Consider the following 72,089-nt stretch of genomic DNA (forward strand, 5'->3'; position numbering starts at 1 on the left):
CCTTTTTTGGCCAGCTGGTTGAAGTATAAGAATTGAAAAAATATACATATATATGTTAAAATTTCCCTGCACAATGCATTTAAATTTGGAAATAATCCAAATTTGTTTTGCTGTACCAAACTGAAGACAAGGGCTTTCTCTTTATGGAGAAAATAAAAAAATATTTTAATATTAAGAACATAAATTCAGAAATATGAGTTACCTAATCTTTGTAATGCACTTACGCATCACTATTACAGCCAACAGATAATGTTGGAAATTCCAAAAATATTGTTAGAGTATTAAAATGTAGACTTCATTAAGGCATAACCAATGTTTTTTTGTGTTTGTCTTTTGTTAGGATTTTTATCAGCTGAGGCATTAGAAAGAATATTCATAAATCAAGAAGCTAGTTGCAAATAGTTACATTATATGCAATCAGCTTTGAATTTTAAATGGATAGTGTTTATGATTGGGGTGATCAGCCACATTTCTGAAAATTAGTGTTTTTAAGAACTGGAACATTATTAGCGCAGCAGGAATTGTAATAACAGATCTTCAGTAAAAAGTGAAATCTGTTGTTAATAGTAATGAAAACAACATTATATTACATTCTGAACAATTATATTTCCAGTATACTTTCAAGGCTAAAGAAAAATGCCTATGTAGTAGAAAAACTTGTATGCTTTAATAGTAGTTTATGAGCAGGAAGAGTTTCTAAAAAATGTTCCAGAGTAAACATAAGTGATTTCCCTTTTGAAAAACCCTAGCAGAATAGCCTGAATGTTTCTTTAAATGTTACTGGTGCAGCTTAGCCGGTAACACTTTCTCCATTGAACTATGTACTTAGCACTGGAAGTTTCTTGCCAGTGTAACTTTACTGTCTGGCTATAAATTGTCTTCTGCTTTAATGCATTGCATACTTCCACATTTCTTCTCTGATGTGTGGAACAATCTGGAAAAAACTTGTTATTATCAGATGACTACAAGTGAGTACTCAAAGCACTAACTCTAGATCTGGCATATTCAAAACCAACGTTGATTTGTTATGTTCGTCTTTCAAATAGTGCTGAACCCTCAAGCTAACCCATGGAAGTGTATTCATTAAAGAAATGTCATGGAACTTACCTGTCGCCCTGAAAACTCAGCTTCTGAGCTTGCTAACATAGTTTTCTAAAGACTTTCCCAGGACAGTAACTGTAAACATAGATATGTGTACATTCTTTCTGTTACACGTCTTGTGATGAACATCTCTCATGGCCAGTGCAGTGAGAAAGTGTTATCCTGACCATCCAATCCCTGGCTGTGGTCAGGAGCCTATAAATCCTGGAGGGAAAAATAAACTCTTCTCTTCTCTTCACCACACCTCGACCTGTGTCCATGTGATCTATTCATCTTCAGCGGTAACACTTACGCACTACTTTAAGACTCTTTAGAACTATTTTAATTTTTTCTCAACAAGTACTGGTTGGAATATGTGCTTGAAGTCCTTGACAGCATTGGAGGTCATCACTCAGCTGTGTGTATGTGATGAGCTGATGACTTTGTGTTTTCTTACTTTGGCCTTTGATTTTGCTTTTGTAGGTAAGATTCATGGGCTACTCTGCTCTTACATATTGTGGTTTCCTATCTTTTCATTATGTTTGCAAGGCAAAACTGTAGTAGTCTCTTCTGGATGTTTTCCTGACTGTTCTGGCTGTGATTGGAGAACTGATAATTCCTTTTTTTTTTTTTTCGGTCCACTTCTCATCAGATAGTTCACACTGTGCATCCATAATCCTTACTTGTTGATTGATGTTACCATTTACCAGCAGCACATATATTATATAATTTTCATTATTCAAGGAAAATATGTTGCCAGCAAGAATTAAAGAATTTAAGGTTTGGAAAATAATAATTTTGTAAAAAAGTGTTTCAGTAATATATCTTGATGTTATATGTCCTCTATTACTTCATAAAAATTCATTATTGTTTGAATATATCACCATATAGTTCGACTATTGCTTTTCAGATACTTGAGTAATTATTCTTCTTATGATCTTCTAAAAAAAGAAATTCTGTCTGTCTTTCATGTACTACAGGAATTTTATACTGTTTATAGTATGAATGGTAGAAATCTATTTTTATGCTTATGTTCTTGACAGTTGTGTATTGTTTTCACCACCAAACATTACACATTGTAATCATGTTTTGCACATTAACGATTAAGGTAGAAGTTATATGTGTTGGAAATTGTTTAAATATTTTGGGGAAAGATATTGTGGGCATGTAAGTGAAGAATGCCAAATGCAGAAGGAACTTGCATTTACAGTTCTGGTGTTGACACTGACATTTCTCTTTGGCCAGAGAAGAGATGTAAAGCTAGTGAAAACTGGAAATGGCTGGAGAACGAGTATGAAATCAGAATAAAGAATTAGTCAAGGTGCCTGAGAAACTGCAAGGGGAAGTCTGGAAGGATAAGGTTCTGGGTCAAGGATTCTGAGTACCTTCAATTTGTAATCATCTGCCTCATTCTTTTTTTTATTATTTTTTGCAATAAGTGAGGCAGTTATTGCAAAAAAATTTGGATAATTTCTATACATTTGCTACAAAGTCTTCCTAAAGCTAAAGCTCTGCTTTGAGCATTGAGTTAGAAAACTATAGATGTGATTTTTATTATCTCAGCAGATACTTTTATACAGGCTAGAATTCAGGATAAGCAGGAAAACTGAATTATAGTATTTTCACACATCTGCTGTTTGACTTGCTACTTTAATAATACTTTTGAAATTATTTTTCTGCATGTACTAAGGACATGTATCCATTCACATTATGAAATTCAGGTATACACAGACTGGACAAATGGGCACATGGAAAGAAGGACGTGCACATAGGCCCAGATGTATTCCAAATCAGGAGGGCATAGGGCTGTGCATACACATGCACGTCAGAAACAAATTCACATACTCAAAATGGGAGCCACATGACCGTGAACAGCATCGGATGAATACACACATAGATACCTACACACCACGGCTCCCTTCACGGCTGTGTAAAATGACAGAAAGGCCTGGAGCTGTGCAAACACCATTAAAAGGCATCCACACAGCCATGACTGTCTCAGGCTGGAAAAAAGGGAATACTGAAAAATACTGTCTGGGAGAACAAAACAGGAGAGTCAACCCATCAAATGTCTGGAACTAAAATAATGCCAGAGGGTATACCCCAGCCAAAATCACTGCCAGCAACCAAGTTAGTCACACAGCAAGAGCAGTCATCCACACATACATATGCTGCAAGAAAAATATCCACCACCTGCCAGCTGGCTACTAACAACCATGACGTGTGTGTGTGTGTGGCCAGTGTGTTGGCACTAGTGTTGGAAGAGGAAGAGGAGTGGAAAGAAAGGAAACAGCAATAGGAAATCAGAAACAACAGAGGTAAAATGGAATCAGTGCTCCCAGTCAAAACATTTGTTTAATAGAAACAGAAGTCTGGAATGTGTACAATTTATGTTTTACACAGTGAAAGGTCCTGGTCATGTGTGAAACATCAACCTTCTTGAGTAGCAGGAGGTCCTATATGTGTGAAGCCCATTGCTTCACTTAGCACACATCAGATGTCTTGAAAATGCCAAACAATGAAACAGGTGGCTAATTGGCTTCCATCCTTTCAGTTCCTACAATAGGAAGAGATTTGGTCAAGTGGTGAGAAGAGAATGCTCACTCAGGCCTCCTGGATGGTGTTCTAGACTTTTCTCTGAAGTGCTGTGTGATCTTGGATAACTCATTCATGGTTTTTGTGTACGAGTCTGCTATGCATAAAATAGGGATAATAATACCTATTTACCTCTTAAGGGTTCAGGAAGATCAGAAGAATGGATATGAAACTCCTTAAGAATTCAAGAAAGTAGATGAAAACAGAGTAGCAGATGAATTCCTGAAATCTGTCTTTGAGTTAGACACAGTGCTGCAAGGCAGATTTGAGTGAAAACAGCATTTCATGTGGATTCATGAAATCATTTTCATGCTGATTCTGTATCTCCTGTGCTTTGTTACTATAGTTTTCTGCACAATACTTCCCCCCACCCCATTTCACGCTATCACTGTATGGCATCTCTACACCTAAACTTTGAAAAAAACCAAATTTGATCTTTTTAATTTTGGTATTTTCATGCTTGCTCTGAACACCTTGTAGTTCTTTTTCCTCTATCATTCTTACCTTTGCCTTCTTAAGACCCTTTTTTAGAAGTCTAAATCCTCAAGGAAGATAATCCAGTTAACTGTTTATGTATTCCTCCCTAGGAGATTAACTATAACTGGAAACTCATTTAATCATATGTTCTTATTTATGATAGTATAGGGTTTTGTGTTAACTTGATTTGATGTTGTGTTTCTTTCACTCTCAGCTCATAAAGAGCTGTTAAAAATCAATCATAGTGGGAACCTTTTTAGCCATGCCATGCTGCATGTCTTGGCTTCTCCTGTGTCATGAGACATAGTTTTTTGTTGATCAAGTCACTTATTCACTCAGACACTCACTCAGACAAGCGTGGTTTTGGCCAGGAAATAAGTTCAAGATCTAAGAACACAGATAAACTTCTCTTGAAATAAATAAATTTTGTTTCCAAGATATTAATGTATTTTTAACAAAAAAACATTTCACCAAAAAGTTACAGACCAGCAGTATATTAGTTTTTTACCATGGGAATTCACCTCATGGGCTAAATTTAGAGCTGCTCAGAATTTTTCCATGAGGTACTTTGTCATCCAATGTCATTCCAGAAAACTAATATATGCGGGTTGTTGTTTTGACAGTATGCATTTAAGAATATAAAGAGGATGAAGCACTTTAGTGGGAATCAATGTTGTTTGGCAAAACTGAATTTTGCATTGAAATATTATTTTTTCTTGATTTTTTTCTCATGAAATTATATTTCATCATAAGGCATCATAGCCCACTTGGAAACTACATGGGAATGATTCATCTGAGGAGATGCTTTTTTGGCTGAATGAAGGCAGGTGTGGATCTGCTTTACCCATTTTTTTGAGCCCACCAAACAGGAGAAATCAATTCAGAAGCCATATGCTGGTGCTGAAAAGCAAGATATATTAGCTCAGGCTCAATGCCATGTTCATATGGTTACATGGCTTTTGAAGAGATGGCTGCTGCCTGGCTTGTGTGAAGTATGGTAGAATGAAAATCCCAACTGCCTGCATCTATTTGTCTGGACATACCCAACATCTGGTTAGAGAAGCAAGCTGTAATTCACTACTTAATAAACTTGCTTCATCATTCTTCAGCTTCACTTCTTACTTGTGTATTAGCAGTTTATCTTCATTGTTAGTGTTCCTCTCATGCCTGTTACTAATGTGCCCTGAAAATTTTATTTAGAAGTAAAAATGGTAGAGCTGCTCAATGTTCCTTCATTAAATTCTTATAATAAAATCTGACTTTACATCCCATTTAGAGTATTCATGAAAAATGCTGCTTTGATTAGAAAAGAATTTAAGTGAAGAGTCATAAACCAAAAATTGTAACAAACCTCAAAATAGTTGAGGAGGAATGTCTCTTTTCTGGAAAACTTTGATGTCCAATTTAGTTTTATAGGTGTTTTTATATTTATAAATATATGTATTTTTCTAATTGGATTTTCAGCAAAGTAAGTCAAATACCCAAAGGGGAAAAAAATCCTTTAAATTGTTGCTGGTCAAAACCTGATCACTAAAAAAACTACATTAGAGAGAAAATGCTTGTAGAATCTGCAGATTACTGTGAACTTACAATTTTTTCCTTTCAATCATTTTATAATATTGGAATCCATTTAGGGAGAATGTGTTTAGCTGAGATGAAGTTCAAGGTTGTAAATTGTTTTAAGCCAAGTGTATCCACATGACTTCAAGGTGTTTGAGCCTGGAAGAAAATGCTGGTTAAAGCTGAGATCTAGGTATGCTTTATCAATAATTTGCTTGTGTTCTTAGATTAGAAAGTGCTCAGTATATTCATCAGTTTTCCAAGCAAGCCAAGTGGGATGAGCTGGGAACTTTATCATCCTCTTTAACATTCTGTTGTGCTGAACCCACAGTCATGGTTTGTCCCTCTGAAGTCAAAACATTTTCTTGTGGATAAAGGGGACTACCACAAAGAACTGTTTTTCAGGAGGAGATTTCAGACTCCCTTTGAACATAATATTCTTTTCTGAAGTTAAAGTCCAAGTGAAAGGAAAGTGGTGCTGGAAATGCAGTCTATAGGAACAGGACTGTATCACTAGTGACTAGTGGAGGTTGTAGCACATTACTAGAAAAAATTGTGCTACTGAGGAGCTAAAGGTAAGTCTTGAAGCATATTTCCCAGAGGCTTCAGGTCCCTGAAGCTGCCTTTCCAGATGGGGCAGGTAGTTCCCATCGGTCATCAAAGCTGCTTCCTGTAAAAAATGCCAGAAATGCTTGTGGAGTGCTGAGTGGAACTGGCAGACAGCAGGAGAGTTGCCAGTTCCGCTTTGGAAGTAAATGTCGAGGGCTCAGTTCTCCTTCTGACTTTCTGATAAGGCTCCTTCCCAGCTGGAGACATCACCCATCAATCATCTTGGCCTGAGTGTACATGATGACATTTTAAAAGGCTGGTTCAGTGCCTCACATATTTCAGAGTTGGCATGCGGAGCTGGCAAGACAGAGTTGGCAAGACAGGAGGCGGAAACGGAAATACGGTACCTAGCACAGGCGAGCCTCTGGGGCCCTTACACACTGCTACAGTACCAATAATATCTGCACAGCTAATTCAGCAGTACGTGTGTGGAAATTTCAACAAAGTTAACAACAGTTCATCTTGAACCTCCTTCCCACTTCTTGGGATGATTGTGCTAAAGACAGAATACTGATCTGGTACCACATGGTGACAGAACACTTAAAGACTTTCTTCTCTAAAAGAAGTCAGATCAATTCTGCTTCATTCAAGTCCAAATATGACTTGCAGGCTGTTGTAACCATGCGAGTGGTGAATTTGAAAAGCAGAAAGGGCTAAGCATCCTGCTTGAAGTTTCACAGAGCTGTAGAAAGTCATCAGCTTGAGTCATAAATTCTGTGATTTTACAGAATTATGGCTTTTCCTGTTCATAGAACAGTAGATAACTACTTGGTGATGGTTATGGTGGAGACCCACCAATTTAGGATGGAATAGTCATTCCTTGGTAGCAAAAAGCTGGTTTGTAGGGTCTTTGCAGAATCCTAACTTCAAGAGTGTTCATGCTTAAAAAACATTGAGATAAGCGTATCATTTGTCTCTGCAAGGTAGAGTTCAGCTGAGTGTGTTTATTCCATGCTCTTTTTAAAACACAGACAGTGTCTTCATGTTGGTGTTGTTAGTGTCTCTAAGACAGGAGCAATTGAAGTTTGGATGATAAAGTCTGGCAAGACAGTACATAGCATGCTAAGTCAAGGAAGAAAGCCTGCCCTGACGTTCATATTTCAGTCCATCCTGCCAACAAATCTAAGCTCTGGGAAGCAGGTGAATATTCAAAGTGTGAAATTCCAGTTTCCAATGTCCTTTCCTCAAGTGAATGAGAGATATAGAGCATTATGATTGTCTCCATGAGGTTCAGCAGTTGTTAAAAACTCTGAGGCACTGAGTCTGTGCAGGCTGGTGCAAACAAAACAAACTAAAGATGAAGTGATTATTTCTATTCCTTGAACTAATTGGAAAAATTGAAAGGGTTCAGTTTAATTGAGAGCAGATGGTTCTTCACACCTTGGAAAAACACATCGCATGAAGACAGAAGTGAATGCAGTTTCAGGAGAAGGGCTGGCCAGTCCTTTCCTTGTTCGTGGTGTGCTGCACCCAGACCAGATGAGGATGTAAGACTATATTGTTTTCAGTTCTGTCATATACTTAATGTATAACTTTAGGGATGTAATTTAACCTCTTCATCCTTCTGTTCTCCAAGCATTGAATCTTTTCTTTGCTTACTGAGATTCCAGACTCTGGAGAGAGGCAATAGTGTCTATTTAGCATCAAATACACCATAAGTTTCTGGGTGTCAGAGTAATAAAATTGTAATCTGTTCTTCTGAACAGCTTGTAGATGAAGGATATTGTTTCATTTTATGCTCTAACCTAAGTAATCACTTTCTCTCTGCAGGAGCTTTATTCTTCAGTTGACTATAGAGAGTCTGAGAATATGAGTCAACTAATTTAATCTGAAGTTTGGCTTTGTTCATACCTCCTGTAGTTCTTGTGAATTCTGAAAAGTCATTTGTACTGTGTATTCTACTCAGTGTTGCAAAGACTTGCATCTCCACCTATGTTCATTTCTGCTCACATGCTCATTTCACTTATCAGTGAAATTCACCCACCTCTGAATTTTCAAGGTTTGAAATTTAATTGAATGATTGAATTGAATCTTGCTATAGTCTTTCCAACACTGGACCACCCACTTATCTTGGGTCCTTTAAAATAAACAGAGAAAGCATCTAACTTCTTTGTTCACCCTCAACTTTGCTGGTATTATTTTACAAGTATAATCTTGTTTAATACCTGATAATTAATGGTAATACCTTTTTAACTTCTGCAGCTGTCAAAACCACACGTCTCTAGCAAATAAAGATTATTATCCAGGCAGTAAGCTACATTATCCCTCCAGTTTGTCTCGGCTAAGAAAAATATCTCCGTGATGTAACACACATAACTTTTGTTCTTGTTACTGATGAAATTCATGTGGGGTGGTTGCTGTTTTTTTTTTTTTTAATGATCTCAGTCCTTTAAGTATCTAACAAAGGCATCAAGGCAGACAGCTTCATAAAGGAAAAGGACACTTCCCTGCTTTATGCCTTTTCTTTTAAAGAGGATCCAAGGAGGGCAGAGGAAACTATACAGCAGTCTCCACTAGAAACATGACACATAGTCTTTAGTTTACTGTCCTGTTTGTCACATGCCACTGCTCAGAATGTGGGATGTTATAAAGATCTTGGAAACGAGGGAAACAAGTTGCAAACCCTACAGCTATTGTACTGTTTTAAATCTCTGCCCCCACAGCTGGACCCCAGATCATAATAGAACAAAAGACCTTTCCACATATTCATTATGTGTCTGCAACACAACTATGTTCTTGTTAATGAATTTGGAAGTGGCATTGTCCATGCTTTGTGCATTGGTGTGGGGATTCAGGGGGCTGGCATGGATGTTAGTCTCAGTTCTGTGGCTGGTGTATGGTATAGCTTTAGCTATGTTATTTAGCCTCCAGATGCTGGACCTTAGCAGAGGATAGCATAACAAGAAAGCATGGATAAAGTCAGCATAGCTAAGATTTTAGTCTATCTGTCAAACATAATTCTATGATTCTGGAAAATAGAGAAATAATTAAAAAAACTTACTTTAACAGCAAAGCAGTGATGACTCGCCTGTCATGAGACAAATTTGTGCCAGCCCAGGAAAACACAAGTTGCATGAAGACAGGTCTGTGTTTCTCCATGTTGACAGATAGATCTATTTTAGACACATTGTGTATAGACATGAAGCATGTTTAACACAAAGCTAATTGGAAACTGGGCTTATTAGTGTTAGTGAAGATAAAACTAAAGGGAAGTTAAAGTGGTTCAACATGGGATGTTAAACACAATTCCGTATCAAGTGTTCTCTAATTACCTTGGCTGATTACTATATATGGATGTATTTCCTTCCCATGATAAAAATTTAGTAAAACTGGGTTTCTGTGTACAATTTTAAAGATAAGGAGGCCACATCATGGCAAACCAAGTAGGCACCAGAAAGACTGAGCACCATTGTGTTTTTCTATTCAGTGTTCTAAGACATATAAAAGAAAAAGATTTTCTGTGGCCAGAACCCACAGAACACCTCTGTAGGTGATTCTGTTTTGTTTGCTTCAAGAAGAATGGAGGTGGCACGTGGTATTGTGTTGTGTAGCCCCGTGCTGTTGAATCAGGATTGGATGTTACAGGTAAAGGAATACTGAGTTGGGGTTTCAATAACACTGTTTAGCTGTGTGGCTTTTGACTTAGCTCTGACTTCGCTTAGGCAACCTATTTCCATTTTGCTTGGACATTTCTTGTACATGTCGCTTTGTCCAGTTCAAAAGACTTTATGGACTGTGAAAGGGGCTGCATTGCCAGGCTTCCTTTAGAGAAGTAAACATGTTCACTAGCAGTTCAGTTTGTAGATGAGACTTGGTAGACTAGGCTCCAGATAATTTCCCACCATTTCTAGTGCAATTCCAGTTAAGATTTACTGTAGTGTCAGTTGTATCCATAGTTTAGAACTGATACTTCCTAGACAACTTTTAATTGCTCAGAACTGGAATGCCTACATTTTTTGGCATTCACACAAAGTAGTCATAGGAATGCCATAGGAACTTTTGATTGTTTCTGTGTCAAAGCATTTACTAATTCATCAGTCCAGATTTTAATCTGGCCAAGTAAGACTATTTAATGAATAGTCTTATTCTGAATCTGAGAGTAACTTGAGCAACAAATAAATTTATGATGTCCTAATTTCCATTTCTGCTCAAGAATGGTTGCCATTTTCTGACTCAGACTAAGAGTGATATCCCTTTGCAGACCAGGCATTAATTAAATATTTTCTGGTGTTGGTATGTGACATACACTCCAGTGTTTTGGGGCAAATATTACTAAAAACTTACAAATGTTTTGTTATCTGAGGATCTCAAAGCTTCTCACAAGTATTAACTAGGATTAATTTATCCTACTCCAACTTGTGACATCAGGTATGAATGAGATGCATGGCAGAAATAAGTAAGGTCAAGTAACTAAAATAAATAAATTACTAAAGTAGATAAAGTATTATGAATTTGAATAAATGAAGGCACAATTAATAAAAATTATCACTGGGCTGTGACAAAATGAATCTTATAAAAGATATAGTAGAAAGTTGCCCTCTTTTCAAATATTGATTTATGTCTAGATATGCAGATCCTTTAAAGGATATAAATTAGTTACAACAGAAATAACTTGACACAGAAAACCACTACAGCTGTTGCTACTCCCCTTAACTTCTGGCACTGCACAGAATGCCCATCAGATGGGAGTTCCTACTGGCACAAAATGTGTGAAGGCCACCCACAAGAGAGGGAAAGACCAAAGTCTGATTCTCCCTACTGAAGTCTTGCATGTGAGTTTCATAACCGTGACTGAAGCTCACAGGTTGGTATTTTCAGCTCTTTTAGGGACTACCCATGCTTAAGTGGCTTCAGAGTTTGACAAAGTGTTTCAACTGAATAACAAGCAGATTAGTGTTCTGAAAAAAAGAATCTGCATCAGATTAATCTCTCTACTCATTTTGAAGATGCACTCCTACTTTTTTTTAAAAAAATAGATGTTCTTTCTAATTTCCTTAAAATGAACTTTCCATTTTTCAGAATGCAATTAATTTAAACTTTACAGTATCCCTTAATTTTATTTTTAAATGGAGAAAGCAATTATCATCTCTCAAATTTAACCACAAAATTCTGGTTTGGATTGAAAATGACACTGTTGGGGTTGAAGTGATGCTTTCTTCCAACTTTACAACTGAAAATGTTTGCGATTAACCTGAGTCTAACTTGTTGATATTTTAGAGGTACCACCACCACCTAAATATTAGTGCAACCTTATTCTCATCTCCTATCTTCTCCTGTGCATGCTGGCACATACTTTTTCTTTTCTATTTCAAATGAAAAATTCTCTGATGTTCATCAGGTTTCACCATAGTCTTCAATTAGAAAAATGTGTTCTCTAGAAGCATAGAGGAAGCATGAAGCATGGAACATGGAAGCTTCTTTGAAATGTCAGGTTTCAAGTTATGTGATTAAGAAAATGATTTTGAATCATTTGTCTTTTGGGAGTTTTCCTTTTTTTGGATGGGTCCTGAAAGCTCACTCTAGTACTATACTAGAGACAGTGTGTGCTGCAGCAAATTGACAGCACATTAGAAGGATTAAACTTATGAAAACTTATTTTCCTCGAATAGAAACCTTCTTAGGAAGTGATGTCCATTGCTGCCAATGCAAACATTCACCTAGTGTTCATGCCAGTGATAAATTTTTTTTTCCAGACAAAACAAGACACCAAAACACATGTAAGGAGCATGGTGTGTGGTGAAAACATGAAGGACACATAAGCAAGCTCCATTAACACTAGAAATTGGAAAAACTTTAAAAAATTTGTTATCAAAGAGTGATATATAGTCAATTCTATGTACATTGCAGCAATTTTTAGAAAAGTCATTTAAAATTACATATGACAAAAACTGTTAAATTTATTACAGGAAACAGCCTTAGCCCTCTTGAGTTCACAATACTAACAGGTGAAACAATTAAACTAGAAGTCTGAGAGGCATTAAAAAACAATGGAATTAAGCCACTGTCATAAAGGTGAGTTGCAGAGCTGAAATCATAATGCAGGGCACTTCATGGATCTCACTGAATTTAATGCAGTTTTGCCATCAGATGATAAAATGTTAAGTATTAGCTGGGTCCTCTCCCTCCCTGTTGAGTGCCATACTTACAGAATCACATGCTTTTCTGACAAATTCCTAACAATGGTTAATTCCTGTGAGTGACGATAGATAATTCTACCTTCTAAGAGAGTGGAGGCTTAGGGTACCAACAATGTGTTACAAACCCTGTCATTGTAGACTGCTCTTCTAGCCAGCTTGTCCCTGTCTGCTATACATTGTGAAAACTACTGAGAAAGTGGTGATGTGGACTACTGAAAGAAACACTTTTACAAAAATATTTTAATGAAAAGTTAATTTATTTTTCACCAAAGCATGCAACTACAAATGTTTTGATTTTAAAAGATGGTATTTTATGAAAGGTGTCATTAATCTACTGAATTCTGAATAAAGAAGCATAAGTTTCCAAATGATTCAATATCATCAGTATTGACTTCCTACATGGTGAATGCTGATAGGCCTGTCTAAGGGTGAGTCAGCTGTCTGCCCTGTTCTCCTGATTTGTGTTTTTCTGAGTGCATCTCTCAGCTGTTAGTTCATACTTTATCCTTTTCCAAGTTTAATCTTTCAGGGATTTTTCCTTCTTGCACATGAACTACTTCACACTGAATACTAGCCAGCGCATTGTGTAGAGTTCAATTTATGTAGTTCAATACCTGTCATTCTTCCCTCAGGAACTGTATTAGTGAAGAAACTGGCAAAGCAGTGTCTGTAAAACAGCTTGTTTAGTAATAGGAACAGTTCATTAGAGGGAAAGGATTTTAAAACACCAAGCAGTTGGCACTCAAATTGCTGTACTTGCCTTTGTGCTGACACTTGTGCTTATGTGGCTGCAAAGGGAACTTAATCAGGGAACTGGATGAAAACTTCCCTTTGCAGAAGAAGCAGGTTGGTTTTTCAGTTGGATTAGTTCCCTGGCCTAAATTATTGTACAACCACAGAAGCATCCATCTCAGTGGCAGCCCACACTTGGAGCAACTTAATTTGGTAATTTCACCTCAGTTTAAGTGAGTTTAAGTGGTGAACATTAGAAATAGCATTTTCCAGGTTATCATTTCTGTAGATTTGTATTTCTGGAAGATGTTGTATCCTATTCTGTGTGAAGTTTGTGTGTCCATTCACGTGTGCAAGTAAACAGTTTCTTGTCTTTGCTCAGCCTTCTGCTCTGGAGATCAGTTAAGCCGAAGTACTATGCACTGGGCAAGTGATCAAGTTTGAAACAGTTTTTTGAGTGTAAATTCAGGACCTGGATAAATAAACTGTGAGCTGCTGGTGGTTATATAATTTCATCCTGCTGAACTTAAACATCACTGGCCAATCCAGTAGACAAGGGGAGAAAACGGGTTTTGATCAGAGGTGTTTTGATCACCTCTCTCCAGAGACCTATAAGGAACATCTTCCCTTAAGCTGAAGTTTCTATGTTTAGGTCATTAATAAGACTGAACTCTATCAAGAGTGTAGATTCAGTCAGAATAACAATCTCAGAATGTCTAGATATTAGTATTTCAGCTTGCACTTAAAAAGCAGGACATGGGTTTCTGTTCAGAATTGAATAGGGGTCTATTCCCACTTAGACTGTTTGAGAAAACTTCACCCCTAGGTGCTTCTTAACTCAAGAGTGCTTTGACTTGTGAAAAAATAGTATTATATAAAAGATCACTTCTTTTCAATGAATTGTAAATAGTTTGCATTGCAGTGAAAAACTGCAAAGGCCCATGTTGCTGACATGGTATCACCATTTTTTTCACTAGTGTTAGACAAAAATATTAACTATAACAATGGCTCCATCAACCCAAATTCACCTGTACAAAGCTTGATTAGGCTGCACTAAGTAGACTACTATACAGATGTGAGTGCAGTGTACCTATTGCTTTGGTGTTGATGTGCATTACAAACAATTCTTCCCAGGCAATTGTTATACAGCAAAATCCTACTAATATCAAATTGGGTTCTTTTTCAACCACATGCTTTATTTATACTGTTTATACTGTGCTGTTATTTGGTGAGTTAAAGTCAAAATCATGTTTTGGGCAAAAGAGAATACATAATGTATTCTTAGACAGCTAATGTCTTAGCAGTCTGTAGACCAGCTACATTAACATAAACGCTGCATGAAAATTGATAGAGAAAAATAATATAAATGAAAATAAATGGTTGAGTTTTTCCATAAAAGAAATAGTCTTTCAAAACGCATAATATTCTCCACTGATAAGCATTACTTCCTCTGATAGATGTTTCCCATTTCTGTCTATACATACACTTACCTCCTATAACTAAGATTCCTCCCTGTTCATACCCTACATTTTCAGCAGAGGAAAATACCAAGCATAGGCTGCAAAGGTGGACACAAAATGCAAGATTTAAATCTAAATAATGGTTTTATTCCCCCAAATTTCATTATCTGGGATAAATATAGAGTTTAAGGCTTTCCATTACATCAAAAATTTTGGAACCTGAAGGACTATCTAATTTGAGTTGCATTCAAATAAAGGCAAATTAATTCAGTTCGGTTAATAAGTTAATAAGTTCAGTTGATTGGTACTGAATAAGTAGGATTCAATCTCTGGGTACTATAAAGATCCAGGCTTTAGCAAAAAGTCACGAAATTCAGACTTAGTCAAAGGATCAGAACTTCCCAGAGTTTGCATATTTTGAAGCTGTAAGATGATCACATCTTGTTTCTACTGGAGCATAGAAACATAGTCAATTTCTCTACATGTTTTCCATTATAATTTCCATTTATTTTCTTAATAGAAAATAAAAACATGACCCCCTTCTATCCTTAATTCCAGCTTGTCTCATCTCTAAAAATTGTAGAATCAAAAGATGTAAGCATTTTTGAAAACTAAAAGCCACTGGGAAAACATGCCCATCACATTTTGCTTAAAAATCTGAATATTTGGATGAATATATTTCTGGCTATAGCCATGCAATGAGAGGCCACCAGTATTTATTTAGAAGTGACATCAAAAAGACAAGGAAAATCAAATGTCACAGTGTATTTGCACAGATAGCTTGAAACTGAAGTGAAATTTATTCTTTTTCTTTTTCTCTGAAATGAATGCCTCTGAGGGCAAATAATAAAATTACTTTTGTGAGAATAGGAATCCAACTGCCACTAGTCAAAGTAACAAAGCCTAACAAATTAATTCTAGCTAGAGATTCAAATTTTCTCTTGAGAAATGGATTTTGCTGAGGTTTTTTTTCCCTTTTGTATCTTTCATAAGCACTTACATAAATTACTGGGCTGAATAGAGCTGTAGACACAAACTGGTTACAAACCACTTGATATATGGTGATGTCTAATGGTAAGAGATGCAGATTCTCTGAGTACTTCTTTTGCTTATTGTTAGTAGCATGTGAGCATGAAGGTGTTCTAAAGAATCTGAGCCTTTATGGGACAGGTTTTGAGTGATCAATTCGAGATCTTACCTAATGGAGCAACTCACAATTAAAGTGCTGCAATAATAGGGGTGGGGACTGAGGAATTAAGACTAGCAGCATATCTGGAACATTACTTATTTATTTCTGTAGCATCTAATTCATGGGTTGTTGTTAGCCTTTCTTTCTGTTTCTTTAAATTACTTAAGCCTTCCTGTAGTCTGTATGTGACCCTACACTTGCTGGAGAATATTTGCCAGGTGAACGTGATATATATGTATGTATATATATATATGCATATATATATAGTTATATATATATGTGAAACTTGTCCAGGTGGGCAAATAACTGTTATATTTCCTCAACATTTAGGAAGAAAAAAGTAGCCTGCAGTTGAGTTTCCCGCTAAATGTCATATTTTAGACAGAAATATTTCCTGCATTGTATGATTCTATTATTCTTTTACTCTTTTTTTTTACAGTGAGAAGCTAAAATACCCAAAATTATTACCTAGCAAAGAGTAGAATCAGCTCTGCCCAGCAGCAGGATGATTTTTATGATAGCAGCAGACTTCTTTAGTTAGCAGACTGTGGAAGCCAAAACTGGGTGCACAGAACTAAGGCACACATAAATATAAATACGTAATTTGGGTTTTGAAAGATCTTTGGTCTTCTGAGGTGAAGTTTGTGACTACTAAGTGGCATCTTGAAATGTACAGTCTAGTTTGTCCAGAAATGACAGTCATCAAGTAGCAATCAGTGGTATGAATCTAGGGACTGTGTTATGCAAAGGGTCAGATGAGTTAAACAAGTGGTCCTGTGTGCTTCTAAGAACCTAGGGTACATTTTTTGTGGTATTGGTGCTGTACAGATGTACAGAATAGGTAGTCTCTTCTGAAAAATGCAGTGTTTAATCAAGATATTAAAAAGTAAACAAGTAGGGAGTGATTCTTTAAATGTTTATTTTACATCATTATCAAATACACTACTTTTCTCTGAATGTTACAGTAACATGATTTATATTATGAGATAAATGAAACTTTGTGAGTTTGAAAGGAACTTAGGAATTTTTCCAGCTTAATTATATTTGCATAAGAAATGTGTTTTATCTGTATAAAATTACCAGAGCTATTGCTGAGAGAATGGAGATGTCTCTTACAGAGAATGCTTCCAAATAGTTCCCCACAAAGCATACCCAAACTCACTAACTCGGAGGAAAGTACTTGTGGAAGGATGCCTTACATATTTCTGACATTTTATTTGCTGTGTAGATTTCACAGTATTGCAGTATAAACTCTGTAGTTTCAGCTGGTATTACAAAGAATTGTGCTTAGTTCAAATCCTTTGTAAGCATCAGGTTATCTTGCATAATTCTAATGGTTAAATCCCCCAAATGCCCTGACTCCAAATACTCCTCTCTCTTTGACTGCCAGCAAATCAAGGGGGGCTATGTGAGGTGTGCATCCACTTTTCTGCCAAGGAGCTGAATAAGGGCTGCCCTCCTGCCTTAGTCCTGCCCTCTGGAGTGCTTCTCAGAGACGGTGTTGGAGCTTCCAGGGTGCACCAAGGTAGCTCCTCAGGATATGAGAAAGTAGTTGTGATGGGGAATACTTAGTAAGGGACTTGATCTAGAGAAGAAAATGGGCAAATGAGAAAAAGTCCAAATTGAGGCAGCTACAGTAAAGCATCTGCGCCACTCTATGTGTCCAAAACAAATAACTGGTATTTTGGCCTAATTCCTTCTATTTTGAATTTTTCTTCCCATCAAAAGTGCAATTTTAATTTTTCTTTCACAAAGCACCTGCTTTGGGGATTATACTATGTTGCATAAAAAAGCTCAGGTTTCTAAAAAAAATAAAAATATTTATTTCTACTAGGAAACTTCTTGTAAATAAAAAAATCAAATAAACAAGAAGGTGTAGACACAGTAGTTTATGGTTTTATGTTAGGTAGAAAATACAGGAGTACTACATATGCCAAATTCTGAAATACGTACTATCTGACAAAACCAGTATGATTTCTCCTTTATCAGCTGTTATTATTAAGCAATGGAAAGGTACTTCTCTTGATGTGAAACTAGGTTCAGAATGGAGAAAAGGTGAGGATTTATTATCCATGGTGTAAACAAATGATATTGGCTCCCAAACATGCAGCCAACAGTCAACAATCTGATGAGAAAATGACGTTTGTGAACAAATTTTTTACTTAGATAAAGAAAACCATCATGAGTGCCTAGCAGGTATGCTGCTTTAACAAAACAGATTTCCAAAGGAAGCATAGGTGCTGCCAATAATTACTTATACTAACTCCATTCATGGGTAAATTGATAATGGTTTGTGGCTTTTACTAAAATGGTGCCTGTCAAAATGTGAGCAGAGATAAAATCTAGTTTAGTTGCTTAGTACATATGGCTTAGTACAAGGAAGCATCCTGCACAGGAGTTATAGCTACTTTAAAATCCATCTGAAACATCTCTGCATTGCACTGAGTTTTGCAGACACTGATACTCAAGCCAGCTGTTTACGAAAGCACAGAATGCAGAATACCATCAGTCCCCCTTAAGTCAGTGAAAGCTCAAAGTAATCATTATCACCTATGAAAATTACATCATTGACACTTGAAAAATAAAACTTTTCACCTCTTACTAGTGGGTAACAAGATTTGAAGTGTACACCTCCAGCTACAACCACTCATGTACAGTCAGTGAGCAGCTAGGAGCAGCAATAAGCCTCAAAAGAAAGCCATATAGATAAGCTCACATCATGATATGGGGAGCACTTGAATCATACTCTGTTGAAACCCTTCTCCCCTTCTGGCTTTTCTAATACTGGTCTCTCAGACTGTTTAATGTAAACAAAATGGCAAAGGCCCTTTCTTTGGGCCCTGTTATCAAAGAGCATGGAATGGATCATGCCCACAATGTTTTGCTCTCTTCCACTCGAAGCAAAGCATTCTGCTTTAAAGTATCAGCTGGAAACAGTAGCTAACTTGAAGAATTTTCATACCATGTCCAGGCATTGCTTCAGAGAGCGTCAGTGCACAAGAGCCAAAATTATGCCAGGGAGTGTACTATTAAGTCAACAGTAGGAGTGGTTGTATCCCAACCTAAGCCTTGAGCCTAAGCACTGAACATGAATATTTTACTAGCACAAAGATGGTTTTTTTAATGAACATGTGTTAATCAGTCACATATGTTCTAACAATATGATAAGAATGTCCAAAGCATCTGTCTTCATTTTTACTCCTCTCTAAAACTGTATGTACTCCAGCTGGCTACAAACATGAAGCAAAGGGCTTCATGATGGTAGATTAAAATAATAAATATTTGGAATCTTTGTCAGAACCACAGCAGAAGGTACTAGGAAAATCTACTGCTTTGCTACTGTTCAGCTATTTGGATTAGCAAGGAATGTTTACTAATGCAATGATTCAAAAATATCAGTATATTCTAATAGCTAGGGAAGCTCCCAGTCCAACCAGAGACTGATTTCTGTGCTCAGTTCACAAGATAACCACAGGCAAGTTACTTCACTTCTCTGCTGATAGAATTGATGATATTTGCAAACTTTAAATTTTACCAGTGAGAAATCTGTAAAGTGCTAACCAGTATTAGCTGCTATGAATGTCTGCAGAGAGAAGCAAGTGTCCTTTGCCTCTGTAGTCAATGATATGAGTTGCAAAAGGAACTGGCTACTGCGATATGAGCAGTACTGAGAAAGAGTCATTGCGGCTGCAGGCATTTGTAAAACATTAAGGGACACAATTTCAATGGATTGCAGAGGGCTTTTCACCACATAACTTCCTTTGGTTGAAATGGCAACTGACTACTTTTGAAGGCTCAGTTGTGTTGGCATAGCGCAATGATGAGATTTTCATCTCACAGTCATTTGCATGGCAGTGATCTGTTTCTTCCATTAAGTCTTTTAAATTATGCAAAAACTGAATAATAGAGTGCAATAAAAAATACACCCAGGGACATAATACATACTTTTCAGTAAGCAGGCAATGAAAAAAAAGGCATGTGCATTATCTTTGCAGACAAAAATTGTATCCCAATAGTCTGACTCTCAAGGATGGGGACCTAATGAAATGCCATGTCATGGATGATGACTCTGTAAAACTTGCTGGTACGTCATATTTGAGAATAATGGCAATCACCCCTAACTACTAGACTGCAGAGAATCTAGAATCGGTTGCATTTTCAGATCATTTTTTTTAGGCACAAACCTAGTCTGTTTCTGATGCAAGGGAAGAGGAATAAGAGCTTATCTGAGTAAGATACTGTGGAATAGCTGGCATTTCAGAAGTACAATGAAAGTAAAAAGCCTGGAAGCACACCACCATAGGTGTACTCTTCAAAATAATGTTAGGAATGGGGGTTTGCTGCAGCACTGTAATGTAACTATGAGTTCAGTTCCTTTGGATTTATATGCAGTAGGTGCATACAGCACAATACTTTATTAAACATAAAAATGGCTTTTGGTGAAAATGCAGATTTTAAGCAGCTAAAATTAGGATGATCCTTCTATGAAGGTCACCTTACACAGAAAACCTCCCAGGTCTGCATCACCATTCTTGAAAGAGCACTTTGTCTTTGTTGTTTATTCTTGCTCTAAGGTTGGTGGGGCCTGGCTGCTGATTCCATTTATATTGCTGGATACGTGGTATAGTTAGTGCACAACTTTAGTCAAGTTACTTCCTTTCAGTTTTAATTTGAGCCTGTTTTTCTCTGATTATATTTCTCTTGTTTGCCATGTCTTTAGATAGTAATACAATGGGAGCAGAAAATTCTTGATATTTGTACAGTGCTCTTTAATCAGAGCTATCTGATTGGAAGTCCTGAAGCCCCAGAAATAAAGACAGACTCATGTTTTTAATATAGGCAGAGTTACACTGCTAGAGACTGGTAGGCATAATGGAGAACCCAAGAAACAGTTTTATTCAAGAAATTCTAGCTTTTGGAGGGTTACTCAGTAATGATGCAGAATGACATTGTCATCAGTTGTATATTTGAGGAAGGCACAAGCTGGTAATAATAGGTTCCAGAGAAAAAGTTATTATGGTTTTGTTTACTGCTAACCATTTATTTAGGATTTTTCTGGTGAGTTTGGTGCATGTGTTTCACAGGTCTGGCTTCTTATCACAACATGTACTGGTTATTACCTGCATTATTAAAGCAAAAAAATACAAAAATTACTCTTGAAAGTGACAAAGCAGAAAGCTAGAGCAAATTCAAAGAAAAACTATAAAAATTACATTAATTAAGAAACATTCAGTCTTTATCACATCTTCAAGTTCCGACCCTATTTATGTTTTTTGGTTTGGTGTATTTTGGTGTTCTTTTAAATTTTTTTTTATTTGCTTTTGGATTTGATTTTGTTTTTGGATGAGTATATTACTTGTATTACATAAGCAATCATAGAATGTTTAAGTAGCTTGCTGACTGAACATTCTATGACATCCAGTGCATGGGAGTGGCCCGTACAGAGTTCATTGCAGTGATTTTTTTTCACCTCACTGTAATGGATTCCTTAAAAATTTGTGACTTCTTCCTCAAACTGAAAGCCAGTTTCTTTTTTTATTTGTAGTTATGTTTCACAATAATTTGTGCTGTGGCTCAAGATAACTGCTGGCAGTCATTTTCCTGCTGGTCAGTTCCATCTTTATTATTTCAATACTGTTATCAGAATTCCTTTTACTTTATGTTTTAATTTGTAATCAGTTCTAATTTTATCAAATATTACCTTTTTAAAGATTTATTGTATTTTTGCCATCATCTTTGCTGTGCTCAGACTTTTATTGAAAGCAATATTCCAAACTCTTCAGTATCCTTTTAAATTTGGAAACTCATTTTTGATGGCATGTTCTCTCATGCTATGTAACTCCTCCACCACACCTTCAGAATATGTAATGCATTTACAGTCTCAGCCAAGTGGATTTTCAGCATGGTCTGACTTCATTCTGGTGTGATTTTTAACTAGAGGTGGTAGATAGTATCCACTGACTTTATTAGTGACCTTGAGAATGAACTCAGTGGAATATATCCCTGATCTTTGGACATTGTGTGAATTTTGCTGAAGTCAGTGTTATGCTGATTTTTCCCAGCTGACCTGATGGAATTTTTTTTTTCTTTCACTGATGTGATGCTGATTTGTGGTCATAATTGGGCTTGTAGCATATTTAAAATCAGACCAAGGTCTTCAGATGTGGGATCTCTGGAATATGGGATTCTGTGGGAGTACCTCATAAATTTGAGCAATGTACAAAGAGGAACTCATGTTTCTGTCTAGTGTATTTGCCCTTAAATGAATTTTGTATGGACTCAACATTGTTTACCCATAGATTATGTACAGCAAGGCAACGAGAAAACTCTGTTCTCCCAATATGTGCACACTCTGCCTTTTCAGCCAGCCTTCATTTCTACCAGTGTATTTCTCTAAGAAAGAGTTCTGCCTGGAGGTCAGGTAGTAAGGAAGAGAAGATCAGGTGCCAGAAACTCCATGTTTTGCTCCTGCTTCTTAATTTTGCATCTTTCATCTGTGCCAACACTAGCCCTCTTCTATGTGGGACTCAGTGGTAAGGAAACCTCTCCATTCCTAGTTATCAAACCCTAAGTGTAACATAAGTAACTACAGACTAAGAGCCCCTGACCACTAGAGCTCTATTCCTACCTATCTAGACATTGAGAAATCCACCTACTAATTCATGTCTATCATTGCTGATCCAAGCCCTCATCCTTAATCCAAACTAGACTATCAAATAATTGAAATCTGCTACCTAAAGTATTAAAAAAACATTCCCCCAGCAGCAGTAGTATTCATTTTATCTTCTCAACTTTTCAAGTCCAGTGACTGCTTCTTCAACCTTTGTTGTTCTTAACCCTAATTTGCCCTCAGCCCTAATCCTTTCAGAAAGCTTGTAGTCACTTCCAGAATAAAAATAAGTAATTTGTTTCACAGCTGCCAGCATGAGAACCTTTTTTCCTTAGCAATATGAGCAAGAGTTTGTTGCTGTGGTGTGAAATTTTAAATCTAGTTCTAACTGTAACCTTAGATCAGTGGCCATGATCTCTTTGATGTTTAGTGACAAATTTATTTTTAAAAATGTTTTATCTCATTCCTGTAAACATTCTTGTTGAGAGCTCTAATCTCCATTCATGCTAAACTTAGCTTCTGTGCCAATGAATATTCATTGCTTGCCTAAAAAGACCACAGGTGGTAAGCAACAAAGCTGAGAAAAGCAGGACGTCAGAAGCAGGACTAGAAACTGTCTCCTGTCATTCCTACTCTCAGGCACAAACACGGAGCCCATCACTGTTCATCAGGACACATAACTGCAGCTCAGGCTGAACAGCGTTTGGCAGAGTATTTGCTCTCTGGACCTGAGCAAGACTTGGTAGAAAGGTTCACTATTGATTTGGACAGTAACTAGCTAGGGCAAGTCAAGAGCGCTTCAAGGAATAGATACCTCCTTCTCAGAGCTGCATGCTGAGCCTCAGAGAAAGGGAGTTTGACTCCACATCCCTCATTCCCAGTCGCATACAGTCTTTTACAATTGGCTGTGACCAAGACTTTCCTTCCTTCCTTCCTTCCTTCATCTGAAGTATTTACCATGGGCCAAAGCTGCATGTGCACAGAGGGGCCACATGGGCCAGTGATCCCCTCACTGAGGCCAAGTGCTGTTTCTAAAGGACAAGTGGCAGCAATGGCAGTGGGCAGACTCAGCCTGTGCGTGGCTGTGATGCTGTGGTGGTACACTCGCCAGCCAGGGGACTGAAGTGTAAGTCAGTGTTGGAAGAATGCTGAGGTTTTGAAGTGAATGTTTGGAAAGGCTGTTCCAAGACAAAATTTTACTAGATACTGACATCTGGAAGTTTCCAATCCACCAGTTAAACAAGAACAAAACAAAGCAAAAGCAAAAGCCAGCCGCTTTAGCTTGGAGGGAAGCATTCAAAGCAGAAATTAAAGTAACCACAAGACAAAGGATTGCCAGTATTCAAAAGAGAAAAAAGGAGAGGGAAATGAGATACTGCACTAGCAAAAGAAAGTGTCCAAATGTTGTATAGCAGAGTTATTATTACTTTTCAATTCTGATTTTTCAGAGTAAGATGGTCAGATCTAATGGCTTGCTTTACCAAAATTTCAATTATTTGGATTCTAGTACTAAAACTGGTTATGGTTAGGAACATCTGTACTAGTGTGCAGGATACATACTAGTAGAAATTAGGAATATGGATTTGAACAGATTGTACAAATTCTTTGTGGAAAGGTGCTGCACTAAATGCTATGGCTGCCATTCCTTTGAACTTCTGAAGGCTGCTAAAGGTGCACGTATGCTGTAGTCTGCATCCCCATCATTTTTCGTATGTTTCAGAGTATGCTGCTCTGTCATTCCATCTGACCCTTAAGCGCAAAGTTATGTTTCAGTTAAAGTCAATGAGAGGTATTCTATGAATTCAGCATATCATGGCTCTCGACAATGAAGCAGCTGAAGACTTTTCTGGAATAGTTAAGTTTACACTATGAAGAAAGGAGCGGTTTTGCACATCTGTCTGGTTTTGATGATTTCTCAGACAGACTCCTCCTTCCAGGATATCTTTTCAGAGTATCCAGCTGTAAAAGATAAGATTTTTTTTAAATGTAACCATAGGAAATCAACATGCCATAATAGAAAACTTATTATGTGGAACATGTTGTTGCCTCAGTCTGGTTTTGGTCTTCTCAGTTGCCAGTGGTACAGTCTACAGCATCCCCAAAACCTGTCTCTCCTCATGAAAGCCCAAGGCTTTTACAGGCAGCTATAGCCACAGTGCTAAAGTATTCCAGTTCCAAAGACAATTGCAGTCTGCAGCATAAGTAACTCCAGTGTACTGTGAGGTCCCAATCTCAGGACTAGCAGGACAAAATAATTCAGTCAAACTGACTCCGAAAGAAACCCAGAGAGATGACTGCCTGGCTACACAATATATTCACTGAATGGGGAAAGAGTTGCTGAATTACAGTTAAGAGAATCTTGACTCTTAACCAAAGGACTTCCCTTGCTATGTTTTTCGTCTGGATGTTACTTTAGGCTTATGTTCTTCACAGTGGTCAGTTCTATAGACTGTACTACTAGTAGCCACAATATATCAGTCTATGTAACTGTGATAATTTTATGTTTCTTGGACCTAACAGTAAAAATAGAATTGCCAATTAAAATAAAAGGACACAAAGAAACACAAATTAATTTCATACTTTCCTCGTTTTTTGAGGGAAACAAAGCTTTGCAAGCTTGCCCCAAAACTAGAAGGGACTTTTCTGCTTGACACTTCATTATAGTGTTAGTAAGTGCTTTAGAAAAGCTGTGCTTTTTACATTGCAGTAGCTTTTCAAAGTTGAAAACAGAATGCAAACAATACCCTTCTGGTTTTAGTACAAGGTACTCTTAAAAGTCAGGGTTTTCTTTGAAGGGGATATTTTTTTATTTTTTTTTTTTGTGGTGCTTTTAGAGCAGATAGCTGATGATTATTAATCAACACTACTTTTTATCACAGAATTCAGAAAAGAGAAACCAAAACCACTCTCATCCCTACTCAACACCCAGTACAGCCAGAAGGAAAGGAGAAAACACAATTCTTTCTACTATAAGGTGTCAGAGGGACCATAATTCAACAATGAAAACCACCAATTAGAGCTCAGGCAAACCATAGATAGCCAGTTTGCATTTCTACTCAGCTTTGCGTAACTTGGGTGTAGAACTGAATGTTCTTGTGGCTTAGTTGTCTATTCAAATACTTACATGACTCCAGTTGCCTGCATCTGATTTATGTGTTTTCGAGAAAGCATGCTATGATTTAGATATTTCTTAATTTTAGAGATGTTGTTGAGAAGCAGAAACAGAAAGGAATAAATTCTTTAAAGTAACTGGGATTTTGGCTGCCTTCCTGGGTAGTTCTGATTAGAAATGTTTGTTCAGGGATTGATTTCCTAAGGATCAGTGCTAGGATCATGCTACCTCCTGAAAAGCATATTTTAAGTGCTTCAGAATAACTTTCCCACAGAACTGAAGAATAGGCACTTCTGAAAATGTAGGCCTAAGCCAAGGTCACATGGCATTTGCAGCAGCAGTGAACAAGTGAGCTTCACAGGACCCCAAAACAAACTTGCCCTCTTCCTAATGTTGTAACACAGGATAATAATTCCTGCCCATAGGAGGTCTCAAAACTCTAACAGTATGTCTTTGCACCCAAATCAAAAGGTCCTAAAGAACAGAAAAATGTTATTTTTTAAGCCCATGTTTGCAGGACCAAGAACTTTGGCTTTAAGTTTGGATATAAATTTATTACTATGGGTGACTTCAAATTCCAACAAAAAAGAGCTGTCAAATCCATGGTGTTACTATCAAAAGTGGAAAAGACACTTTGTTACCAACTCCTGATATAGTAGCATTAGTCTTCACAGTTTTGGAAAATAAGCCATGGAAAATCTAGATTCCTCGACTGGCAACATAAAGTTTCATGGAGCTGAGCAATCTATAGTGTGGAAGTTATAGAGAGTTGCTGGGAAGCGCCATGTCATATATTTGCAAATATGTGAGTAAACGGTCTCTCTTTAAAATATACCTCACTAAAGGCTGATTTCATCAGCCTCAGACTATGCAAGAAATTAGTAACTGCTTTTGAAAAATATTTCAGACCTTTCTTGGAAAGAGCCAGTCTAGGCTCTAGCCAGTCAGCTCTTTCAGAGCTGAAAGAGGCCCTAGTCTGTGATAAAATGTATGGAGTAACTCTAAATAACCAAAAAATGGCTGATTAATTAATATAAATATTCCTACTGCTTTCAGAGTCCATTTTACTGAACTGATTTGGTTTTGCTTTCCTGTATTTCAGAGAGTTAAGTGATTAAATATATGAATGCATGTGGGCTATCTGTGCCATATCATTTACTTTTTGAGGGCCTGTAAAAATCCATTTTCTTTTTCCTGCCTTTGTGACAAGAAGTGCCAGAAGAATAGCAAATTCTGAAATGCCATCTGGGAAATTTTAACTGTAAACAATTGTGCATATTTTCCCCTAAACTGGAAAGAAGTTAATATTGCTGTTTATATTGAATTTAGAATCTGTACCCTTTTGTTATTGTTTTGTTTTAGTAAACATTTCGAGGGAGGGTCCTGCCACATTTTTTTATTTCTTCCCCCCAAAAAACCTCCCAGAAGGCAGAGAACTGGGAAAGAAAAAAAAAAAAAAAAAGAAAAAAAAAAAGGAAAGGAAAAGAAGAAGTGAGAATTTTTTAAGCCAACAAAATATTTTAAAACTTGGGGCATGATTCTTCTACCTTTGTTTTGACTGCAGTGAGTATTCCTTCACAATGCTATGCCTAAGGATATGAGCTTGACAGAACCATTACATTCTCCCAGAAGCACTGAGCCTGAAATTATGAAGCCCTGTTGATGGTATATTGTTTAGGGAGCTTTCATTTGTTAAGATGCATTAAGTTAAATTTGTTTTGATGCAATGAAATGGAATGGGTGCCTGGTAAGTCTAGACAGTGACAGTGCAGGGCTTTTACAATAAAAAAACATCATTCCTTTTTCAGTGTGTGTGAAGGGCTTCGTGTGCTGATGTAGCTAATCCATGCATTGGGTTTTCAAAGGCTGCTGGGAACCATGTGCACCCTAACATGGCACAAGAAGAATCAACAAAGTTCTGTGACTGCAGCTTTTCTGTTGTTATTTGTTTATAAAGGGAAGAGCTTTAGTTGCATCCGGACAAGGCAGGGGTGGGTTTGCAAAATTCCTGGATGAAGGGAAAAAGCACAGAGAAGTCTCCACTCTGCACATTGAGTTGTGTATTGATTGACTAGAACTGGTGGAGAAGAGTGGCAAAGTTCACGAGTAGAGGGGCAGAATGAGAGGAGAAAACCATGTGTGCCCTGACTGGGAGTCTACTGCTAGACACAAACCAATGGATGGTTGGCTGTGTGCTTCATTGCCCTTCTCCTTGCACAGATTAGCCATATACCAAGTCCAGGCTCTTTAGACTGTATCAGCTAAAGGAGACTTTTTTAGTTTTGCACTGGAGCAGTCAGCTTTCATCTTCTGTTCTGAGTGTGCTTCAATGGCCAGCTGTGTATGTTTTATCACTTTCTATTATTGGTTTGGGTGAAGTAGAGATGAATCCAGACCAAAACCAAGGGGGTACAGTCTCTACAGTGAGCTTGGAATCCAGAGTCCTGGCCCAGCTGCTGCTGTAGGCTCAGCCCTAACACTGGGACTATGATGAAACATAGATCCCTGGCCAACCCAAGATCCAGGGTTGTATGGTTTTATCTCAGCTACCCTTCTTAAAAAAAATTCTTCTGAACTACCTGATCCTAGTAGCTGCACTCTGACCAACACAGAGTCTCTTGTGCTTTCATCCCCAGAAGCCCTGGAGGACAGAACAGTACTATTATCTAATTTTATTACTGGAGATGCTGAAGCAGAAAGTGAATGTATGTACATGTATGTGCATGCAGGAAGGCCAGGCACTTCCTAACACTTGATTACCTACTGTTGTTTCTAGCAGCAGAAATGCTTCATGACTTCATGAGCATGATGGTGGTTGGTCAAAGGTTGGACTTCATGATCTTGGACGTCTTTTTCAGCCTTAATAATTCTGTGATTCTGTGAGTGGCACCAGGCACACCACTGGGTGCTTACCCATCACCTGCAGCAGGAACCCAGTGCATGTAGGTAGAAAGTAGAGATGGGCACATCAGAAAATGTTGAGAGGGTACTGCACTCACAGGCATTGCCCTGTCTCCTTGCCAGTCGTCAAACAGAGCAGCTCACATTCCTGCAGCCTACCTTGGAGCTGAAATGACAAAGAAGAGAACAATAATGTGACAGCAAAGATACACATAAGGAAGCCTGGCAGAAGAGAGCCTAGTCCTTACATTTTAACAATTTTTATGATAAAAAATTTAGGATCAAAATGTCCCTTGGAAACACATGGAATTGACTGCTGTCAGAGGGAAGCTGTTGGACTTGACTCCAAGCTGGTCCAGCATGCCAGTGCCAGTGCTTACTTCAAAAACATAGATAGAAATATGAAAATGGGAGAAAGACATCATTTGAGATAGTTCTGGGAAAGGGTGCTGGACTGGAGGTCAGGAGATAAGGCTTCTATTCCCAGGTCCACTCTTCACCATCCTGACTTCGCATGAGCTTCTTTAGTAGCAGGATTCTTGTTATGTGTCTGTGCAATTCTTAGTATTGCTGGGCTGCCGTATCATTTGGCAATACCATAAACTAAAACATTTTTATTTCAACCAGACACTGATTCTTCTTGGACCAATTCCCACAACTTTTTGTTGAAGTAACTTTCAGCTAAGAAATTAGAGAATAAAACTTAAACCAAAAAATGATGATGTAGCTCCAAGAACAACTTACAAGATTTCATTAAAATGTTTATGCTCTAATCAAAATTCAAGTAACAAAACAATCTTCTTGCTATCCCACATCACAGGAGCTTATAATAATAATAATAATCCAGTCATTTAAAAAAGTAGCAAAAATCTTCTGGGCTTACATATTTCAACTCTATGCCAGAAAGGAAACTAGAGAATTGTATTAAAGACAAACAAACAAAAAGCCCAAACTCAACCAAATAAAAAACCTTGAACAACAAAAACCAACTACAATGATATCAAAACTTCCCCTCTTTTTTTTTTTTAATCTAGAGCCATGGAAAATTTTTGGAAAATTTATAGGATCATAATCTCTTATGGTCAACAATTTTTATGTGGTCACATATTATGGGATGTTTGAAATATATTTTATGACCAAGTAGTCTGTTATTTTCCATTTGCTGTGCTGTTTGCTCATACAAAACTGGGAGAAGAAGGGACTATTGTAAAGCCAGAAACTGCATCATCTCATTACAGACACAGGAACAATTAGTAGAGCAGGACCAGGACCTATCTTACTAAATATTTCTTCCATTTTCTAGATTTTTTTTTGCCATTTCTGGCTTTTATTTCCCAAATCCTTGCTCAGGATTAAGTGCTAGCCCTGCATAAGGCATTGAGTTATGACACAGATGCAGGGCACAATGGTTTCACCGTAATACTACTATGCAGGAGAGCAGAAGTATGACACATGGAAACATATTTTTATTTTCATTGTTATGAAAAGATGGGTAAATATTCAAGATGTTCTCAGAATACACTGAGAAACTGCAATGAACATAGGCTAAAGCAAAATTAGGCAAAAAAAAAAAAAAAGCTTGTAATTTGGCACCATCTAAATAATCACAGAATTATTTTATGTGAATTTATTATTATTATTATTAATAATAATGATAATGATAATGATAATAATAATAATAATAATAATAAAAAATATTCTGTGAATATATTTTTATTCAGCTTCATCATAGCAATTATTTTAAACAGAAAACACTCCCTTTGAACAGGTGTGACATCTAGTTAGCTATCACTGGACTAGGACCATAAATACAAATTTTGAAAATGAGCAATTGTGAGATAATTGATGTGCAAGTCTAGACTTGAAAACCAAGAGGATCTCATATGCAGTAATGTCATGTCTGACATTGATTTCCAGTAGTCAAGTCATATAATGGAACAATAATTCATCAGTTCAGTAGGCAAATAGCCAGCAAATCAGACGATTTTGCCCCTGTTCTCTCTAATAAAAGACAGAAATTGCTACTGACAAGGATTTTCTTGTAAAACTGTCAGAAAGTGACCAGCAGCCCAGAGCTCTGGTTTAAATATGATCTTTACCTACTTGGAATGACACAGTGACTGTTCCAATTCATGTTAGCAGAGAAACTGAGATCAAGATCTTTTATGCTAGCATAGTCTAGGGACATGTGGATTCTATTTGCCCAGCAATTGTGAATAATAAATAAACTAAGTCACAATTTGTTGGTAGAGCATTTATGGTCAAAAAAAGAAGACAGAGATTTGCCAAAACTATTATTCTCATAGTTTAAATCCACAGATAGTTTAGTTGCTATTTCCTAGTGTTTCTATGATGCTTTAGGCCAGCAATTCCTAAATTGTGGTTTATGGACCAGTGGTGGTCCATAAAACAATGATAAATGGGTCTGTAGCTGGTTTCTCTAACTACATCACCTTTGTTGTCTTTCCAATAAAAACTTGGACGAGAAGGGTGGGGCAGAGAGAAATTCATAGTTAACAGTGACAAAAATTTTGGAGTCCACCATACTGAAATATATAATGTAGCCTTTTACAAGATTGTGATATATTTATTTCAAAGGTGATGTGCTGCAGACAGCATTCACAATTCAAGTGTGCTCTGAGCTGAGCCATTTGCCAGCCTCCGCAGGTCCAGACGGGGCATTGTCTTAGTGTCACCATGGAACGTCTCGACTGCAGAAACCACACATTCTGAAGAAATCAGGTCCAGTGTCTCTGGCACTGACTAATGCCCACCACTGGAGAAAAAAATGGTTGACAGTTAATGTAGAAGGCTAATTGTTCAGAATTTTATGAGGTAGAAGAGAGAGAAAGAGAAAGAATCCTATTTTGGCAAGTAATCTGTGGCACGTACAGCCCACAGACAGACAGTTTATGCCCTGAAGCTTGGTCTGATTAGTGCAATCTTTATCTCTGCCTAACATGGCTAAAGACGTGACTGGTCATAAAATGATCCAAGCCTTTCATTAGTACCCAGCACTAGTTATTCTCACTTTGTGACCTTCTGGGGTGGTAAGTTTTAACAGGTCAGTTTTAATGCTGTTCAGAAATCTTTCCATCTCTTGCTTTTAAAATTTTTTGCCCTTTAGTGTCAACAACTCTCATCATGTCTGGTATTAAAAGAGAGGATCAGTCTTCTGGAAAGCAATTGTTTTCAAAATGCAAACCACTAATATTTATAGGAGTGCAGCTGATGATTCTGAGTGTTGCTGAAAATACAGAACATCTTCCTTGCATTATTTGATAACTAAGCAGTACTTGATAGTAAATCAAGATGCCCTTTGGCTCTAACAAAGCTTCATCCATTAAGCTGTGGAACTCTTTTGCTACTTGTTTTGTAGGTACTGTGTGTTTAAGTTTATAAGACCAGCACTTTGTTCACAGAGTAAACCCAGAGTATGCTTCAAAGCTGACATACTGTCTTCTTAGAGACTGTATTTTCTCTTGCTGTTTTTATGAATCTAAAGGGAAAAAAAAGTAGCATGAAAATGACTATTCACTGTATTGTATCTATGTGTTCATGATAGACCAGATCTTATGTCAAGAGCAGTAAAATCACAGAAAATGACAGTGTCTCTTTCTTAAAATATATTGTTTAAAATTTGAAATAATGATGAACAAAACATTAAATAATTTCTGAATTATTATCTGAGATGTAAATTTAAAATTCAGTGCATACTGCAGAAAAAATTCCATGTGGAATTCCTTTTTCTGAGTACAGCTAAATAATTCATATGAATTTGATTCTTACTTTGTTATCTGATGATCAGGAAAAGGTCCCAGCTATTTTTCTTTTCTCTACCTTTCTGCTCACATTATTAAATCACAAATAGATCACAAAAGTTTTCTCTTTTTCCACTTGTTCAGTGAAGTAATTCTTCTAGTCATCTCCTTTTACATATCTTTTTTCAACTGCCTAATGGCATGTCAGCTGTTGCAAATGCTCTGGCTTCACTTACAAAATGTCCTAGATATTTCCATTTTCTCTGTAGAATAACTTTATAAATAAAAGGTTGCTGAACTTTGGCTGATCTAAGAATTTGATTTAAATTCATTCCATTTAATCCCTAGTACTTTCCTATGGCATTTATTTTCAGAGGCATTTAGACATCTGTTGGTACTTCTGGTAGTTTCCAGCTGTTAGATCCATATAAGAAGGTAGAAACTACATAGTTTTGAAATTGGATTATAGATTTGGGATAACCATTTTTTGTTTAATTTATGGATGAAGTTGCTGCCTTGTCAGATTTGACATAATCTTTCAGATGTTCATAGCCATTGCTTTTTAACCATCTCTCTTTTTTTTTTCTCTCTCTGCTTCATTCCCTCTTTCCCTTACTAAAGAATTCAGGAAGCCTTTGACTCCAAGACTCATTTGAAGTGGCTTTGTCTAGAAAAACCTCAATATATTTTCAAAGTATTATTTGTCAAATATTTCTAAAAGATCTCTGATTTTCTACACAGTCACAAGAATTAGTATGTATTCTTCACATTATTTGGTTTAAGGAAAGATGAAGAAAAGAATGTGAGGGCAATAACCAAAAATTATGATAACTTGCTGCATTGTACAGAGATGTAGGGAATTGTGGGGAATGAATGAGAGAACTTGGTCAGTAATTTAGACTCTGGTTTTGGTGTAGTAACAGGCTGAAGCTTTTGAAGAGATCCTTTAAAGCATCTTCAGATGACCCAACTGCAGATTATTATCTAGTTATTCAGGCTCGTGGTTCAAAGAAACAGTACCCTCAGTACCTCATTTCTTTGTGCACCATTGGATATGGATTGGATGTTATCTGATTAAATTGTCTTGGCTTTGAGAAAAGTTACACGGTTCAGATAAAATCATATGAAATATATGAATATATATGAAAAATGTTATGAATATATATGAAAAATGTTTGAAAATTTAATTGAAACATTGTATTAGTAAATTGTCTCTTGTGTAAAAACTAACTTTTGGCCAGTTTAAAATTTCCCCAGTTGTATGATGTCTTTAGAACTAAAGAGATACTACTGTGTAGAATCAGAGAGAAAAGGTCATGGTTTAAATCCCAAGTGCACTTCGAGTTTTCCTTTTCAACTATAAGGTAATTCAATACCATTTAGCTTCTGAAATTAGGTCTCATTTTAAATGTAGGCTTGAAATGATGAGACTGATAAGACTGCAAGTCTTAACATAGGGTCAGCACACCAATACTTTTTAATTGGTCCAGTCTTCTGCAAGCCTTTTTCAAGGTTTGAACCTTCCATTTTATATGGTGGCAGCAGCCATCACTTTTCTAGGTTTGTTATTATCTTTGAACTTCAAAGAAAACATTACCAGGAACCTAAGGCACACATCTTTTACTCCAGAAAGGATGCTGTGAACACATCTCAGAAGACTGTAAGACATATCATCCACCATTGGTGTGTCTCAGTGTTCTAAGTCTAGATCCTAAAATCCTAACAAAAAGCCTAGGAAGTGTAGTGAAAGATTTAACACTTTTTCACTTAGTATCAGAGATCCAGATCTTATCACTCTTATTAAAAGATCTTATCATGACCTTTGTGGGACTGTAGCATGACTCTCTTGGGGGAATCTGGGTTTCTGTACTAAAAATGTCCACAGCTACTATTATATCAAGTTTTAAAGGTTTAAGATAGAAAATTAATTTTACTATGTGCGTATTTGCTGAAATTTTTGTGTTGCTAACCACTTACTTCTGCTTCATATTCTTTCTTATCCAAAAAAAAAAAAATTCATCTTGTTTAAAAACATATGTTGTTTCAAATATATTGAACTGCCTGGCTTTCAGCACTTTCAGAAGATATTATTTTTCTCCTTCTCTTTTATTGCCTGAATTCAGTCCTTGTTAATATTAAACCAAATCTCTTGGCACCAAATGCAGTCTCCCTGATTCCTGTTTTTTGTTAGCCACTGTTTGAAAAACTTGTTAGCTTAGTGTCGGGCAGTCATTAAACTTTCAACTTACACAAGCTGCCTCCCAGCTCTGACAGATTGTCAGTGCTGCAGTGTGTGCGTGCGTGAGCTTATGTCTGTGTGTGTGTGTGTGTGTGTGTGTGTGTGTGTGTGTGTGTGTCTGTTGGAGTGTGTGACTTACTGACCTGTGTGCAAGGCCAATAAAACCATAAAAGAAATGCATACCCCCCCTTCACACCCCAAATCCAGGGTGTAATTTCTCCCTTCCATCTGTGGTGTACAGAATCCAGCAGTGATCCTGTACAGGGCTCCATTCTGCTCTCAAACAATGGGCTGCTGTTCAGTCCATATTATCATGTATTACCTTAGCTGTGGAAACTTCTCATTACTAAGTTAATAAAATATTATTCTTCCTTACCCCAAAATTTTTCACTACATGCATCACAAAAAGATGCATGTCTTTGCATTCAGAATGATCTGACCTGCTAATGTATGCAGGTAGTCACATGTTCTTTGTTTTATTTTGTTTTGATTTTATTTATTTTTTTATTTTTTTTTAAAGCAGGGCTACAGGAAGCACTGAAGACGAGGGGGATTCTGTTTTTCCAAAGGTCAGGCTTGGATATGCCAATGGTTGCCTGGCTTGCATATGTGGAAAACCAGCACAGCAGCTCTTTATTTTTTAATCTCTGTGTGACATTTTAATGTTTTACTTTAATTATGTATCCCTTCTCCTAACACTTGTGTGTTGTTCTGGAAAAAAAATATATAAATAAGAAAAAAGAGATGTCCTTAGAGAGGAATAAAACAACTAGAGACACTTCTGCACAATGCGTCAGAACAAAAGGGAGAGCTTAAAATGCTTTCTTCTATCTCAGTCATCCATGGCCCTGTAACCAAACAGATTGAATTTTAGCAAAAGAAAGCATCAGGACTTTGAAATATGTACATTCAGGTCCTCCATTTCAGAGCAAATCAGCAGTGATTGCCACCAGTGAGGAACGTTGGTTGATGAGGTTGTACTGCTGTTCACCTGCAGAGGAGAAAAGCTGAGATGTCTAGCACATTAGTTCAGGCTTAGAGCACTGTTCTGATGTATCTGTTAAGAATGAATCCCATGAAAGTAAGGGAGCTTAGTAAAATAATAAACAATAAAAGAGAGATTTAAGTCAGACCTCTTCAATGTCTACTAACTTGCTTGTCTTCTGAATTTGTTCCCCTGGCTATTCATCTCTCAATAGCTACTTGTACTGAAAAATATTAATATTTACATGGGGATATGTTGTCCAATGATTGATTATTTTTTGTGGTTTGTGCTTGAGCTGAGGTTCAAGGTAATAAGGGCTTTTCCCTCCCTCTTACTCACCTCCTACTGATGGTGAGGAGGTTTATGTGGTTTCAGCTAAAAAAAGCCCCAAACAAAAACAAAACCCTAACCAGCTTTTGATGAATAAGTTTTAGAAGATTTTGGCAATAGCTTATGAAGTGCACAGTACTTAGTTTGTTCTTTCCTGAGTAACTCTGTCTCCAAAATAATCCTACTTCTGACCTTCCAGAGAACATTCCACACCAGTGGCAGGAAGGTGTCAGATCAGCGGTCTCTGCCCAGCTGTGCCAGCCAGGCTGTGAGGCCTGAGCACCAGCAGGGATGTCCTTTGGCTGAGAACCAACTCAGTGCATGCAGCAGGCTGGGCACAGATCCACAGTGGGAAGTGGAGGTCTCCGGACTGTAGACCCTGAATGGCCATCCTTGATCATTTGTAAAGGCCAGATCAGGGCAGGGAGTTGAATAGAATTGCCATCCTGCTGGTTCAAGTCAGGGAATGCTTTGACCCCGTCAGTCTTTTTTTTCAGGCTGCTTATTTTTGTGTATCACCTTCCTTTTTCCCTCCATGTGCATCTCATATTTGGAGATTGGAATTTCAAAAGAGCTCCTGCTCTGCTGTGCTCTGTATGTGCAGAGCACGGCACAGCACAGCAGAGCCCAAGCCTACAGAGGAGTTCCAAGTAGCAGCTGTATATTACTGAGCAGTTCCAGGCAGCTGCTTTTCCCTGTGTCTCTCTGGGCATACCACTGAGATGTGGCCCTTCCTGACCGCTATGATATGTGGGAATCTCTTGGTTCAGACTGACTTAACTTCTTTACATGGTGGATATGGTTCCCATGCCCATGCATCAATATCTTTTAAAACTAGCCTTGTATTGGCTAGGATTAATCGGCATGTATGCTGTCTTACCTTATTGTAGAAATTGTGTACTTAAATTCCTAGGTAATTTGATTAATTAAATTGTTTTAATTAATTAATTAATTTAATTTAATTATTAATTAATTTAAATTAATTTCATTCTTAAATTAATCTCTGTATCGAAGGATGACAGATCAATAACAGGACCATATTTAAATGTTATTTCATTATCTTGACTAAGCAGTCATTCCAGAGAAGCATTAGTGAGTTAAAATGAGGCCAGATGTTACATGAATAAAATTCTCTTTCCATTTGGTGACACTGCTGCATATTTAGCTATCACAATCTCTAAGAAATAGGCATCCATATAGGTCAAATCTTCTTAAATCCCCTAGTAAAACAATGTATGTACACCCTATTTAAAGTGAAGAATGCCACAGTATTTTCCTGAGGCATTGTTTTTGTCCTTTATATCCTTTTTGCTTAACTAGTATTATTTTATATTGACTTTAATTCATTAATTAGCTGATACAGGCTGATCTTGCACATCTCACTGGATGCTTATTTCACTTATTTCTGTGGAATTGAATAGCTTCATTAATTTTTTTATTATTTTATTTTTTTGCTTATTTTGACAAACATCATGTTTGTCAAGGTGTCTTTCTTTAGCTCCCACAGCCATCTGAAATTTCATCTCTAGTTATTTTACAAAACATCCTTATTTTCTGTGTGTAAAAATTTTTATAGCACAGCTTGACACACTTGAACTCTGATAGCTCAAAACTCAAAATCAAATTAATCAAAAATTATTTTTGCACTTAATCTCAGCTTTTAAGACTCACATAATACAGTCTTAGGCCTATAAATTCCTGGCTCATGATTTTAGCATGTTTGATTTGCCAGCAATAAGGTTGGCTCTGAAAATGAATTTTAGTTCTGGGAAGTAATTTTGAGTCCTCAGAAACTATTGTCCCAAAATAACAGAAAACTTCCAGAGACTGGGAATAAAGCTGTTTATAAAAAATATTTTCACTAAATCAGCAAGTTCTGAGAAAAAATGATTTATTGGGGTATTTCTGGTTGGTTCTACTTTGCCCTACTACTCTTGACTTGAAATTCATAATTTTCTTTCTGGAACATGAATCACTTTTGGAAATACCTCTTGCACCTTCTTCATTAATCTTCCCACTTTTGCAAGATGTTGCTTCTCCTTTCTGTGGAGCTTACTGTGTGTGGAGTAAAGAAGGTGTTTGTCTACACTGCTGCCACAGAAACTCAAGGAGAGCACTGCCATTGCTGTCGATGATACCTGGCTGTGAATGAGTAAGTTTGTTGCCCTCATTGTCTGCTCTGCTTGCTTCATTTGTTGTGCTAGCAGAAGTTATCTCATTGCTTGTCACCAGCAGGAAGGAATTCGTTTTTATGGATCTTTTCAAACCAGAGTGTTTTCCAAGCAGGGTGGAGATAGGAAAATGAGGTAAGAGGGAAAAGATGGGTGGGGCAGGGATTTCCTCTTTCCTGTTTTAGCTATGCCACAGAACAAAGCAGAATCCCTCATCAATGCATCTCAGGTGCAGATATTTGTTGTTATGGGAGAGCAGTGAATGTAGGGAGCGGCACCTGTGACCTGACCTGATGGTAGCACACTGAGTCACGGGAATGGGACACACATCAAATATGCCAGTACTGCTGGAAGTTTGTTGACAAAAGAAACAACCCACAGGTTGCTTCAGAGAAACTAAGATGGAGGCTTTTGGAAGGTGTCTTTGAGGTGACGCTTTGTACATGTGTAGTTTGGGACTCCTGGATTAATCTTTTAGCTGTGTTGAGAAGATTGCAGATTCTCTCTAACTCAAATGGAAAATGTTCTTGGTACTCTCAGCATGGATTTTATTGCATTTTGTCCACATTGTGGCAAATTATTGCACGGTAATAAAACAAGTATAGAAAAATACCGCGGACATCCCAGTCAAGGAATTTCACAACTTGGAGACTATGTCAGAGGTTTTTTTAGTTCTATATTAGTATGTAGGCAAGGTAGCTAAGTCAGTAAGGTTTCTTATCTTCAGTTCCTAGTTTTTATTCCCAGAAATCCTGTAACAGTGCTGGAAGGTTTCCCTCTTTCAGTCCTGGACAACTTCTGTGTCATATCTTTGGGTTTCAGAAAGCAACATTAAGAAGGAGAAACCATCCTTGTGTTTCTCTGTTTTTTGTGTGACCTAAGACTAATTTCAGATGGTAAATGGATGTCAGTGCAAAAGTTGTAACATCAGTTTACAAACAAAGTCTGATTTTCTCTACATGTTTCTCTTTAATGCCTTCCAATGCTGGTTTACAATCCTCTGTCTTTCCTCTTGGAAACTGGTGAGGTAAAAGCTAACTCAGTGTGGACTCCCCCGATTGCAGCAAGTCTGTGGTTTTGTCTCATGGGATTTAGCTTGAAGTTCTTTGTTACATCTCTTTTCCCCAGTCATGCTAGTTCAATATCCTGTCCATTTAAAAATAAATAAATAAAAATAATAAATAAATAAATAAATACATAAGAAAAAACCTAAGTTTCTTCTTGAAGCATGCAAGCTGAAATTGAGGAGGGGATTTTTAGTGGAGTTCAAGTGGAGTAGATTCTGTCCTCCGTCACAGCACTTAGTAAGGACAAAAACCTAACCAGAACATTACAGTGCAGAAGGACTAGGCATTTTTGGTCTTGTAACTTCCAGCAGCATTCCCCCAGACACTTCCTTGTTCCTTTTCTTTATATGCTGTTGTTTTACCTGGCCTAGCATATCCACTTTCTACAAGAGAAAAAGCTGTTGATTGTGGCAAAAGGCAAATGTAAGATGTTGCTTCCTTGAGTAGCTCAAGTAGTTCCCGTCTTGTAGCCAGGAAGCAGGAATAGAGGGGTCCAATCTCCTTTTTTCTTTGGAAAGATGAGAATCTCCAGATGTACACAGGAAAAATTGCCACAGAGCTCTGTCAGTTCAGAGACTGTCCTTGTCCTTAAGAAGGAGATAGAATTTGCCTCTGTCATTTACCTCTTATTCTTGCTTCTTCATATTTCAAGCCCTTCTCACATATTTTCAGGTGCACCTGCAGTGTTAGTCTTCACCTTCCAAGATATGTCTCAATTGTAACTTCTGTTGCTAGCAGTCATCTGAAAAAGGCTAATTTATTTCATGTGAGAAGGTGAGAAAAATGCTTCCATTTAACTTTCAAATAGCTGAAATTTGTATTCTTAAAAAACTAAACTAAATAAAAATACATTTGAGTGAAATTATTTCTCTGTTTCCTCTCCTTCAAAGAGAGAAATGTGAGAAAATCAGACAATATTAGGTAAAGAATCATGACTACAGCTTAAGTTCTGTGGAAGAAATACATGTTCAATTGATGTAATGTTCCATAAGTAAAAATGTTGAAGCCAAATGTCTCAGCTGGTCTTTACAACACATTCCCCTTTCCCACAGTCATTGAACTGAGGGCACCATCATTGCAGGCTGTGGGGAGAGTGGGCATCAGTCATCTGAAAACTATTTTTTCAACATAAAATCTGTAAAACTATTTTTTGAACAATATTTAATTACTAGAAGCGGTTCTTCTGAGATCATTTGATGAAACCTGATGTCTTGTCTGACCTTCTCAGAGCATAGCACTTCGACAGCTATACTACTGGTTTGTTTTATTAAGGAAATTGTTATTTTTGGTTCACAAATATGTTATCATCTTGACCTTTCCATCTGCCACTCATATGATCCCTCCAGTGGTCTGCATTATGCATTGCATTTATTCGCTCAGGCTGTTCAGCTTGTCTGAATATAGTCTAGTTGGTATTTTGAAGCACCTTGATGCAAGTTCAGCCTTTACTTTGAAATACTGAATACTGAAATTGTCTCTAACTGAAAACCTGCTGGGTAGAAACAGCAGGAATGAAGAGGGATGTCATCTTTCTTCACTGTTGAATTGCTGTCCTGATTATTTTTCACCTGTGGATTGGGTTACATGACACCTCCTAACCACCTCTGCACAACAGAGTGATATTATTTTTGTAACTCTATTATTTGAGATTAAAACTGAGGTAAAATATTTAATTTTTAGGGATTCGTGCCAAATCCATTTAGAATCTGAATTTTTATGCTTATATGTCAATTACCAAATTATCAGCATGACAAATGTGAGGTTATCCTGTCATCTCCTTTAAAGCTGCAGTGGCAAGTAAATCAACAAGGTTTGGAAATGCTCTTGGCTGGCTTTCCTACAGGGGAAGACACAGGGGAACATTACAGCTTTTATTGCTTTTTTTTTTTTTTTTCAAAGCACAAAAAGTACTAAATATTCACAAAGTGCTGTTTACTGATGGAAATGCATAACTATGCTCTTCTGGACATCTCTGACAAGAATTACATTTTTTCTTGTCTTTTCATGTTCTTTTGAATGCCATTTTAAGGGTCCAGTATGGAGAGAATCTCCTTCTCTCCCAAATATTCACACCATTGTTGAATAATGTTTATAGTGATTTTTTGTAGGTATGATCCTGTATTCTTCTGAATCAGCTGGATTAATGATTTTCCAGCTTCCATCAAGCTGTCCAGTTGTAGGAGGAATTCTGAAAGTGTCATTGTCTGAGTCTGACCGTACACCATGTTACACCACAGGTGTCTCAATGAGGGGCACTAGCTGCTTGGTTTTCTCTAACTGCAGACAGATGACCACTGTTATCATTTGTACAGTAGTAGCATTCAGATTCATCATGAACCACTGTGCAGTGCTCTACAGAACAAAAAGCTCTTAGATCTTAACTCCAACAGCTTAAAACCTTGTCTGTCTGCAGTGAAGGCTGTGACTGCAACTTGTGTATACACAGGTAAGTTAGCTTTCAGCTAGGTAGTTTATTATCTGGGTAGCTCTTAATACAGTAGCTGAAACATAGGGACAGGAAGTGACATCTCCAAGATTATTTAAAGTCTAAGAGTATGGGAAAACCTCCAAAACTTCAGAGTTCCTCTGTAATTCTCCATCTACCAGGCTGCACACATACTGTTTGTTAATTCTACTACGGTCCAGGTGGTTCTATGGTAAACATATAAGCCCAGCTGCATTAAACTGCCCAATCTGAATTAAACTGCAGCTTTTGAGAGAGGTATTTCTCTTACGTTCTATCCCATGGGTAGAAAATCCTATTAGGTACACAGCACTGGAGAACTTGTTGATCTGCAGCAACAGGCTTCTGGAATAATAATTTCCTGATAGTTTGCCCATGTCTGAAAATGGCAAGATACACTAACATTCTCCAGAGCCAAAGGGAGCGATGTATATTGTGGATGTTCTATCAGTCAATAATATCCTCACTGCTTGATGTGTCAAGACAAAGGCTTGGCTTTCCCTGGGGTTTCTCACGTGGCAGAGGGAAATGCCTGGCAGTTTTACATGGACTTAGTTATTCAGCAGTGGAAGCTGTGATCATGAGCTGGCTTCATCTGGTTTCAATCACTCATTTCTCTCTCTCACTCTCTCTGTTGACTGTTCCTATGTTCATGGAATATTTTTCCAACTGTGTTCCTTTGGCATTACCTTTCCAGCCTGCAGCAGCAGGATTGCAGAAATAAAAGACAGGCCTTCATCACAGTAGCTGTTGGAATCAATAAGTTGTTATCAACATTATAGTAGCTTTTTTGGCTTACCCTGGCAGCAAACTTGTTCTACTTTTCTTGCGGGGAAGTGCATCTTAACCTTTCCCAGCTCTAGCCTCAGTGAAATTTAAAACAATCTGATCAGTATCTTTAGAATCTTTAACTAGCTAATGTGATTCTGTCTTGCTGATGTGAAGTTAAAGGGTGTTTGAACAAAGAATGGAGTAGTGTTCTTTCAAGATATCACATTATAACTTTGCTTTGGGGAAGACTTTTTTAAGCAAATAACAGTTACAGTGGAAAATAACCTCTCTTTTATCCTTCTTATACTTGTGTCACCAAGAATTTAAGCAAATCTGTTCCTCATCCCATCCAGATAAAGTCACAAGCAGTTTCAGAATCACAGCATGTGTCAGCAATCAAACAATGTAGAGACCAGGGGGCTAGTTTAACTTTAGCAGTTTTGTGCTGGGATTATTAAAATGCATGGTGATGTGTTTCGTGAATGAGAATATCAAAGCCCCTTGTTTTATGTGAAGGAAGCAATAGCACATGTGAGAACACTCCAACCAAAAACTGCATTTTAAATAGAAGCATTTCCAATATAAAGGCAGTTTAATCTGTTTGCTTCTGCTGTGCGGTCCCTTCCTGATTACAGAAAATAAATGTGCTAAGTCTCTCATTTTTAACTTAGAAGCAGAAGAGGAAGATGATGTTGGTGTCTTCTGGAACATTCAAAATGAAACCCATGCTTATTTCAAGAAAATGAAATGAAAACCTGAATATGGAAGTATGTGTACATCTGTTCCTTTAGGTGAGGGTAGCTTCTATTCCTTTGAAGAACTGACATTGTAGAGCTGTTCCATGTGGACGGATCACTGGAGAGAGCCAAAGATTTCCCTCATGTTAATGGGGTTCTGCCAGCAAGATGCAAAGGACTCTTATTTGAATTGGTTAATATTCCAGGATGTACCAGTTTATTGAGGAGACTAATAAATACAACAACAACAAAATAATTCCAGTGCCTATCTCAGTGGTTTTAACAAAAGCTTTCTTGCTCTGAGTGGATGGTTTAGAGCAGCTTTACAAGTATCTTGCATTACTTACGCCAGCCATGATGAAGAATATTGTATCTTTGAGGTGTAAGGACCTCAGCCTACCTGCTAATTCTTGGTGATACTTGGTCAAAAGGACACATACAGCTGAACAAAATTTGAACATTGCAAGCTAGATCAACAACATTAGTCTTCAAATTAGTCTTCACATTGTAAAACTAAGACTCCAGAGATAGGAACACTCTCATGGGTATCTACTTCAGATCTCCATCAGTATTGCAAAGGATATAGCCAGAGTAATTTTCTGTTGAGAGGCCAAATCACAGCTTTTGTTCCAGGCCCTTAAATAGAAAGTCCCCTAATGCTAAGTTAGAAAAAACAAATACAGTAGAAGATAGTAGAAATAAAATTAGTTTGAAACTATGATGGGAGTTGAGAATAGTATCAGCTGCAAGTGCATCCAAATAATGTCTGACAAAGATGTCTTCCTGACATCAGATAACTGTTCTCTCTCACAGAGAGCAAGTGTGTGGAGATCAGTGTCAAGTGGAATAAAATGGAACACCTTTTTTCCTTTAAAACAAAGGTGGCAAAAACATCACACAGAACTTGCTGAACACAGGGCAAGAGCTATTTTCTATGGAACAGATAGGTCAGTTTACTGAGGATTTGCTGAAAAGACCTGTACAAACACTTGCACCAACTGGAGTGTGTCATTGCTAGGGAATTAGTTTGGATCATTAGCATCCCTTTTGCATCTCTAGCAGTGAGCAACAGCTATTTTGCAAAGCTGCATCCACAAAATTGTTTCTTCTTTTGGTCCTTACTGTTTTGTTTCCACATTACCTGTTGTGCTAGCAAATATTTGGGAATGTCTCACATTTCTTGTGTGTGAGTCAGTTGAACATGTGTATTATTCTTTCTGCTTGAGGCTGTCAGTTTTCCATGAGCGGGCTACAATTTACAGTAAACATGCTTTTTGGTCCCTAGCCTATAACCTGGGTGAGCCAGCTATTCTAATTAGGAAATGTGATCAGTGTAAAAGAGAAGGTTTTGGAATGGTTTATAGTTAAGATTCAAGAATTGTGGATCACATTAAAGAGAGGAAATAAGGCATAAAAGTGGATTTATACGATACATAAGATGCACAGGAGTGAAGTTATGTCTGCAGCACATTGCAGTCAGCTGGAATGGTGCAGGTCAGAGCTCAGCAGCCTCACCTGTCCTCAGCACCTTGGTGCGGAGTGCCTATAGCTCTGTGGGTTTACCACTGTTCCCATGGGAGCCCAGACTGTGTAAATACTGAACTTTGTGAAAGATAGTTTTAAAAGGCCTTAGGAAGAATACTGAGACATTGTTTGCTCTCATTGTCTGAACAATAAGAACAGGTCTAGAACAGGTCTTTTTTTTCCCTCTAGAAAAATTTCATACAGAATGTTCCTTATGTGATATGAGCAAAGCTGAACTTCTTGAGGAGAAGTATGGTGCTTCCTGCTCCAGATGCCTTGCCAGTCTGATCTCTATGCCACTTAGACCAATAAAGCCAGCCACTTTGATCCTCTAGATGGGCAGTTTTCCCATCACATTTTAAAGCTGCCTATAATTCCAGGGTCTAAACAAAAAAGCTTTCATTTTGGTGGGAGTTTATTTCACATACTGCTCACTAACCAGATATAAGAGGGAGTTTTGTCACTTGTATATCTTTGATAGCAGTTAAGTGTCAGCAGTAATTTGTTACCATTAAAAAGTATCATTCTTCCTTTTTACTTGAGTTCATGAATATTAGCTTGAGATCATATTCACTAGGGACTTTTTAGGCAATAAGTGAATAGAAACCTTGTAAAATGCATATGAGACTGCTGGGTTAATTTTTAACCTGCTGTAGAATAAAGCGGTATAAAATCAACTTGGCCCAAACCTGCTTAAGTGGGTGATTAAGGTCACAATTAACCAAAATGGTTTCTGAAACCATTGCAGCTATAGATCATTACTCTTCTCTTCCAGCACAATGCAAGAAGACAGGCCCCAGCTAAAGCTTTCATCTGGCTATCAATCATCATTACACTGTAAACTGCCAGGGTGAGAGAGGGCAAAGCTTTGAATTCAGAGCTGAGGGAAGTTCTATGACCTGGGGGCTTTCTTAAGTTAAAGGCTAATTAACCATAAAAGAGTCAAAGGTCTGCAAGTCTAACACATTAAACGATGTGCCTGCCTCCTTAGGTTCTATTGTATCAGCAAATGTTAATTCCGTTAAGTGTGAACATATCTAAGGCAATCATTGCCTTCTCCCACTCCTCCTTCTGCCTCCTTAATTTTGTATCTTGGGATTTTCGCCATCTATGGGAAGTTAGGTGGAGCTTGGGAAATGTGCTTCTGCTGGAGAAAGTTCTGAGCAATGCAGGCTACATCTGGAAGAGGAATTCCTGACATTCTTCTTTACGAATCAGCTTGGCCAAGTTAATCACATTAGCTTCAGAGAACATATTTAGTTATTTATATTTAGTAGTCCAGAATAAACAAGCTCATAGTCTAAACAAGTGTGTTTGAGATTTCATAGACTATGTGAGGCAGCTGTAAAACCACATGAATCTATAAAATAGATATGGGTAGCAGTGTAAAATGATAACAGAGAGATACAGATAAAATCTGAAATTTAAATGAAATTTCATTGTTTCACATCATAGAATGATGTGAAACAATGAAAATAGCAGTGGTTAGACAGATCTACATTTTGGAGAGTTTGAATGTTTTCTAAATTTTGGATTTTTTCTTCAACTAAATCTATTAGCCAGAGGGGGATAAAATGGTTATCACACAATGCCTGCTTTTGGGGCCTCATTCAAACTGAACTCAGAATTTATTCATGAATGCTGAGGAGATGTTTAGTCAGATGAAATATGGTATCAAACAATAGAATAAAACACGGGAGATGGGTATCTGCCATTGTTATAATTATGTTGCCCAAGTACCCGTGTGCCTCCGCCCCTTCATTCTTGTGCTTCACTTACATTGCAACAGTTCATGGAGCCACTCTGCAGACCAGAACTAAAATAGGGTTAAAAGTTTTCAATTTCATCCAACACATTTCTGTGATGAAATGGGTAATGCTGCAGGGAAAGAAAAAGAGCAGGTGCAGGGGAGGGCAGGAACTTCTTAGGTCAGCTTTGGCACCAGACAAAGCGTTTATCTGAGAATATCCTGAGTCTCTCATTGATTTGCCATTAGCGTTTAGCAAGTTCAAGTTCCTGAGGTTGCAGTTCCATTTTACAAATCCTTTCACAGCTGAGTGTAAGGGGTTCCTGTTCCTGTCCCTGCCAAGCCTGCCTACATCCGTCAGCTGCTTATTCTTGCCACCTGCTAGACACCACAGCCCTTTGGTCATACCAGTGAAATTGTCTGTGTAACTCTGATCTAAAGCAATGTTAGAAATGGCTGGTTTAAAAGAGCACAAAATGGAAAATCTACAATCTTTCCCCCCAGAAATGGGATAAAAGAACCTTATATCACTACAGGTATATTTGCTTTGCTAGATTTTCCTTTGTAAGAGTGAGAGGTGAAAATATTTCAAGAATGTTACATAACACAGGATCTTCACAATACGCAAGTGCAAGGTCCCTCACTGTCTTCTGCTTTGATCACTTTAGGGTATTTCAGCCTGTCAAACCAGCTTTGTGATTCACACAGTAAATATAAGAGTATCCTAAACACCTAGCTTTAGATGAGGGTGACTGTATTATAGGTGAAGCACATAATTTTGCCAATAATGCTGACTTTTTAAATTGCAGATTATAGTGAGTACGTGCATTATCATAAATTTTAGCAGTATGCAATCTGACTACTGCAGCAGAATTCAGACTACATTACTAATGAAACTGTAGTGGTGAAGGCACAGGTATAGTTTTCAGGGAGAAATAATATCTTTGATAGGGTTCAGAGAGTTAAGAAAATGAACAAGTTCAAAATTCCATTTTTTTTATCAAACCTGTATACCAGCCATCATACTATCTTACAACACAATATTCTCTCACAAAGTATAAAGGATGTTAACACTTGGCTTGAGGTTTTGTTGGGAAGATCCTTCCTGCATTACGAAAAAACATTGATGTATTAGAGGCTTGGGGCTTCTACAGGTAATGTTTCTGGAGGAGATCTAAATATATATCCTGACCATTTAATGTCAATTAAAGATGCCTTAATACCATTTTCAGGAATGTTAGTGCTCGGATTTGCTTCAGTTCCACAGGGGCTTACCGCAATGTAGCTTTGGTCAGAAGAATTTCTCCTTTTTTACTATCTCCCAAAGTGAATATATTATCCACCCCCTCCTGATGGGATTGTTGATCTATTTGGTATGAAGGGTGTTCTCATACAGCATGCTTGGCTTTCTGCAAAGCTTTTGATTTGATAGGATTTGGCTGCATTTCAGGGCAGGCATTTCTGTAACATCCTGTCACCTGGTCCAGTCCAGTCCTAATCTTACGATGATCAAAAGAGAGCACTCAGTAGAGAGCTTGGAAAGTCCCTCTCCAGTCATGCATCTTTCCTTCCACAAGGCATAGAAAGAGACCGGGTCTGAAGGGTCCTTTTGGACTAGTCAGTATTGTTTGAATTAAAAGGCTGTATTAAAAGTTGTATCACCAATAAATCTCATTTCTTTGTTAAGTCACGCTGGGAAGGATCTCCAGAGACTGCTTTTTGCTCCAATATAATTTTGTATTTTCTTCAGCAAACAAAGTAATAAGATAGAATTTTGAATTATATTTTTGTAATAAAGATTAATGAAATTAGTAAAGAAAGCATGAGACTATCATGGAGTGACTGTAATAGTCTGAGCATGTTGTCTTCGACCAACGAAGACAGAGTTTCGAAAACGAACAGAGTTTTAACACTGCTGACTAAGAAGGTAAGGTATTCCCACATGCTGTGAGACTCTGTCTTGGAAATTCAGAGGAATGAGATGTTGTTGTAAATAACCATCCCAGCAAGAGCTCTTAGTGCCCTGTTTCCAAGAAGAATATGTAAGAAAGACATTACTGGGAGACAAGCTTAGATGCGACGTTTGAGAGTTGCAGTGCTCAGATATCTAAGGAAAAATACCATTTCCTCTGTTGGTTTGTTTTTTTTAGATGCCATAAGTAATATGAAATATCAGATTAAATAATCTGATATCTTCTTAAGGACTCATGTCCAGTGAAACCTGTGAAACAGATGCTGCTTCCCCTTCACCATTTATATACACAAGATTGGATAGCTGCATTCTAACTCCAGCATAATGGCACTGTGACCCAACCGACTTGAGAATAGCCACACTGGTGTCAGCCTGAAGTAATGCAGTTGTAGATACAGTTTGTACAGAATTTTTGGGATACCTCAGGATAAAAGGCGCTATACAAATGTAGGTCGCTTTTATTAAATGCCTTGCAAATCGTTTATAATGCCTTTAAGTATCAGAACAGGCATACCACATCAATAATCCCTGCACATGTGTTTACTTTATTTTAGAGTTTACCACAGTTCACTATAAATGGCTTAGATATATTCAGTAATTCAGTTATAATGAAATGTGCAAGTCTTCAATAAACGTATGTGTTACAACTGGCCTCTGATGTAAATGCTTTGCCAATTATATGTACATTAGTGATGACTATAGTGGGCTTGTAAATACTCTTTGTAATTCTTTGGCCTCTATTCTCCCATCTCTTACATAAGCTTTATAGTGGTGTGTAATTCTAGATTTGCAGATTTTAAGGCCAGGAGGGACCATGTGGTCATCTGGCTTATTGGTGTAACAGGCCAGAGAACCTCATCTGATTGCTTGAGCAGTGAGTCCAAGAACCTTTTTGTTTGACTAAAGCCTATCTTCTACTCTGCATGTCTGCATGAAGACCGTGAGACATTAAAAGTTAATTAGTGGCCTCAGAGCTTTACTCCAGTTGTTAACTATTCTCAGAGTGTATGTTGGCTTCTTCCCCTTCTGTATCCTACATTACATCTTGAACAGAGCTGAAGATCCAGTGAGGAGAACATGACCTTAGTTTTGAGCCTCAGCTCAGATTGTTTCTGACTCTAACATACATGAAGTTATGGAGGAAAAATAAGCTTGAATTAATTATTGCTAACCTTTTTTTTCAACAGACCTCCAGATGTTCTTTCCATTTTCTTTCCCATAATGGATAAATTATTTTCAGTGAAGCTGTGTGAGAGCCATATGCCATTTCAAATTCATTTTCAGCCTTTGAGTACATTACTGAAAGAACTCCTCTCAGAATTTTAAGGTTTATACATCCAGAAGAGATGCCAGATTGTCAAGGACTAGGCAACTCTTTAGGTATATAGATGAAATCAATACAGATTTGAAGACTCAGAGTGTACATGAAGGCTCGTAAATAGGAGCTGAAGAGCTTGCAAAATCCTCTCACCTTTTGTGGACTTATCTTTTGGAAAGTACAGCTTTATTCTGATTTATGTGGTGCTTGTAAATTCTTTGTACTCATTAGATACTAGACTCACTAGAAAGTTTTAAATGTCCCCCTTTCCACCCACCATCATGCAGGTTTCTCACAGTCATGAATTAATTTCTTTGGACACCTCACCTGATTGCTGGCACAAGTCTTTTTACTCTTCTTGGGTCTGTTCACCACTATCAGAAAGCTTACAGTTTTCCACCAGTAAGGTTTTATCATCTGCCAATGATGCTCTCATTATATGGGGTGGAGGAAGAAGATGGCAAGTCTGGATCTAAATGTGGTTTCATGTTTTGGGAAATCTTATTTTGCTCAGATTGATTTTGCAGCCTGAGGAGAAGTAAAAATACAGCCTATATGTGAGAGGCAGGCAGAAGAACAGGTGACAGGTAGAAGGCATTCAGGTGGTAGATGGTTCCTTGGAGTTTTGTGCCAGAGCAAGGCACATTAATGGGGAATTGCAATCTGATAATTTTATAATTTTAAGTCTGATAATTTAAGCAAAAACTTTTCATGACTGAGAACCCATAATAATTATTATGTTAATGAAAACAAAAAGGCAGGAGAGGTCTCTATTCTCTTGACAGATAGGGATATGTTAATCAGACCTATATCTACAGGAAAACATTGACATCTCTTTACAATAAAAATGCAAAATTGAGACAATGTGGATTTTTGATTGCTCTATTAGCACAAAATAAAAGTGCACCTAAACTTTAGTGCTTTTATTATTATACTTAGAAACATTTACTCACTGAAGGTAAAGTGCTTTAGAAGGAAAACATACTTCCTCACAGGGGTTGCTTCCCATATTTGGAGTATGACTGTTTAAGTTGTAGCTCAGCAGAAATATTTTGATTCTGTGGGGCACCAGCAGCTCAGCAACAGTGCGGCCTTTCACATTCAGTTCTTAAGTGTAACAGATCATTTAGACCCTGGGTTGGCTAGGCTCACATAAACCAGGTTTACAAAGAGTTATAAAAGCTTGGCTTTCCTCCTTCCTTCTCCCTCACATTCCAGTTTTTCCCCTTATAATTTTACCACAAAGCAATGCAGTCAAGCTTTTCTTGGATCATATGAATGTAGATCAATAAATATCAGTTGCAGAATGGGAATCTACGCACAGGCATGTGCTAGAAGGATGAAATAGTTATGTTAGTTTAAAGGCACTTCAAAGTTTGTTTTGTTTTATATTTTCAGGGCACAATGCCTATGTTATATAGGTACCAAGCTGAAGTTGGAGAGGAAAAGGAAAGTTCTTTCTGAAAAAGCAGCAATGCTGGAATGTGCTGTGGAGGCTCAGATTGTTTTTCTGCTCTAGAGGCATGTATGGTAAGCAAAATGATGTTATCTCTGTCTGTATAAGGGTACTACACATTATGGAATAACCTACATTTCAGCTGTGATCACATAGTTATTGTCTATGGATAGATGCAAAGCATCTTATGGGAACAAGATGTTTGGTTCAACAACAGACTGTCAAAATCATTAAGGCAATTTTTTTTCTGCCAGTGCTTAGACTATGAGTCAGCCTCCACCAGAGACCTTGTCCTCTTCACTCATTTCCCTCTTGGAATAGATAAATGACTTCGTTAGCTCTGAAGTGAGAACCAGAGTGATGCTCAACCATTTGCAGAAAAATACTAGATTAAGCATTACTTAGCAGAAGTTGAATGGGACCAAATGGTCCCAACATTTATGCCACCCTAACTCATTTTCATACCTTATCTCAAACACAGGAACTAGATCAGTGAGTTTTAGATCAAGACTGTGCTCCATGTAGTGTATGGAACAACTCAGCTAAAGTCATGATTCTGTCACTTAACTGACCATCACTGTATCCCAAGATATAATTTCCAAAAAGTTACACTTTCTCAACAATGCATTTGGGTCTTTACATGGAAATTCCTGTGAAAGACCAGAATAGTTACTTGTCCTTTTGACTGAATAATGATGGAGGAATTGTAGCAATGAGACCAAAGGCAGAGGCTGCAGGGCACTGCACCTTTGCAATTACAGTTAACTCCTATGAAGTGCAAAAGGTTGGACTGGTATTGTATAGAAATACGCTGAATGCAGTGATGATGGCAGCTTATGAAGTTTGGTAAATAGAGAAAATCAAGCATGTGACTTGGGATGAACTGTTGTAAAGGCAATTGTTTCCTGTATGAAAAAGTGTTAATTTCATAATGGTTTGCTTTGGAAGAAACAAGGTGCAAGATTTTGCAGATAGGAATCACGACAATGAGATTTAGCCACCTCCTGCAGGACTATTGCATGAGTCTAAGCAATCACCTTCCTTCTTTGAGCTGCCATGTCTTAATATATAAGCTGAGAAGTAAGAACTCCCAGGGTGTTGTTTTTAATTTTTTTTGAAGTTAGAAGCAATTACTGTATTTATTTCGCTGAACTTCCTACATAAAGCAACCATAGAATTCCAGTTACAAATTATCACTCTCTTACAGAGTACTGTGCAATCCCTGTCCAGCTGCAGCTGTATTCATGCTGAAGTGAGAGGGCTGCACACTGATACAGTTTCTTTTCATTCACATGGCAAGGAGCAACACCCCATGTATGCTTGGACAGAAAGGGATGAGTAGCTTCTTTTAGATTTCCCGATATCACTCTTCTACAAAGTATGACACAAAAATAATTGTATAACTTATCATACAGAAAGCAACATCTCTTTTATCAGGAATAAACTTTTCATCAAAAGGCTTTTTTCATTAATTAACAAGCTTTAGTAATATAAAAATATCATCAAAAAGTATTTTCTCCCTTCTTTATTAGCTTCACTGTGAGTAAGAGTACTTTTGCTTGAACTTAAATAATACATATAGAGTCATGTAAAATCTATATTTATATGCAGACATTCATGGCTTTCTATGTGCACAATCTATACAGATAGATAGATAGATAGATAGATAGATAGATAGATCACAACAAATATCTGTAGCAGAGTACCAGATCAATCAGATTGTCTCTCTTGGTCTGTCTCACACACACACATTTTCAAAACCTGAAAATTTAGCACTGCACTGTAAAACCCAGTAAGACAGACCTCATCCTAATCAAGGTCAAATTGGCTCTTTAGAGCCCAGCCTTGATGATTTGCATGGGGCCTTCCCTGTACAGATACCAGAATATGTGTGGAAATTACTGCTTGAGAGTTAACTGTGTGCAACTGGAGTAGGTGCTTTCGATACAGCTGCTGATTCTGTCACAGTAATAGTGACCCTTGGTACATCAATATCAAGTTCCCCGCTTTCTATGACACAGTGTCTTGATGAAGCAGAATTGAGGAATCTGGCTTTCAGCTCCATAGGCATATGGCAATCCGTTGTTAATATACAAGTCAACATCTAGGTGTTGCTAAATCTCGTGTTGGGATACCTTGCTTTTTGATTAAGTCCAAATGATGCCTTTGATTTGAAAAGCTTCCAAGTGAGCATAATTTACAAAACAATGTAAGCATTTTTGTTCTTCTGATATATGACACTTTGAATAAAGGATTTCAGAAGAAAAGGGTGCTTAAATTAATTTGAAAATCATATTAGATCCAACTCTTTTTTTTCCTCTTTATGTTCTGCTTATGCAACAGAGCAGGAACACAGACCTTATTAGTATTTTCAAATCATGTGAGAAGTACTCATTATGTATAGGCCCAGTGCAAACCCTCCTGAAACTCATTTTTTTGGTCCCCAGTATAGAATGTAGCAACAGTGAGGAGACTCAGACCCAGCATAGAGGAGTCTGAACAACAGAAATTTGCTGGAGATTAGTGAATGTCTGTCCTAGCAGCTCGTAGGCTGGTTTGAGTCTGGTCCAAACACAGGCTGATAGGTTGCAGCTACACCCAGTTAGAAGCATCAAATTTGCTTATAAATCAAGGACTTCAAAGAATTTTCCAAGTGTTATTCAGTTAAGCATTGTACTGTGTGCCATACTTACCTGTCATGTAAGTAGATATCAATGGGTATATTTTCAAAATGGGCAGATTTGAATTCCCTAAAACTACTTTGGAAACCTAGGATCAAGTACTGTCAGAGTTGAGGAGACACGTTGGGATTTGTGACAAAATGCTGCAGGTATTGGCTATTTTACATATTTGCCAGAATCCAATAGTAGCAATATGAGAGGCATTACGTCAACCTCTGAGGCTGCCTCTGAGTAACTCCTTTGTCTTTTCTCTAGCTGCATCTCTGAAAAGTGTAGGCTTGTTCTCTCCATCAGCTAAAAATAACAGATAGGGATTATAGTATTCTATTCCTCATCTCAGTCAGGCAATATAATAGTTGGTAAAAGACATGGAAAAAATTAAAAAGGACACCATGAACAAGTCTCAAGTCTGACAGCATACATCCCAGTGATGCCTTGACCTGTTCTAGGCTGACCTAGAAGAGAGGCTAGACAGTTAAGAATAAAGTAGGTATTTATTGAGAGGCCTTAAAGGATACACCTCGGGCAGTACAAGAGCCTGGCTGGGGCTACACCCAAGATAGACCTAAAATGGTCACAAAATGGAGGATTGGTCACAAGGCCTCACGTTTTTATAAGTTTTGGTCCATTTGCATATTTGGGTTAATTGTCCAATTACAGCTTCAGTTTATGAAGTCCCATCCTTCTTGTTTTCTCTCCTCAGTCCACTGTTGTTTATGCTTTTGGGCCTGAAACTTGTAACGATTGTCCTTGGTATCAAGCTAGAAAAGGAATTGTTTTGTCTACCTGATCTGTGAAGGGAGCTCACTAACACTTATGTAGTTCAGAACTACACACCTAGGCAGCACAGAATCTGAAAAATATGAAAGCTAAAACTTAAGACATCACCAGAATATGAGGAAATTTGTGCAAAGCATGGTCTGTTTATACAAGCTGGCAACTAGAAGAGCGGCCGTAGAGAGATTTGCAATTTTGACTCTGGGCGAAACAGATGTAGTTGCTTTGCCTTGTTCACATCTGACTTGAGACACAGTGGGAAGGATAATCTGTGTGAATTCTGTACTGAGATGTACAAAATGCTCAGGAGCTTCTACCAGCTGAGATCAATGTAAGTAACCGGAGCAAAAATAATTTGAGAGAGCACAGAGAGGTCAAAGATTGAAAACTCATATTTTTGCCCTTTGTATTCCAGTACTGTTGCTACTGACAGAACAGTAGCTGCTGCATAAAAGCTCAGATGGTAGTAACACAGACTGAGTGTCCTCCATGTTTTCAGAAGACAGTCTTTAGAAATGTCATTACCCTGTAGCAGACTTCCCAGGCATTTTGTTGCAAGAAATATGTCTATACCAGCACGCACCTACAATCCCTGAAGACATTATGCTTGATGAAGTCCTCATTAATTATAAATTGACCTAGTTCCATTGATGAATTTACAGCATGTAAGGCTATATTACTTAAGATCTTTAAATTAAGTTCTTTAAATTTTGTTCTTCTGATACACGACAGTTTGAATAAAGGATTTAAGAATAAAACGGTGCTTAAATTAATTTGCAAATCATATTAGATACAACTCTTTTTTTTCCTCTTTATTAAATTTATTGAATTAAGGTAGAAATTAAGATTGATCCAGAGAAAAACTTGATCCACCTGATCAAAATATGCCATTTCCAACAGTTTAGTGAATCACAGGTTTGGGAATTGCTCTGGACATCACTAAACAAAATGCCTGGCTTGTGATATGAATTTAAAGTTGCTGGTTTATATTTAGTGGAATACAAAAATTTGGCAAGCACATTTAAGTCACGAAGCATAACCCAAACAGAGTAAATTGGGTATTATTTACTCAGAATTTTCAATGAATATCCTTTCAGGAGTGTGCATTTCAGAGGTAAATATATGATCAGCAATTTCAGAAACAGGGATATAGCCACATTTTTGTGTTTTAATTTAGTGAGTAGCACTTTCTGAGTCAATTCTGCTGCACGTACTGACATGAATTAAAACCAACGCATTTTAAGAATGTTGAATATGAAAACTGGATACGGATAAGCTAGGACCCAGAAAGAGAGAAATGGCTTAATTTGAACAACATGTCAGTTCACTGGCTGGCATCATAACACTTCAGTGATGAAACTGTTGGAATACTGTGGCTTTCTCTTTTCATCTTTTAATATGTCTGTATTTGTATGCCAATGTCATGCTATATTACAGTAGCACTGTAGGAGTCACAGTTAAAACTCAGCCCCTAGTGATAAGAAGTATTTTAGAAAAAGAAAATCATCAAAGCAGTCAATGCTTTGCAGCGCTTGGTGTCTATAACCCCAGTTGTACAGCCTGCAGTAACCTCCAACACGCCATTGACATCACTGGGAAAATTTAAAATGTGTTAGTTCTCATTGCAGTCCATCTTACCTAACCTCTTATGTAAGTAAAATAGAGAGGCCATGTATTTGGTTGAGTAGAGACAGCAGACTGAATTGGGACCCCAGAGATGGTTACATGGATCAGTTGTTCAGGATTGTACCAAGCTCTTTTCCTGCCCCATCATGATCAAGTAACTTTCTTGTGGCAACCACAGTAATTCCCTGCAGGGGGGAGGGATATTAAGAAAGTATGTTTTGAGTCTCTTAATGTAATTTAGCAGCAGGAAACTAGGAAGGAGTGCCAGAACCATGTGAATAGCCAGTTCTTTGTGCAGCACTTGCAAATGCACCACCTAGGCCACAGCAGGGCAATTGCTGCTTCGTATGAATTTATTACCAAGAAGTGTTTGTCTACAAGTACGTTCCACACCTGATTTAAGGCTTTTCATTTTCATGTGACTTATGTAATAGTAAATTTACAGTTTAAATGTGGTTAATGAAAATTAGTATTTTATTCACTGGAAACAATTTCGTGCCAAAAATGTTTCTGCCCCCAAGGCCAAGTAAATCTGTTAGGTGACAGTGTTGTCAACACCTCTTAGCACTGAATGTAGTACATAGCACTTTTTTGCACCTGAGTACTGTGGAAGAGTCCTTGTTATAGTTCTGTGGTAATCCAGCCATGAAAATATTTCACTGTAATAAATATTCACTTAGGCCAAGTCTGTAAGGATTAAAAATAACTACTTAAACATAGTGGAGAGATGGTATCAGTATTGAAGAACTTGTGTTAAGGGAATGATCTAGACTGATGATATCCAAAGGCACAGAGAGCAAAAATGACCTGTATCAGGTCATGCCTCTATTCAGTGGCTGTTTCATTCCATAGTGAGAGTAAGTCAGCCGTTTAATCATGTTGTTTCTTCCCTCTATCTTACTGGTTACATGAATATATTAACAATATTTGGTTACAGAAAATTAATGAAGTAGTTTAGGGTGCAAATACCAAATGATGCACGGTTAAGAAAAAGCCCTACCACCAAAACAACAACAAAGCCCCCAGTCTTCACTTGTGTACTTAAAAAATAGTTAAAAATATGAAGATAAATTTACCCATCTGTTGCCTTCCAATAAAACACATCAGGGATGAATTTGGCCCCCTTTTATTCAATTTGTCCTCAATTTGCTAAGCTCATTAATTTTCTCGTTTTACTCTCTGTTAACTGAAAAACAGCAGCCTCTTCGCAATAGGCATTAGAAGCAGGAAATCTCAGGGTATGTTTCTAATTGCCAGAGTTTCTTTCCCTCTTTCTGCTGTTCCTGTTCTTAAGGAAGCACAAGGGGGTTCGTGAGGTGCCACTAGGGAAACAGAAAAGAGTATCAAGGTCAGGGTGAAAACCACACAAGAAGCAGGAAGAGATGCTTGCAGTTAGGTTCATGACCTTTGTATTTTTTTCTCATTGTCCAGGAGGGGGAGGAACGGGGCTAGAGAATGGGAGATAGGAAGTTAACATTAGAGCCGATGTATGCATAACCCCTGTTGGAAAACATCAGAGAGTTAGGAAGCTCATGCTGAAGCTGCTAAAAATTGTAGGGTTCTTACTGCTGAACATCTGTGAAAAACAGATGCATGTCTGGTCTTTGTTCCCAAACACCTAAGGTAGTTCTAACAGGTAGATGTCAAGGCCCAGACTTCAGAAAGAGAACTGAACAACAGAAAATAACTGAAATATGTTTGGTTATTTAAAAAATAAAAATCACTTAAAGCAAAACAATACACTTTATAGCTGGAAAAGCAAAGTTTTTACCAAATATAGTAATTTAAGGTGTTCATAAAATTGGGCCTTAATGAGCCTTGAAATTCTCATTAAGATAGAATCATAGAATTATTTAGGTTGGAAAAGACCTTTAAGACAGTACTCTCTGTGTTCTGATTTGGATGCAGTAGTATACATGTTCTGCTCCACAAATACAGAAATGGAAAACTGTTACCATGTCAGAGTGCCAATCAATTTTGTCTGTTCTTGCTGAGGTCTCAAATATTTCAGTTTAGGGACATTCCCGAATAACATAGAATCCTTCTTTCCAGTGCTTTGGGGAACAGTTTTAGTGCACCACCACAAACTAAGATGGTAAAAATCTGATACAAAAATCAAGCACAGTCTTTTCCTGTTTCATTACATATGGAACTGCATAGCATTTTTTTTAGTACTCTTAAGACAAGATTATAAAACTCAGTGACTCTGAGGCAGTAGGTCATGGATCACTGCAACCAAAAGATGCCTGTAGAATGAATATAAAACTTCTGATGGTTTTCCGTGAGGTTGGAAAGAATGAGAAATCATTTTGAGTGGTGCACCAGAAAAGTTGCTACACTGGGTCTGTAGGTGATCTTCTCTACCTCCATATTAAAACTGACCATCACATGGTCACCTAAATTGTACTCTGAGCCACACTTCCAGTAATAGTAAAAAATGCCAAGAAGCTACAAATTAGCCTTCAGCCAAGTATAAAACTAACACTGAATTGCAGCAATTTAACTTTTCTAACCACAATCAGCAGAAGAGGAGTGTGTAAAATGATGAGTGGAGTGGAAAGAATATTTCAAATATCGGTGTTCTGACTATGGGTAGCTGTTCACCTATCAGCTTATTCTGTATACAGCTAATACACTCCAGAACTTAGATGTCTTTTGAGACCATGTATGGTATTATCTGGTGTTTTGTACAAACAAAAGTGTTTAAAGTCTGTTTCTAAGACTTTTAACTGTAATATCTAAGACGGTGACTCTTCCGTGTGTCAGGGAGCTCACAATAGTCATCTGTTGATAGAAGAAACAGAGTTCCTGGGAATTCCAGTTTATATCTGGATGGGATGCTGTTGGCATCAGTGGGGAGTGAGACAATTAGACCAGGCTTTATTTGCCGTTCTTCTATGTGACATTGAAGGGATATTAGTGAAAATCAATTCAATTTCTTGTATAATGTATAATGATAAGGCATTATTGTCTCTACTGGATGATTAGAAGCCGTGAGAATATGTGTCTGCAATTAACACTTACCAAGACTATTTGAAGTTTGCTGTGATTGGATGCTGAAAACAGGAAAAATTGTTTTATTGAAGGGAAATAAATAAAATGCAGAAAAAATCCAATGAGTTTTGCTTTTGTAAGCACTCTTTAGGGTAATGATTCTGTTTGAGATATTGCTGAGCTTTCTTGGGGGAGCTAGTGTCAGGTAACTACCTTTTCTAAACAAAGCAGATGATGTCCAGGAGGTTCTTGTTTACATCAGAGAAGCCAGAAGCCTGTCTGATGAATTTCTGGGAGCCTCCCATTCAGTCAACAAAACAATAATAGCTGCATGTAGATTTTCAGAGCTTGAAGCCCTTCCCAAAATAGGAGTTTGCCTGAATTCTGGGCTTTACCAGACCTGGAGATCAGAATATTATCTGCAAGCAGAGAGGGATGGACCAATTGTCATATATCATCATATTATATACTCATCTAGGGAACTGCTAAGATTAAAACAATTGCTTACTCTTATTTACTCTGTGAGAACTTCCTTAAGATCTACAGATACTGATGATCCATCATTGCTTTCTTTGAAAATTTATTCTTTGTCCATTTTCCAGTTTCCAACAATGTTCTTTGTTTATGCAGCTGCCTTAATGCTTCCATCTCCTGTACGCCTTCAAATATTTAAATTTTGTTCTAGTGCAGATACAAATTTGTAAAATACTGTAATTCATCCCAAAATGGGATATTTTTTCCCTCATTAAAGGTCTGTTTTTATGCTTCGTGTTCTAAACTGCTTCCAATTTGCATTTAAAAATCCTATCAATTAGTATAGATTTGGAGAAAATAAATCTGCTATAAAATTAGTAACTGTATTTTTTGGTGTCTTAATTTTTCTTGATAAAAGATCAATGTCTGTAAACAAAGATAAGTTACCTATGAGCACCTGCATATAGCTAATTAGTCTTGAACATAAGACATAAGGATTTGGATAAACACCTGGTTGTTTCTTTTAACAGTAGCCTGAAAATTATGATATTCTTATATCTAATAGAAATCTATTTTAACAGTAAAGGGAACATGTTCAAATACTTGGAAGCCATGTCTACAGCTGGAAAACTTTCAGACATTGCCATTTTTACTAATGGTGCCTGATCCCAGCAAAGATAGCAATAAAAAAGGGTCCCTGAAGGCTTCATCTACTTGCAGACATTGCCAGGAAGTGTTCCTCAGCACCAGAACTGTTCTCTGTTTTTAGAAAAGTTCTTGGCATAGTTTCACTTCCATCACCTGCAGTTCTCCTACACAGTTCATGAGTGGTTTAAGAGTTAGCAGTTAGCAATGAAGAGTTCAGATGTGGCCACCCTGTTACAGTGTAAGTGAAAGTAGCATGGAATGGAACTGTTGAGATTAGTACCAAGGAGCTCATTCAGGTGTGTGTTAGCCCTTCTAGACAAGCCACACACTGGCTTAATCTCAGATCAGCAAGTTTGCCTGAAGGGCAGTTTAGAGAAATTGTGCCTGCAGTTCTAGAGACCAGGTTGGCAAAGCACCAAAGATGACCATGGTTTGAGTCATTGTGAGGTATCCACCAACCTCAATTTCACTGACTTGCTGCCTGACCTTGCCTACAGTCTTCAGATCCGGCAAGATAATCTTATGGTGATGAGCACACTGCTGATATATTTTTGGATTCACTTTCCTAAAGGTGAAAGTTCTTGTTTATGCACAGAACACTCACAGTTTAGGAAATTGCCAGCATTTCCTCTGCAGAGCCTTGCCAGTATCACATAAACTGGAATAACTGCTTCTAGAGTAATAAAGCCTAATTTAGTTTCCATGGCTGATTCACTGGCTGGCATCTTGATGGAGAGCTATCAGTTATGCCACCTAAAATGATGATGTTTTTTCAGTCAGGTGGAAACTCAACATGATGCAGAAGTTAATATATTATGATAAGGCCACCTAGAGGCAACCCCTTATCCTTGCTTGTGTTCACCCATAGTCTGAATGGAACTCTGTTCCATTGCTGGTCTTCTAAGTCACCATGTTGCTCAGTGTTGAGATTTAGTACTAAATGAAGGTTCCTAGCATCATTTCTGGCACTGTAACAAATGAGATCTTGTGGGAAAGAAGAGAGAATGTGTATCTCTCTTCTCCTATACTCAGTATCACAAAGCAGGTACCTGGGAGGTGGCTGAGTTACCCTCTGCCATCAGAAGCTTTGCTCTGCAGAGGTGAAAGAAATTAGAAGTTCTGACTTTCGAAAATGTACAGTTAGAAATGTGCGGGCACAGAATTCAGTGAAGAAGGAGGGTGATGGTCAGCTGTCAGCTGCTTAAAGCCAAGAAAGTCCTTGCTGCTCTGTTGGGATTCCACTGGAAAGGCAGCACTGGAAGATTAGAAAAGTGCCAACTGGAATGGAAAAGGGACAAAAATTTCACTGTGAAGGAGTCAGAGAGCAAGAGAGCTTGCCAGAGAGGATAAAACAGGGAGATGACAGGGAATAGTGACTAATGGAATAACTAGAAATGGCAATTGTGTGAATGACCCATATGGTAGAGACCTGTAATGACATGCCGTGCATTCTCAGGAACAGCTGTCAGTAGCACCCAGTAGAAAATGAAGCTAAACGAACTGTTAACTTCATGCTAGTGACAAGTGCTCAGACTTTAGACTGCCTGGAACTTCTCTGGCAAAGGGCACTGATTGGCTCCCAGGCTGCTGCTGACAGTAAGGAGGCCAAGGACTGAATGCTCCTTTCCTCTTGGGGTGGTCTTGCTGGTCTGAGGGAGCTGCGTGTGTGGCAGAGACCCTCTCCCTGCCACAGCTTGTCTTGTACCTATTCTGCAGACAGAAGGCCTCTGTCTGCAGACTTGTTAAACTGGCATCTTCTAGCAGCAGTAGAGTCATTAAAAGAAACATTTAGGAAGGGAGAGTTTATTTTGCCGATGCTCTTTATTTTAATCATACAAAGAAAATGACAATTTTTATATAGAAGCCATTAGGGATGCAGGAGGCATCGGTTCCTAGCTCTGGGGTTCTTTCTTTTAAACAGACTGTGGCAATGCAAATAGAGCCCGTCGTGATATTTATATCTTTAATTCTTGCATTCATCACATTACTAACACACTGATGGGTCCCTTGTTCTTCATTTGTCTATTTCCTTAAACTTTCTGCCCCCTTTTTTTATTATTATTATTTTTTCTGTCATGTGTGCAGTTCTTGAAGGTCAATCAGACGTCACGGATAGAGCCATTCTGTTCATGGGCTCGCAAGCAACTTGTTTATGAATGAAGAAGGCTTTGTGAACTTCCAGGGACATGCTGAGCTTTTTTATAAAACTACCAGTGGGACAAGGAGCTTGGGAAAGTAAGGCCTCTTACGGATACAGAAAATGGAGGCACTCTGCCAAAAAACCTGGGCTGACATTCCAGGTTGTCAGAATCTTGTCCAAGAAACAAGTTTCTAGAAACCAGATCAGGTATCTGCATATCCAGGGTTCAAGCTGACCATATGTGAATGCAGGGCAGTATGTATGCTAGTACACTGCCATAGCAAATGCTTAAAATTTGACAATAAAGATGTCATAACATGAACAGGTCAGGAATATCAGAGCTCTGTGGAATAGAAAACAGAAGGATAAATACACCTTAAAGAAAAAACCCATAACTCTTGGGAGTCTACTATTACTTTTTTAAAGCCAAAGCATGCAGCTGATTCTTAGAGATTTTAGGGAACAGTAGAACAATTAGAAACAATTGGTTTGAATATCTTGGATTCTATTTGAATCTTGGATTCTGTGGTCTCTTACATGCATAGCACTCCTATTATGTTTAGCTTGAGAAAGAGGAGAGGAACCAGCAGACTCTTTTACCTGGCTTAAGTTTACTTTTCTTTAATTTAAAATTTCCAACAGAGTTGAAGCCAGCTGCATGCTGTTTACTGGAATTTTCATTGTTGTGCTCATTCCAGTTTCTTTAGGGAAATACTGATCTTCTTCCTGAAAGCACATCTAGGAGCACACAGCAAACTAAGACAGAGATAGGCAAGCAGAGATCTGAGCCAAGCCTCAGCATCCTTCCATGACAGTTGGCTCTGCAGCCCCTGAAGACTACCTGTAGTCTTCTTCCAAATATCTTTATCAATTTTTTTGAGCAACGGTAATAAGGACAAAACCTGAACAAAATGAGCCAGTAATGCCCAAAGCTCTACCCACCAAACAGCCAGAGTAGTCTGAGGATGCTTGCTCACATGAAAGGAGCAATGATTTGTGGAAAATTTGGTTCCAGGTACTTCTTGCTTGTTTATCACTCCAATAATCAGATTTCCTCTGACTTCCCTTTCCCATATCATCATCGTCATCATCATCATCATCATCATCATCATCATCATCATCATCATCATCATCATCATTATTATCATTATCACATCATCATCACTTTCCTCCTCCATGGTCCTTATTTCCTTGTCCACATGCCCTTATCTTGGGGTATTTCTAGTTTCATGCATGATTTCCTCTTTTCATTTGAGTCAGGCTATTTTCATGTGTGGATGTGGCAGTTTGGGGACATGGTTTAGAGTTGGAATTGTCAGATTTAGGTTTATGATTTGACTTGCTGATCTTTAAGGTCTTCTTCAACCTAAATGATTCTATAGTTTTATAAGTCTATGATCCTATGTCCCATGACATCTGGCTGTAATTGAGCCCTGTAGATAAAAGGGGAATGTTTCCCTTAATCTCAGATTTGATGTTTTAGCCAGCAGACTAAACTAGCAATTTTGGCCAGCTCCTGAATCCCTCATTTGAAATATACTCACCATAGCTCATTATTGTGTATAGGCAAACATTCATTTTTGCTGCCAATGGCTTTGGGTTCGGTCAACTTTTAATTGGTTTCAGGGAGAAAGACAAGGCTCATCTCTAACATGAGAAACTCAATGTATTTCAAATCTGTTTTCAGCAGAACCTTCTGAAAAAAGAGTTGTAAGAATATGTTTAACATGCACAAAACAAAATTTGTCACTAATTTCATTGTTGGAAACTTCTAATCTTTTGCAACACAATGTGCAAAATAAAATAATAATTGTCTAGCAGACACTTAGCATGTGAAATTTCTTTTCTAACAGGTAATTTTAGCAAAGTCCTGTAAGCATCCAAAAAATGTTAGGTATTGATATGGCTAATGGCTTTAGGACATTTGGTACTGTTCACCTTGTACAGCTTAAAGTAAAAAACCTGCTTTGAAATATTGTCTTTGTTTTGATATTTCAGAATATTTCAGAAGCCCAAATTAAATCACCCATGCTCCAGCTGTACTCAGTGTGGGTGTAATTTTTCCTCTAGGTATCTATCCTGTCCTATATCCAAAATATCATCATTTCAAGATGAGCTGTTTCCTCAGCTGGGATTGCAGGCCTTTCCAAAGCTAGAGATACAAAAACACCGATCAAAGTGAGAGAAAAGTTTAGAGAAACTGAAGAATACCTGAGCTGTACTTTTAGAAGATCAGTGTCTGTTTTCTTGAGAGGAGACAACCATACAACTGAGTAACCGAATCAGGAAGGAAGTTGTCTTCTGTACAGATGTTAGCGTGGAAGAAAGAATAGGGACTATTATGTATTTATTGTCTTGAATGGACTCCCCAGAATTAACAAACCTAAAATGTTCTTGGGAAGACCATTAACACTGGAGGCTATTGAGTGCTACTTTCAAGATGGAAGAAAGTTGGTTGGAAATCAGCTTAGAAGACCAAATCACCGTGTAAATTACTTCATGTGTTTTGATTGACAAAGGAAGACTGAAGCCAAATTAAAGACACCTGCAAACTTACCTTGGAGGGCTGGGGGACAAAATCCTGATGTATACAGTTACCATATCAAGTGTAAACATTCATCTGCTTTCCATAAATGAAACCTCACTGGTACCCATTTAGCAACTCCAGTTGGCCTTAAGGTGAGACCTGAATTGTTGAGTGACAATTTTGTATTTTGTGCCTTATCTAGTACCAAAGTTTCTCTTTCTGCAAAGATCCAGGCTTATGACTCTGAAGCTAAGAATTCCTTCTACTCTGAAACTTTCCATAAAAGGATTTAATAAAGAAAGAGGATTTTTATTTATGCCAAAATCTGTTTTGCTGTTTGGAAGCCATTATAAAATGTTATGGTCACTAACTGATTCAATATTTTTTCACAAAATATTGGCATGGGTGAGACCTTGCTGTTTTTCATAGACAAAGTCAGCACCACAGTTTGTTTTCATTCTTTACAAAGGCTTTGCAGCACATGTAATAAAATCCCTTCTTCCTCTGCTTATCTCCTATGAGCTTAAAGTTCAGATGGCAGAGTTTTTTAGGCACATGCATCGATTCAGAAGGGACAGGCTCTAATAATCCTAATAATCACACAAGCCTCTCCTTCCTTCCATTTCTGTCAGCTCCCATTCAGATCCTGGCTTTAAAACTCCCTGTCTGGTGAGCTGCCCAGTGCACTGCAGTTGTCTCCATGCCTTGTAAGGGGCAGAAGGATGTTCAGCCCATCTTGCAGTAGCCAGAGCAGGAAGTTCTCCTGCCAGCTATAATGCAACTACAAGCCTTCAGTTTTGTAGCTGGGAGACCTAAGCTTTCTCTAGACACAAGGTCCCTGGAAGTTTTAGGGCTGCTCACCTAGAACAGCTGATGACAGCAGCAGTCATAAGCCTGGAGCAGTTCCTGTTACTGTAGGATGAGCATGGTAGGAGGCAATGAGCCTATACAAAAGCCTGTACTGTACTTGCCACAATAAACACCTCTGCCTATGATCAAGATATGGGTCACCAAGCACTCAATACCATTTGCTGGAGGTTGGAGATTAGTGGTTTAGACCTGAGGGCTAGCAAGACACTTAAGTGATCTCCATCAATGGAAAATGGCAGATGTCCTGCAGAATGTTATCTTGGTGCTGAGGGGGAGAAGTGCCCTGATGAGACTTTGCAGAAGGCAAAAGAGAAAGAACATGAAAGGTCTCCTATGCCAAATACTTCCCTACTCCATCTCACAAACAGGTATTCTTTAAATCCACAAATAGCTTCCACACTTGAGAAATACCAAGTTTCTGTCAGAATGGCACCACTCAATTTATGTTCTCCAACTCACAAAACAGTCTCATCTTGGCACCCCAGTCTTGTTCCTTGCTTTGCTCAAAGTACTTCTCCTCATCACTATTTTCCTGCCTGATGCTCCTAGAATTCTGTCTATCTTTAGTTACTTGTTCAGAGCTCTTTCTTCTTTACCATTTCCTAATTCATCACCTAATCCAGGTGTTTTTTGCACTTTCTTCTGGTACTAGATTGGTAAGGAACTTGCAGAAAGCTTTTTGGAAAGCATGTCCTATTTTTTCTGATTATCTTTTCTCCAAAGGCATTCATGCTTTATTTGCAAGTGTTGGTAATTGAAATATATTTTTGTAAATAATTATTATTATAAGGCAGGAGTTTTTTTTTTATATATGGAGGGGCTGGACTATGTCTATAGTATCATGCTAGCTTTGGGGAAGACTGACCCAGCTGTCCACATAAGCTATATATCAGTTCTTATTCCAGTTCTGGTCTGAAGTGACCCACTAACTGTAAATTAACTAAGGCCTCGGACACAGACTAACACATGATTAATTTTTGTTCATGATTAATTTTTATTCTGACAGACAGATCACACAAACCAGAAAAGGAACTTCTGCAAATTCAAGCTGAGATACCAAAAATCAGTAAGGTGTAGCTCTAAGATCTCAGACTTGTAAACTTCAAGAGGCAGTGAGCAGGGAAAGGCCTGGCAAAAGTTTAGGGAAGAAGTTAGTGAAAATATATTGGACACTTCTTTGAAAGCAGGGATCAAGAGTCAGCACAGTAAAAATTACATAGCAGATGATGGATCTGAAGAACTCATTGGCACAGATGTTGTGGAGACTGAAAGTTTACTAGGTTTTCAGAAACAGTTAGATTAATGTGAACTTCCAGGGCAAATTATGAGGAATATGAAATTCTTGTGCTTTGTAGAATAAGCCAACTGTAATAGCAAGTTCTCTTCAATTCACAATTGCCTTTTGCTGTCAAAGAAAACCTGGTTACTTTCTGCTCTGACCATTCCTGTCCTGCATTCTTTCTTTTTTGCATACAGTACTTCAAGCACAACCAGAAGTACTGTGATTTCCATGGTGCCCCAGATGAGACTTTAAGACAACTGTGACTTCTTGAGGAATGAAGCTACATAATCTTATCTGGTGAATGCCATGTCAATACCATAATTTATATTGTATATAACATTTTTTTTCCTAGCATTGGGAAATGTTCCAGTATTTTTTTTATACCAAACCAATATTCCACAGAGCTCCACTATACAAGCAATTGCTATTTTTGCATAATGGTAATTGAAAAGACAGTTGATTTTGCTCTTAAAAAAAAAATATATATATATATATGCAAATATGTATGTGTGTATATATACGTGTATATATATATATATATATATATATATATATATATATATACATGTATGGTAAAATTTCAGAATAGCAATCTTATTCTAATAAGAGAATTTATTGGATGTATTATGCCATCCTGCATTTTTGAGCTCTCTACTTTTACATTATTTGCATGAATTAAAAAAAATATTTTCTTTGGAAATCTGATCACATGTACAACCTGCAATAAAGATCAGTCCTGAAGAAATTGGAGGCCTGTGGGGTAGCAGAATGAAACCCAGGAATTATTTCTCAAAGTTTTGATCAGTGTAAGTCTTCTGACATGGCATACTTATTGTGCTCCTTGGTTGCAACAGTAACATAGATTGTCCCTTCCTCTTGTAAAAAATGTGATATTAAGCAGCTGCTGCTGCAGGAGCACTGGGACTTAGCAATGTCCTGTTGAACTACAAATAATATACTAAAAAAAATAAAAATTCACAAATAATATACTAAAAAAATAAAAATTCACCAAAGTCTTCACAAAAGCCATTTGGAAATAAAGACAGATTAATTTCAACACTGAGACTTCAATGGAAGCATACTCAGTCTATTTGAATGGAATATAAAAGACTCTTGCTTTTTTATTCCATATTTCCATCTTTGTATGTATCAGAGGCCACATTATCCCAGGTGTCCAGTGGCTTTTCCATACCAGCACCATATTACTGAGGCAGAGATAGTGCTGCTAGTTTGGCTACAGAAACAGTGATATTAATGGCACAATTTATACAGAGTATTGATGTTTGCAGGAGACAATACCAATCATGTTTTATTGGAGATCTGAATCAGAACAAAGGATTTGCACACAGTTCCTGAGAAATTCTCAAAATCAGAGGTATTATTTCTAGAGCAGTAGTATTCTTTAGGGTTAGTGAGATTTAACATGTAGGATAAGGCTTGTGGATAAAACAATCGAAAATCTTGGAAGTAAGCATTTTCTAGATCTGAAGAACATATTGGATTAGTAGTTCCTATTTAAACACTTAGTCACAACAGTTATTGAGCTGCCCTCAGGTTAATGGGAGCTTTGCTTAGTTTGAAAGATCTTATCTTGAACTCAGAGTTTGACCTACAAAAAAACTCTGGGCTTGGTCCTACTCTTTGGATGTCTATTAAATAAAATAATTTTCATCTATAACATGTTGGGACTATACAGTCTCAGAGCTCTGTTGTTGCATTTTACTTGAGTTTTTGTTCCTAAATTCTTAAATCCTTAAATCAAGAATTGTTCCAGTCATTTGGATAGTGTATGATGAAAACTGTCAGGATTCAGAAGGCTATTGGCAGAAACAGATGAAGGAAACATCAAGAAATCATTCTTAATTTTCCAGCACCCAAAATCAGAGTTGGATGAAAAGTTCCCTTCTTATTGCCCATAAGTAGTTTCTGTAATTGGCAAAATTGCCTGTTATTGTTTGAGTGTGTTTGGATCTCCTGTGGTAGGTTTTATGTGTTTGAGAATTGACTGGAAAGAAAAGCAGTGGTTTCCCAAGTCACTGTTCCATTCACACAGACTGAGTTGGAGGTATGAGATTAACAGGGTCTGACATGAATGGAGCTCCTTCTCTCTCAGGCCTGCTGGAAAACAAAACACACACCGGCATACATTTGAGGAACTGTGAGTTGACTTTGGAGAGCACTGGTATTTTTACACGATAACAGTCTATTGGATTCCCTCATAAGTCTTTCAGTTCTTCATTACACAAGGACTTTTCCTGAACTGCAGGGCAGAGAGCAGCATGTATGTAATCGCTGTTTCACACTAATGCATCACATGTGCTTTGGATTTCAAACATCAATATTTGTAGGAACATACACTAGGGCTCTTTCTATGAGCAGGGACTGGATTCTCACACTTACCACCCTTCACGGACTCTTCATAATTCACTGAGCATGGGCTTTGCTTTTTCTTTATTTAAATTTTGTACTTAAAAGTGCCTCTTTATATTTAAGTACCACAGAACCCTTCAGTAATAATCCCAACATGACATTTACAAGAAGAGGCTTTCTTCTACCTGGACATGGCTGTACAATCTTTATTTCTCTCCTAAGATAATTGTATTAATTGATCTTACAAGCCAGGTTTTCATCAGATGGGAATCTGCATCAATTTCAATAATAACATTGATTTACAGCAGCCAAAGGGTTAGTCTAATCTGATTTTTGTTAGACTTTAGACAGAGAAATGCTTTTAGAAATGCCCCTTTATTATCTCGTTGACTTGTTTGGAATGGTTCTTGTTGACTGATTCTGTAATATTACAGAGGAAAGTAATAACCAACCACTGTCTTACAGACTGTAGGAGATCAAGGCACAGAAAGAATTCACAGGTCTTGATTGAAACCACAATTTAATGTTAAGTGTGAAGGCTCCTGGTATCTGGTGGGCCAACGTAGATGTTTTAGAATGGGAATCAAAATAACCAGTGCTGTGAGCTGGAAGCCACACAGAGCAACCAGCTGGAAGTGTTAAGCACAGAGTTCTCTCTGAAACAGAGATCTGTATTCTAGACAGCACCCAGGTTCTTCCATCCATCCATCCATCCATCCATCCATCCATCCATCCATCCATCCATCCATCCATGCCATGAATCAGCTCCTGAATTTAGGCACCTATAAGTCTTTTTGCAGAGAACTGAGCAGGGCTCATTGTCCTGCCAGCAAAGCAGGACACACCACTTACATAACAGAGTAGCTGATAATTTCCCCCAGAAAGGAGGAGAGCTGAATTCAGTGCCTCCCCACACCATGCTGAAGCCTAAAGGATTCAGCACATAAGTTAATAATGGGGCTACGTACTACTGTGAGGGGAACTCACTTTTGACCCCTGAAGAAACTTTCCAATTGCATTCAGACTTCACCAAACATCTAAATGTGATCAATTAAGCTATAAAAGGACTACATTATTCCTTTAGTAACACCATGGCAAAACTAATCATATTACTACAATTGCACAACACATGTTGGCCTTGTATGTCTCAATTATTTCACCTGCTTGAGTTGCAGGCTCCAAAGATCTCAACAGAAGAAAGTGTCCTGTTTCTAAATATGCTACTTGCATTTATCCACAATTAAATCTGTAAAGAAATAATAAAAACCCAAAAAGTACCATTCTGAGAGAGAATTGCACTCATTTTCTTTTGCATGCTCACAATGAAATGCTTCTCAGTGCTCATAACAGCAGACGTCTTCTGTTAGCTGCTTTTAGCCTGCTGAGTTAAACAGAAAGAAAAATGTTAATGGTCGGAGCTTGTCAGCAGTACATTGCCATTCACGTTTAGTCACACTTCACTATTGTTTTGTGTAGTTGTTAGGTTACAGATATTTTTAGGGTCAAAGGGGGAGTGGATTCATCCCTCTGGAAACTTTATTAAAGTTTCAACTCATGAAAGTCCTGCAATACCCACGAAAATCAGTTCACTGACTTCTCAAAAGTTGAATCAACAGGAAATATGAAAAAAGGTTATAACTTCTGAATAATCTGAATATAGTGTTTTCTACCCCTTTGATAAATTTATGCTTACACTGCAGCATAAGAATATGTTTTTACTTTGCCAAATTTTTCATCAAGCGATCTCAAATTGCTGTAGCTCAGATGCTGACTAATGTGAAGGAAAAGATTACAAACAGACAGACCCAAATGAGCAGACAAAGCTCAGTCACAGGGTTAAATATATCTGAGTTTAATTCCATTCCTTCAGCGACAATGGATGATTCACTTTATTTTCCTATGCCTGGATGTAAAATGAAGTGAATACAGGTTTCCTCTGTGCGTCCGGTGTATTTGTACTGCAAGAACTTGGAAGCAGGAACAACCACTTGGTCTGTCTTCAGAAGATAAACTGGTAGAACTGGGTGCATTTTCTGATTTTTTATTTGTCATGGAGGATATAGTTATGATTCAGAATTAAGTGAATGCCATTCTGTAAGTCTAACTCACAATCTTAATTCTTTATGTAAGGACGAAATTTGTTTTTTTCTATAAATCCAGTTTTTACTGGCATCTCTACTAAAGAACTTTCCTTCTTACTCTGTTGAGTTTCAAATGTGGCATGGCTGGGCTGAAGGCAGTTGAGAGTTTTACCGAATTTGAAATTACTTGAACAAGCTGTTTCAAAGTTGCAATACTTGGTGAGGGAGGGAAAAGGGTATTTTATGACATTTCTTCAGCGCTTCCCCCTGCGCCCCACCTTTGCCCTGGCCTACCAATCAGTCAGACTGAGCTAAGATTTTAGAGTTCAATGTAAAGTCTGGTAAACTCTACTACATGGCCTCTAACAGGCTATTGAACATTCTCAGGCTGTTGGAAAGCATGTTTGGAAAGTGATTTAGCTATGAATTTTGGAATAGCATGCCTGTCTCCAGCATATTCCTGGGGGAAGCAATCTATTCTGATGTTTGTTGCAGTTTAATAAGCACCTGGTTCAGCCACAATGGTTACAGGGAGCCCAGTCAGGGGTAGAGCAGAAACTATACAGTGGCAGGGATAGAGAGGATGACCTCTGTAAGGCACACAGGTTCATTAAG

Source organism: Poecile atricapillus, chromosome 6 (genome assembly GCF_030490865.1).
Source record: "Poecile atricapillus isolate bPoeAtr1 chromosome 6, bPoeAtr1.hap1, whole genome shotgun sequence".
In the NCBI taxonomy this organism is placed as follows: domain Eukaryota; kingdom Metazoa; phylum Chordata; class Aves; order Passeriformes; family Paridae; genus Poecile; species Poecile atricapillus.